Source organism: Pseudophryne corroboree, chromosome 4 (genome assembly GCF_028390025.1).
Source record: "Pseudophryne corroboree isolate aPseCor3 chromosome 4, aPseCor3.hap2, whole genome shotgun sequence".
Lineage (NCBI taxonomy): Eukaryota > Metazoa > Chordata > Amphibia > Anura > Myobatrachidae > Pseudophryne > Pseudophryne corroboree.
In genome coordinates, this window is record NC_086447.1 from 21,157,218 (window position 1) to 21,229,306 (window position 72,089).

At 43.4% G+C, this 72,089-nt stretch overlaps 1 protein-coding gene across 1 annotated transcript; it reads right to left on the minus strand.

Annotated features, from left to right (window-relative positions):
- Window positions 1-336: 336 nt before the first annotated feature.
- LOC134910758 (vomeronasal type-2 receptor 26-like) lies at window positions 337-33,284 on the minus strand. Its single transcript, XM_063919141.1, has 6 exons — window positions 32,685-33,284; window positions 29,747-29,926; window positions 24,696-25,031; window positions 24,507-24,587; window positions 24,154-24,277; window positions 337-1,238 (listed from the first exon to the last, which is right to left on the minus strand). The coding sequence occupies exons 1-6, from the start codon at window positions 33,282-33,284 to the stop codon at window positions 337-339; spliced, it is 2,223 nt and encodes a 740-aa protein (XP_063775211.1).
- Between the last annotated feature and the right edge of the window lie 38,805 nt (window positions 33,285-72,089).

A 72,089-nucleotide genomic window follows, 5' to 3' on the forward strand; every position in this document is an offset into this window, starting at 1 on the left:
AGAGTGTAATGATGGAGTGGGTACCTTTTTTATTGGTAAACAAGAAAACAATAGAAAATTATTTGCCACAACTGAAAATAGACATAACAGAGAGGAATGAGGATGAAGCTTCTGATAAAAAGAATTACAGCCAATATTACGAGAGCCAATTATCTGAAAACCCTACATGGTAATTACAGATCGGAACATTGGATAATGAATGCGCCACAACTCAGAGATGGAAAAATCATTATTTTTTTGGTTTGAGTTGCTTTGCAGTAAACCTTATACTAAGTCTGAGTTATATTCTTGTACATATAGTGCACAAAAAAAATATATTTCAATGCACTTGTTTTGTCAAATTCTTCTTGAGATTAAATTGGCCCTGATGTTTAAATCTGGTCTGATAAGAATAATATAACATTTAGGGATGAAGATACAGCCCAGGAGTCCAGCACTGGAAGCCAAAATGGCAAATACCTCAAAAGCCACCGTGTATTTCCCCTTGGCACTGAGGTAGGCTGGGATGAAGGCGACCCAGACACTGCAGAAGACTGCCATGCTGAATGTGATGTACTGAGCCTCATTGAATGTATCTGGCAGCTTCCTGGCTAAAGATGCCACAATAAAGCATAAGGCAGCCAAACCTCCCATGTAGCCAATCACAATGTAGAATGCAGCGACAGAACCTTCATTACACTGTAATATCATCTTCCCAACCTCTGCCTGGGTGTCATAATCTGGGAATGGTGGAGATAAGCATAGCCAGAGGGCACAGATCACAGCCTCCCCAAAGGAGTAGATGACAAGTAGCAGTCTCGATGAATGTCTGGTCAGCCACCTCATCAGCTTCTGGTCGGGTTTGGTGGCTCTGAAGGCAAGGACAACGGTGACAGTTTTGGCCAAAAGTGAGGAGAGAGCAAGAGTAAAAATGTTCCCAAAAGCCACTTGTCTGAGGAGACAGGACATCTCTGTGGGGCGTCCAATAAATATCAGAGGACACAGGAACGCTAAGATGAGTGAGAGGAGGAGGCTGAAGCTGAGGTTCTGGTTGTTGGCTCTCACCACAGCTGTATCTCTGTATTTGATAAAGATGCCTAAGATTACAGCAGTCAGGCAACAGAATAATAGAGCAATGGAAATAAGAGATGCTCCCAATATCTCTCCATGAGATAGGAACTCGACTGTTCTCTCTATACAGGCGTCTCTTCTGTCATTTGACCACTGATGCTCAGGACACTTCAAACATATTTCCATATCTGAAAAAGAGATATTATTTATATAAAACAACATGTTTCAGGTGTGATCTACCTATTTCACTTAGTATTATATATTACTGTAGGTGGCTCGCCTCCAGTCACTAGTGGTTTATCTGGTGTGTTACTGTATTTGTCTGTGAAATAATGGTCCTTCTGTATATAACAATGAACAACTGCAGCAGCAACAAATGATAAAATCAACAGACAATATTTAATATATGCCAATGTCCAGTCAGGTCACATGGTGTGTATACCAGGTATAATGTATATCCAGGGATCCTTATTAATGAGAATGGACCAAGCTGTTAAAAATTCTGCTCAGGTGTGGCCTGTATGGATGATGCAGATACAATGTCAGTGGTTAGCAGTTATTATGTAGCATCAAATATTTCCATTTGCCATTGAGTGCTACATATAACGCTACAGTCTATTATAATGTGTTCTAAGATGATTGTATAATGGACTTACCACGCATTGATGGATCTGACTGATATGATGTTTGATCTCTGTTAGATAATTACCACCAATGGGGTGCAGTAACTGCCGTGTGATTGTTACATTCTCTATGCTCCTTGCTTTGGTGCAGGTACAGTATGAGTGGCCAGCAGACGATCCACAGAGAGAGAAGGTCTATAGATTGGGTTCAGCACTACACTCACAGTCAGCATAGCTACAGACAACCGGATGTTCCCAGTGGCCTCAAGACTTGCCGGTGAAGGTGATCCCTGAAGTAGCCATCACCACATGATGAAACACATTGGAGGAAAACATCGATAAGCGACACATCTCCACATTGCTGATGCACATAGTCACCAGCAGGTCTCCCATACAGGACTGAGGGGAACATATGGTAACAGATGGGCTCATCATCAGACCCAATCCACAGCTCTGCGCTCTCCGTATGCCAGCAGGATAGTATTAGTCAATCATCCATAAGAAACACCTAGAACATTATCAGTAACAGCTGGCTCTCATCTTATTACTATGTTCTCCTGGATATACATTATATACACACCACTCAATCTGAATGACACATCATGGAATATACTGAATAAACTGTCTACTGGTATTATTATATTTAGTCTTTTGCGATAGTTCATAATTATTATGTGGCAGCATTGTTTTCCGGACACATACATTTATACACCGGATAAACACCTGGTGAGCGCTGTGATATCTGTAGTAAGTTGCAACTTATTAAGGTTAGACCGTCAGGACCAGATTATTGCTAGTGGAGGCCCCATTGCAATGATGGTATGGGTGACCCCAACAATAAAATTGGCTCTGCCCCCTTTCCCCTCTCCCTCCACTGTCACAACTATTCCTGTTAGGGGAACAGGAGAGAGAATGAGGGGAGTGAGAGTCGCAGAGGGTGTCGGAGAGAAAGAGAGAGGGGGGAGACAGGAAGAGAGAGATAAGGGAGAACAAGAGAGGAGCGAGATAGAGAAAGAGGGTGTCATAGAGAGTGAAAAGAGTTTCAGAGAGAGAGGAGCAAGAAAGGGAGGGAGAGAGAGAGTGTCAGAGAAAGAGAGAGAGAGAGAGAGAGAGAGAGAGGGGAGTGGGAAAGAGTGGGTGGCAGGAAGGGAGGGAGAAAGACAATGAAAGTAGGTAGTAAGAGATAGTGAAAGTATGTGTCAGGGAGAGAAAGAGGCGAGCAAGAGAGATAGAGGATGTCAGGGAGGTAAAGAAAGAAGGAAGGAAAGAAAGAAAGAAAGAAAGAAAGAAAGAAAGAAAGAGAGAGAGAGAGAGAGAGAGAGGGAGAGAGAGTATTAGGGAGAGAGATAGTAGAGAGGGTGGGATGTACTAATTGGAAAATACAGTAAAAACCTAATTTTTAGGGTATTACTGCATTTTCCATATGTACTAATGTGAAAAACCCACAATCCTATTACTGCAACACATCACGTTAGTTATCTGTTCTTTCTTTAGGTTCTCTTCTTGAGGCAGAGTGGGTGAAGACTCTTTTAGACAAGGATAATTATAGTTTTTCAGTTACAGTTTATTTTATTCAGTAAAGCAGTTAAATCAGCAAGAGAGTTTCACTGAGCTTTCAATACAGTAAATGTTTTTTTTCACAACACAGTCACTAGTTATAACAATCAGAAATAATTATATTCACATTAAAATGATATTCACTACCAAAATAGACAATTTTATTATACTGCAACTCTTCTCTTCTTGTGCTAAAAGTAGTGAATAGGATTAGCACAAGTCAACACATCAATGCACCCGTACAATATTATAACTAACAGGGGTTACTCAACTATAAAATTAAAATTCAAATTAAAGTTTGTGTGTACTGGCCAAACACTTTATATTGGTATACCATGAATAATGTACAAGTAATCCTCAGTCTAAGAACTAGTAAATGTTGTCCTCCTGGCTCTATAATAAAAGTTAATGGTTGTTAAGGTATCCTGGAAGATGTATACTTTGTCTATTTACTGGACTTTTGACTTGGATGATGCAAGCCCGGGCTCGTTTGTTTGCAGTTTTTCCTGTTGTCTGAGTAAAGACTACAGGATATGGTTGTTTTTAGGCTACATAGTCTGTGGCAGTGTTATGAGTTATTTTATCTATTACACAGCTGAGAGATAGTAGTTGCTATAATATGCAGTGACATTGAGGATTTCATACTTCTCTGTCATAAATTTCAATAAACAAAATACTGTGGCTAAAAAAACACTGGTCTGTCTGCACAACTTGGGAGTAGTATCTATAAGAACAGTGTTTCTGGTGCTGACAACTACACTGAAGCTTCTGAGCAGCTTAAGGAGAACTTGGGATAAAATACAGATTTCCTGACTAGAACTCAAGAGCTTCAGTGTATATTTACATATATTTCATCAGTCACTGGCAGATAAGGAGTTCTCATCTTTCACTTCACTGACCGGAGTCTGTCTTTTCTTCTCTAAATAAAAATGTACAATGGTGCAACCAGACTTGTTCCTCGTTGACAAGGTTAATGAATTTCAGCACCACTGCTGACAAGAGGGCACTCCATTCTTCTTCCTAAGGGGGTGATTCAGACCTGATCGATGATGTGCATTTTCGCACAGTGGGCGATCAGCGATAGACTTTGCATGCATATTCACCGCAACGCGCATGTGCGTTGGACAGCGAGAAGATGGTGCAAAAATTTCTATCGCACAGGCGTTCGCAAGGTGATTGACAGGAAGAGGGTATCTGACCGTTCACTGGGAGAGTCAGGGCAAACGCAGATGTTACCAAGTGTTTTCAGGGAGGGTGTGTGACGTTAGCTCCGGACCCGATCAGCCTGTTCTCATCGCACTGTAGGAGCAAATCCTGGGCTACGCACAGACTACACACACTGGAAAAATCATTTAATGGTGAGTGTGGCGCTAACGGATTTGCAGCTGTCCGCTGACTGAGGTGTTTATTTGCAACTCGGCGAACACATGTGATCGCACACTTGCATGGCGGATATACACTCCCCTTGGGCGGTGACTATCTGATCGCAGGACAACAAATTTAGCAGCCCAGTGATCAGGTCTGCATCACCTACTAAATCCGAGCCATCAAATACCTGGCAAGAACAGCCCTGGAGGTGCTCTTAAACAGCAAACTGGCCATAGCTCTCTTGAGGGGTGGATCAGAAAGTTCTGGCTGTTGGTTCCACCAGACCCCAACACTGGCACACCACCTTACCACTGTGTAACTGTCATAATTCCCACTTCAGGTCAGCCCTCAGTAATGCCGCTCACCTCTGTTGTCTTGTCTCAGGAGACCTTTCCACTGCACAGCGGCACAGTGTCCAGCATTTTGCCCTCTCCCGGCGGGCATGGGAGAGTACACTGCTGTGTGCCCGCAGCTCCTCCACAGCATCAGCATGGCAGCCCGCTACAGCTCCCCTCCATGAGAAAGTGTATACCAACCACAATACCCCTCTGTGAGGGACACGTCCAGTAGATACATACAATTATAAGCTTATTTATTTATTGTGTAACCCCAGGAACTCTAATATATATTTATATATGCATCACTCCAGCAAGGGGTAAATTTAGCTTACTGGGGTGTCACAATAAAGCCCCGACACCAGGTTTCTGATGTGGAGGGTAACGCCATAGCTGGCATTACCCTATAGAAGCCTATGGCCTACTTTCCGCATCATTCCTGTCAGAGGGATTTGATTGGATCCCTCCCAGCATGCCCCATGGCTGTCACACCACTGCGCATGTGCAGATGAACTCCCAGATCATAAGCCCAGAAATCCAGGGGCCGGCGCCCCTCTTATTGGGAGAGCTGTCCTTTGTGACACTAATTGCATATGCAATTAGTGTTGGCGCGATGTGTGGCGGGCTTTACCGCAAGAGGTTGATACATCCTGTTCAGAGAGAGTGAAGTAAGAGGGAGAGATAGTGACAGAGATAGAGGGAGAGGGAGCGAGCAGGAGAGAGAGAAAGGGTGTCTGGGGGAGAAAGAGAAAGGAGAGACAGAGGGTGTCACAGAGGGAGAGAGAGAGGGAGAGAGTGTCAGAGTGAGAGAGGGAGGGATGAAGGGGGAGTGAGTGGGAGAGACACTACCTGTTACAGGACAGCTGCAGCACAAGTCTCTGATGGGGGCGGGCACTTCACAGCATTAGGCCCCCCCTCTTCCCCATACAGCTTCAAATCATGTTACTGCATGACTGGACTGCTGCCGGGATCTGGCCAGGTAGGGGTAGAGTGAGCTGGGCTGGGGCAATGTTTGCAGCAATGTGGAGGCCCTGGGCAATTCCACTTCACCTATAATCTGGCCCTGCTGACCCCTTCCATCAGTGTCAGTGATGTCACTTCCCAAGAGTCCTGGCATAGCACACATCTGCAGTCAGTTTCTGAACGCTTCAGTTTTTTTCTCAGTCTGACTCACTCCATAGGAGAAAAAACACAAAGATTTCACAAAAAGTACACAAATAAAGATGAAAAAAAGCTATGCAAGGGATAATCTACATTATGTAATAAAATCAGGGGCTAATAAAAAAAAATAGGCAGGGGAGGGGGTGATAAAGATGAAGAAAGAGGAGGGGGAAGAGAAGAAGAAAAATATGGGAGACTGCTCAGAGAGAGCGGTGGAAATAGAAATACCGGAGGAAAGAGAGATGTAGAGAGGGACAGAGGGAGAGAAGGAGGTAAATATAAACTATTTATGTGGAAGTGGCGCTGATTTGTCTGTTGGGGGAACCTGCAACAGAAGGAATATCATTTACATTTGGCTCTATTGGAGAATTGTTTTGACCTATTTCCCCTAGCAGTTAGTTCACCTGACCACATATTTAAACTATGATTGGCAGAGAAATAATCGCCCACTGGTCATCCATCTATGAGCATTCTATAATCTGAAATCATAACACACCTTTGTTTGCTATACAATGAACACACAGAAGTACGATATGCTACACACTAGAGATGAGCAGAACACAAACTTCCCGAGATTAGTCACCAGAGAATGGAGATATGCTATACACTGGAAACCAGATAATGGAGATATGCTATACACTGGTCACCAGAGAATGGAGATATGCTATACACTGGTCACCAGAGAATGGAGATATACTATACACTGGTCACCAGAGAATGGATATATGATATACACTGGTCACCAGAGAATGGAGATATGCTATACACTGGTCACCAGAGAATGGAGATATACTATACACTGGTCACCAGAGAATGGATATATGATATACACTGGTCACCAGAGAATGGAGATTTACTATACAATGGTCACCAGAGAATGGATATATGCTATACACTGGTCACCAGAGAATGGAGATATGCTATACACTGGTCACCAGAGAATGGAGATTTACTGTACACTGATCACCAGAGAATGGAGATATAATATACACTGGTCACCAGAGAATGGAGATTTACTATACAATGGTCACCAGAGAATGGATATATGCTATACACTGGTCACCAGAGAATGGAGATATGCTATACACTGGTCACCAGAGAATGGAGATTTACTGTACACTGATCACCAGAGAATGGAGATATACTACACACCGGTCACAGAGAATGAAGATATACTATACACTGGTCACCAGAGAATGGAGATTTACTATACACTGATCACCAGAGAATGGAGATATACTACACACCGGTCACAGAGAATGAAGATATACTATACACTGGTCACCAGAGAATGGAGATATAATATGCACTGGTCAGCAGAGAATGGAGATATACTATACACTGATCACCAGAGAATGGAGATACACTATACACTGGTCACTAGAGAATGGAAATATAATATACACTGGTCACCAGAGAATGGAGATATAATATACACTGGTCAGCAGAGAATGGAGATATAATATACACTGGTCAGCAGAGAATGGAGATATACTATACACTGGTCACCAGAGAATGGAGATATACTATACACTGGTCAGCAGAGAATGGAGATATACTATACACTGATCACCAGAGAATGGAAATATGCTATACACTGGTCACCAGAGAATGGAGATATGCTATACACTGGTCACCAGAGAATGGAGATATGCTATACACTGGTCACCAGAGAATGGAGATATGCTATACACTGGTCACCAGAGAATGGAGATATGCTATACACTGGTCACCAGAGAATGGAAATACACTATACACTGGTCACCAGAGAATGGAGATATCCTATACACTGGTCACCAGAGAATGGAGATATGCTATACACTGGTCACCAGAGAATGGAGATACACTATACACTGGTCACCAGAGAATGGAGATACACTATACACTGGTCACCAGAGAATGGAGATATCCTATACACTGGTCACCAGAGAATGGAGATATCCTATACACTGGTCACCTGAGAATGGAGATATGCTATATACTGGTCACCAGAGAATGGAGATATGCTGTACACTGGTCACCAGAGAATGGACTTATAATATACACTGGTCACCAGAGAATGGAGATATAATATACACTGGTCGCCAGAGAATGGAGATATAATATACACTGGTCACCAGAGAATGGAGATTTACTATACAATGGTCACCAGAGAATGGAGATATGCTATACACTGGTCAGCAGAGAATGGAGATTTACTATACACTGATCACCTGAGAATGGAGATTTACTATACACTGGTCACCAGAGAATGGAGATATAATATACACTGGTCACCAGAGAATGGAGATATGCTATACACTGATCACCAGAGAATGGAGATATGCTATACACTGGTCACCAGAGAATGGATATAAAATATATACAATGGTCACCAGAGAATGGAGATATGCTATACACTGCTCACCAGAGAATGGAGATATGCTATACACTGGTCACCAGGGAATGGAGATATGCTATACACTGATCACCAGAGAATGGAAATATGCTATACACTGGTCACCAGAGAATGGTGATATAATATACACTGGTCACCAGAGAATGGAGATATGCTATACACTGCTCACCAGAGAATGGAGATATGCTATACACTGGTCACCAGAGAATGGAGATATGCTATACACTGGTCACCAGAGAATGGAGATATCCTATACACTGGTCACCTGAGAATGGAGATATGCTAATTACTGGTCACCAGAGAATGGAGATATGCTGTACACTGGTCACCAGAGAATGGACATATAATATACACTGGTCACCAGAGAATGGAGATATAATATACACTGGTCGCCAGAGAATGGAGATATAATATACACTGGTCACCAGAGAATGGAGATTTACTATACAATGGTCACCAGAGAATGGAGATATGCTATACACTGGTCAGCAGAGAATGGAGATTTACTATACACTGGTCACCAGAGAATGGAGATAAAATATATTCAATGGTCACCAGAGAATGGAGATATGCTATACACTGCTCACCAGAGAATGGAGATATGCTATACACTGGTCACCAGGGAATGGAGATATGCTATACACTGATCACCAGAGAATGGAAATATGCTATACACTGGTCACCAGATAATGGTGATATAATATACACTGGTCACCAGAGAATGGAGATATGCTATACACTGCTCACCAGAGAATGGTGATATGCTATACACTGGTCACCAGAGAATGGAGATATGCTATACACTGGTCACCAGAGAATGGAGATATGCTATACACTGGTCACCAGAGAATGGAGATATGCTATACACTGGTCACCAGAGAATGGAGATATGCTATACACTGGTCAACAGCGAATGGAGATTTGCTATACACTGGTCACCAGAGAATGGAGATATGCTATACACTGGTCACCAGAGAATGGAGATATAATATACAATGGTCACCAGAGAATGGAGATACACTATACACTGGTCACCAGAGAATGGAGATACACTATACACTGGTCACCAGAGAATGGAGATATAATATACACTGGTCACCAGAGAATGGAGATATACTATACACTGGTCTCCAGAGAATGGAGATTTACTATACAATGGTCAGCAGAGAATGGAGATTTACTATACACTGATCACCTGAGAATGGAGATTTACTATACACTGGTCACCAGAGAATGGAGATATAATATAAACTGGTCATCAGAGAATGGAGATTTACTATACACTGATCACCAGAGAATGGAGATATAATATACACTGGTCAGCAGAGAATGGAGATATGCTATACACTGGTCATCAGATCAAATTCCAGCAGGTCCCATGTTGTTTGTGCCGCACACTTGTGCCGCTTAGCTTAGTCATACAGCTACCTCATTGCACCTCTTTTACTTCTTTGCATGATGTGCTGTTTGGGGCCTAGATTTTTAAAGTGCCATCCTGTCTGACACAGCAGTGCCACTCCTAGATGGGCCAGATGTTTGTGCCGCACACTTGTGTCGCTTATCTTAGCCATACAGCTACCTCATTGCACCTCTTTTACTTCTGTGCATGATGTGCTGTTTGGGGCCTAGTTTTTTAAAGTACCATCCTGTCTGACACTGCAGTGCCACTCCTAGATGGGCCAGGTGTTTGTGCCGCACACTTGTGTCGCTTATCTTAGCCATCCAGCTACCTCATTGCACCTCTTTTACTTCTTTGCATGATGTGCTGTTTGGGGCCTAGTTTTTTAAGTTCCATCCTGTCTGCAAGTGCAGTGCCACTCCTAGATGGGCCAGGTGTTTGTGCCGCACACTTGTGTCGCTTAGCTTAGTCATCCAGCTACCTCATTGCACCTATTTTTCTTATTTGCATGATGTGCTGTTTGGGGCCTACTTTTTAAATCTGCCATCCTGTCTGCCTCTGCAGTGCCACTCCTAGATAGGCCAGGTGTTTGTGCCGCACACTTGTGTTGCTTAGCTTAGTCATACAGCGACCTCGGTGCAACTTTTATGCCTAAAAACAATATTGTGAGGTGTGAGGCGTTCAGAATAGACTGGAAATGAGTGGAAATGAATGTTATTGAGGTTAATAATAATACCGTAGGATCAAAATGACCCCCAAATTCTGTGATTTTAGCTGTGTTTATGTTTTTTTTCAAATATCATCCTGATCAAAAACCAAAACATGAAAGGGTAGTTTTGGCAAAACCAAGCCAAAACCAAAACATGAGCGGGGAATTAGAACCAAAACACAAAACACGAAAAGTTCCCGTCGCACATCTCTTAGATATACTATACACTGGTCACCAGAGAATGGGAATTTCTATACACTGATCACCAGAGAATGGAGGCATACTACACACTGGTCACCAGAGAATGGAGATTTACTAAAACACTGGTCACCAGAGAATGGAGATATCCTATACACTGGTCACAGAGAATGGAGATATAATATACACTGGTCACCAGAGAATGGAGATTTTCTATACACTGATCACCAGAGAATGGAGGTATACTACACACTGGTCACAGAGAATGAAGATATACTATACACTGGTCATCAGATATTGGAGATATGCTATACACTGGTCACCCGAGAATGGAGATAAGCTATACACTGGTGACCAGATAATGGAGATATGCTATACACTGGTCACCCGAGAATGAAGATATGCTATACATTGGTCACCAGAGAATGAAGATATGCTATACATTGGTCACCAGAAAATGGAGATATGCTATACACTTGTCACCAGAGAATGGAGATATGCTATACACTGGTCACCAGAGAATGGAGATATGCTATACACTGGTCACAGAAAATGAAGATAAGCTATACATTGGTCACCAGAGAATGGAGATATGCTATACACTGGTCACCAGAGAATGGAGATATGCTATACACTGGTCACAGAGAATGAAGATATGATATACACTGGTCACCAGAGAATGGAGATATGCTATACACTGGTCACCAGAGAATGGAGATATGCTATACACTGGTCACCAGAGAATGGAGATATCCTATACACTGGTCACCAGAGAATGGAGATATGCTATACACTGATCACCAGAGAATGGAGATTTTCTATACACTGATCACCAGAGAATGGAGATATCCTATACACTGGTCACCAGAGAATGGAGATATAATATACACTGGTCACCAGAGAATGGAGATATGATATATACTGGTCACCAGAGTATGAAGATATGCTATACACTGGTCAACAGAGAATGGATAAATACTATACACTGGTCTCTAGAGAATGGAGATATCCTATACATTGGTCTCCAAAGAATGGAGATATACTATACACTGGTCACCAGAGAATGAAGATATGATATATACTGGTTACCAGAGAATGGAGATATGCTATACACTGATCACCAGAGAATGTAGGTATGTTATACAGTACACTGCTCACCAGAGAATGGAGATATAATATACACTGACCAAAGATAATGTAGATATGCTATACATTGGTCTCAGAGAATGGATGTATGATATACACTGATCACCAGAGAATGGCGATTTACTGTACACTGGTCTCCAGAGAATGGAGATATGCTATACACTGGTTACCAGAAAATGGAGATATACTATACACTGGTCTTCAGAGATTGGAGATATGCTATACACTGGTCTCCAGAGAATGGAGATACACTATACACTGGTCACCAGAGAATGGAGATATGCTATACACTGGTCACCAGAGAATGGAGATATGCTATGCACTGGTCACCAAAGAATGGAGATATCCTATACACTGGTCATCAGAGAATGGAGATATGCTATACACTGGTAATCAGAGATTGGAGATATGCTATACACTGGTCAAAGAGAATGTAGATATGCTGTACACTGATCACCAGAGAATGGAGATATGCTATACACTGGTCAACAGAGATTGGAGATATGCTATACACTGTTCATCTGAGAATGGCGATATGCTATACAGTGGCCACCAGAGAATGGAGATATGCTATACACTGTTCATCAGAGAATGGAGATATGCTATACACTGGCCACCAGAGAATGGAGATATGTTATACACTGTTCATCAGAGAATGGAGATATGCTATACACTGGTCATCAGAGAATTGAAATATGCTATACACTGGTCACCAGAGAATGGATATATCCTATACACTGGTCACCTGAGAATGGAGATATGCTATACACTAGTCACCAGAGTTTGGAGATATGCTATACACTGGTCACTAGATAATGGAGATATGCTATACACTGTTCACCAGAGAATGGAGATATGCAATACACTAGAAACCAGATAATGGAGATATTCTATACACTGTTCATCAGAGAATGGAGATATACTATACACTGTTCATCAGAGAATGGAGATATGCTATATACTGGTGTAAAAGTCATATTGCTTTCTAACAAATATTTAAAATGCCAGCTCTATTATATACTGTGGACGCCTGCGCATCTTATTACCATGTGCTATGAATGTGCGCTATGCATCGCAAAACACTGCATCCCATAAGAGAAAACAATACACCCACACATTATTTGAGTTCCAAAGCTCATTGATGTATATATTTGTTATTAAAAGGATATGTATTCAATATATCACAATGTACAGTATATATATAGTTACATGGTTACAATTTATACAGTAAGCAGGAATCCATACAAACTATTTCATTACAGACACGGCCAGTAATACATCACCATATTTTGCTCAAATGCTCACTACGCTCCATATCACTCTCTCTCTCAGTAAAATCATGCAGCCACTGGACAGAGAGCCTCTCCATCATCATCTGGGACAAAACAGGAAACTCTTCTATATCGCATCAGCTATATCTCTGAGACCGTTGGGGGTATACAGATCTCGTGCTATTGGTCTAGGGGAGGGAACTTTCTAATTCATGATGAGTCATTGGTCAGTGTGAGGGCTTTAGTTCAAGGTTGCTAGTCACTGGTTTCCTGTCCATCACGTGCTCTTTTGAACATATCTATTGTTCTAGTAAAAGTGGCTTCATATTCCTACATTTAATCATATCTACTTGTTGCAATGAGCTACAACTTAATAACAGGCATCAAATTGATACACACATTAATCTGGTTACTTTGACACCAAGCACGACATGTCCATCTTGCTCCATTCCAATGATACACATACATGACATTACTCCATTATATAATTTAAAACTTTATGATGTCTGGTGCTTGATATGTTCAAATTGCTGTATGAAATATGTGTTGAATATATCTTTGTGGCATGTCTGTGTAACTGCATATGTTACGGTGCACGCTGGGCGTATTCGCAAGTATAGCGACTTATAATGTGTGGAGTCTCTATGTTCTCTCTATGTAATATTTTTGACTTCGACAGTCCACCCTTTGGCAGTAAACAATAACTGCCATAAATTATTAACATAAGAAAAAATATTTCAGACAACAATCGGTGACCTAGACACACGTATGTATTCATTTCGCAAATCAGACATCTGGCTATATTTGGGGAAGACAGGGAGGAGGACGAGACATCCTCTATATGCACGGGACCACTTGTTGGGTGTGGGACAACATTCAACCTATAGAGTACGCTGGGACAGTGCTTTGGCCTATAATGTCTGATTTGAACGAACAATTCACACATACATGTACCTACGTCTTTGTACACTGATGTTCAGATTCGATTGAGGTTCTGCTGGGTAGAGGGAGAAAACACAAACAAATCGTGAAAGAGACATATAAAATGTTCATGATTTACATATTCCTATCATTTTCTGAACATTGTTTCCATTTCTGGAACATATGCTAGGTCTGTTTCATCATTGAACAAGGGTTATAAGTAGTGTCCTTCCTAAATAACATAAACCTTCGGAGTTCGGGGAGAGCCACTCATAAACCTTTCTTCCACACATATTAATGAGCTCTTTATCTGCTATGTGTGAATTGCCATTGTCTGATTGCTCCTGATTACCTCCCAATTTCCTGAAATTGGTGAGATTTAAACATACCAAGGATTTATCTATGGTACTGGTGGATCTTAAGGCTAGGGGGTCTAGTAATATTATACTCTTTGTCCACCAGTCCCCTCCCCTTTCCGTGTAATTCAAGTACCTCAGCTAACTCTAAAAAAAAATATGGCACTAATACTGCATCTTTTCATCTTAGAGGTACCTGTGAGCACATCCAACATTCCGTTTGGTTTAAGACCTTACCCACTAGTGAGTGGTAATCACTCAAGGGATGTCTGTCAAATGCTGCCTTATTGCTAGACTGACATCTCTGGATGCACTCATCTTCAATTATTGGGTCACAATAACTACAAAATACAGTATTCCTCAGACAATAGCCTATCACGTTACCTCTGAACTCCATAACTACTAGACCTTTGATTTTTCTCTGGCTTTTAACAAACTGATCGACTAATCCTGGGATCCTATAAGGAAATCACTCCTTCCTCCAGAACCTGTTCCAGTCCCACACTCGACTCCTCATGAAAAACCTCGCAAAAATAAAATGTCCTGGAAAAAATTTTTGTCAGCGGGAAAAAGAGAAAGAAAAATAGAACAAAACAAATCTTGTCCATAGCAAATCAATTACAACGACTGGTCTTTCTGTAATCCTTTAGCACGCTCAGGTAATGTTCAACAGTGCCGCCTCTCAGTCTTCACGGAACAGACTCTCTGGTGATACTTTTGCGATCTCACTCCATTTACGAGTTCCTTCCGGACTACCGACTTTCCTGCAATGGGAATCGTGGACCCAAGTCTCTCTCTCGGCTACTTTCACTGGGATAGTGCTGTCAACAAAACTTGGTATGGTCCTTCCCACCTGTCTATTAGGCAACCTGAGCGTAAGAACAATCACACAGTCTCTTGGTTCACAATCAAGACAGTTAGTATTTGGCATACCAGCAATCTACAGTTTCAAGTTCTTTTGTCAAGTTCTCAAATGATGGCTCATCTCGATAAGGTACTGTACTGTCACCTCATTGGTGTATTTCTGATCATTGCGGATCAATCATGACATGAGGTTGTCTTAAAAAAATTTTTTTTCGAAGAGGGTGATTCGTTTAGTGAAGATCTAGGAGTGGTTCCGATGCTACATAATACTAGTGGCAGTGTCTTTGACCACAATAGTCCAATTTCAAGCTTTGCTTCTACTCCTAGGTGTACCATATCTACACATAAATTTCTGCACGATTTTCTTTGCGGTAAGCACAGCAGTACTTGTGGAGGCAGGAAATGCCTCTACCCAGTTTGAGAGAACATCAGTGCACACCAATACATAACAATAACTTCTAAAGGGTGTTAACTGTACGAAGTCGATTTGTATTACCTGAAAAGGTCCGTCTGCAGGAGGGATATGGGATGGCTCTGTTAGTACTACCTTACCAAATGTTCTTCCTCATGCAAGTAAGACAGGTCATTGCTTTCCTGCTTGCCTGAGAAGAGAACCCTGGTACACGCCAGTAAGCTCTTACCAATTTGCACATACCTTCCTTACCCTAGGTGAGTTAGACCATATGCCGCCTCAGCTAGGCTGGGGAGATACGTCCTGGGGTCCACTGGCTTACCTTGTCCATCTCTCCAGAGTCCTGGGGACTCCTAGCCATACCCCTTTGACTTCCAAACCTCCTTTTCCTGTAGGGAACACACATTTGTATCTTAATTTAACTGTTGTGTGTTTGCAATGTAGAGTACCATGAGCATAACTCAAAAAAAAGAAAAGAAAAAAAAAACATCTCTAGAGGAGAGAAAGAAGAAGAAAATATCAGGTCTGCGTTCACCAATGGGCATATCAGTGTCTATAAAAAAAAATTCCCTTCACCGGTATTCTCATCCTTCCTCCACCCTTTGTGCATGACAAGGCACACTGCAGTAATACTGGTGTTATCGTGCTGGTGAGATATACTGGGTTCGGGCAGAACTCTGAAGGACCAATTAGGCATGTAGTGTTTGAACTGTAATTGGGTCCATGTATTGCACCACCCTGTGTGAACGCCAAAGATGAAGAGGAAACTGTGGAGAAACAGAATAGAGGTTGGTGACAGATAAGTTTGTAGAGGTGGAGAGGATTTTATTAAAATGAAAACTGGATTGGGCACTACGGGGAATTGATTACCTACTTTGTCTACCCCCCTTTAAAGCTTGTGCATGCTGTGTCACTACTGGGACTACCTCAGCCATCAATCCAGTGTCCTGCTCATCCTAAGTTCCTAGGTAACCTGGTATCTGTGAGATAATTTCCTCTACCTGTGATGGACATGAATCTAGAACAGTGTAATGCAACATTAGTCTTTGAGGGTTGTCTAACATACCTTGTACTTCCTGAGCGGGAGTACAATATATGTATTTCACATTTAACAAAATCTCTGTCGATTAAGTTAGTCAGGGGCCAATGCTGTTATGAAAAAGAAGGAAAGGAAAGGGTTTAGCATCATAGGGGCCCAATCGTAACTTCAGCAGGTTTTTGTCAAAGGGTAATGTTGCACTTCTTTCATTCCTCCCATTTGCAGAATTAGTGTTTTCAAGTGATCTTATCCAGACGGAGAATTTTCTTTTACTGCAAAAGACAAATTTTTTTTTTTACAAGCTTCTAGGTCATGCAAAGTATTCATTCAATCAATCCTTCTCATCCCGTATTAAGGGTCTGTACATGGTCCAACAAACATTTCCGAGCTCATCTTTACTAGGGGCATTATTAGGAATGAATACTTCTTAGATGGTAACTAAAAGAAATACCCGGGGGTTATCCTATCTCTTTCCGCTTTCCTACTGGCAAATACTAATGTGCGGACAGGTTTTTCTCCATTTCTGACGTTACTTTCTTGATTTTTATTTTATATTTGGGTTTTACTATATATGTACACGAATGACACCATACTTACCAGTTCCACTGGTCTCAGCCACTTCCCCCGAAGGCTACTGCTCTTCTTTTACTGGTTGGATACTCCTCTGAGTGCATAAGAAATGGCTGAAACCAATCAGGTCGCTTTCTCCTCCTAGATAAAACTTCGACATTCATTAGTACATATATAGGTTACATTCATATTTTTCGTATTTTTATTATTTTCTATAGTTTGTATGCTGGCCGTAACTGCTTCCACATCTACATATAGCGGTGTACTTGCTTTCTCTTTTTTTTTTTCTACTTGTTTATTGTTGCTACTAGTTCAAATAGTTCTTATATTTCCGTTCTTGTCTTATATGACTTTGGTTAGACACACTACCTGCAATACCTTAAGACCAAACTCACCAACCCCAGGGAATGATGCCCTATCTTCAGCAGTCATACGCACCCATTCATTGCAATGAGCCTCCATGTGTGGACCATATTTCCCACACATAATAAACCTTGCTGACCCTCTCGGCCGCAATTCTCCAGCCTGAACCCTGCATAAAGAAACGTCTCTCACTTGAGCAACTGGCTCCCATATTTGTGGGCATTTTCCCACAAACACCAAAATACTCAATGCAAGCAGACGGTGAAAGTTCACTGAGCACTCTTCACCCGCTCTCGACCACGTTGGCAAGTACTACGATACCCTGTTGATAGTGGAAGGCAATGTACCCAACCTAGGGCCCTATCAGACCAGCAGCACCGTAATTTCTTTCGGTGGAGGTTCTGTTGGAATCTTTTCCTGAGAGAGGCAGCGAAAAAATTCCTTTTCGATATCTTTCCACTGGAATTTTTGTAGGGTGAAAAACAGAGAAATTAGATAACTGTTGTTCACCCATTCCAGTGGAATTCCACCAGGGAGATTTCCTGACGTTATCAAAGAAAAACCCCTTGTTTACACAATCACATCTGCGTATGCTTTTCCACAGTGCATATGACACAATAGTATCACGTTGTGCTGTGTAGAACACACGGACGTGCGGTTCAATCGCACAGCCTATAGATACTTGTTATCTATATGCCATACAATCGCGGGAGTCGAATTCACAAGCTGCGCTCCTCAGCCGGAGCGTGACACAAAACGTTTATCTGTTTGGGATTCACTTTTACTTCAATTTCACAATTCTTATTTTTCACAATTCACAATTCCCTATTACACTCCTCTGCAAATCTCCTCACGCTTTGCGTATTTCCACAATATGTTCACGTAAGGTGGCGGTCCTTACGCCACCGGGCCTCTACTAGCCCAGTTTTCCCATGGGACCCGAATTTCCGGGGCTCAGCTCCACTCAGTCTTACTTTCACTCACTTAGATACACCTTGTTTTTCTTTTCTGTACAGAAAATTTCACTCCCTTTGATTGATGGTTTTAACCCAGAGGCAGTACCGTCTAAACAAAGTCTTACACTAATCTGCTTTTGAAATCGGATAGTTATGTGCTATTGTATTAAATGTATACTATCCCGCCTTTAATTGTACAACTCTTGTGTGATTTATACCTTGCACCCGCAATACTGCGCAACCTTGCGTAACCACGCGACCGTGCTTGCCTTTACGTCACGTCTGCGACCCTGCGCCACATGCAAGCTCCTGTACTTTGTCCATACCATGTGTACAAACATGCATTCGCTACTCAATAAACCACACAATCTCTATAAATGTGAGCAATAAAACTACTATCGCTCACAAACATAACACACAGTTGTTTCCATATAAACCTAAGCAACTAGGCCAGAACTGCGTTTTGTGTTTTACGATTACACCCTTAATACACTATTTCAAATATATTCTATATAGCAAACAAATGTATCCGATTTCACACAGATCTATAATGACTGCAATAATCTATAATTTAAATGCTATGATTCAGATTGGATAACTATCTTGCAGAACATACACTGATATAAATATACACATAATTATAATATTATATACACTGCTCAAAAAATAAAGGGAACACTAAAATAACACATCCTAGATCTGAATGAATGAAATATTCTTATTAAATACTTTGGGGGTCATTCCGAGTTGTTCGCTTGGTAAAAATCTTCGCATCGCAGCGATTTTCCGCTTAATGCGCATGCGCAATGTCCGCACTGCGACTGCGCCAAGTAAATTTGCTATGCACTTAGGAATTTTACTCACGGCATTTTCATCGTTCTGGCGATCGTAATGTGATTGACAGGAAATGGGTGTTACTGGGCGGAAATAGGCCGTTTTATGGGCGTGTTGGAAAAATCGCTACCGTTTCTGGAAAAAACGCAGGAGTAGCCGGAGAAACGGGGGAGTGTCTGGGCGAACGCTGGGTGTGTTTGTGACGTCAAACCAGGAACGACAAGCACTGAACTGATCGCAGAAGCCGAGTAAGTCTGGAGCTACTCAGAAACTGCTACGAGGTGTGTAATCACAATATTGCGAATACATCGTTCGCAATTTTAAGATGCTAAGATTCACTCCCAGTAGGCGGCGGCTTAGCATGAGCAAATCTGCTAAAATCCGCTTGCGAGCGAACAACTCAGAATGACCCCCCTTGTTCTTTACATAGTTGAATGTGCTGACAACAAAATCACACAAAAATTATCAATGGAAATCAAATTTATTAACCCATGGAGGTCTGGATTTGGAGTCACACTCAAAATTAAAGTGGAAAAACACACTACAGGCTGATCCAACTTTGATGTAATGTCCTTAAAACAAGTCAAACTGAGGCTCAGTAGTGTGTGTGGCCTCCACGTGCCTGTATGACCTCCCTACAACCCACACAAGTGGCTCAGGTAGTGCAGCTCATCAAGGATGGCACATCAATGCGAGATGTGGTAAGAAGGTTTGCTGTGTCTGTCAGCGTAGTGTCCAGAGCATGGAGGCGCTACCAGGAGACAGGCCAGTACATCAGGAGACATGGAGGAGGCCGTAGGAGGGCAACAACCCAGCAGCAGGACCGCTACCTCCTCCTTTGTGCAAGGATGAACAGGAGGAGCACTGCCAGAGCCCTGCAAAATGACCTCCAGCAAGCCACAAATGTGCATGTGTCTACTCAAACGATCAGAAACACACTCCATAAGGGTGGTATGAGGGCCCAACGTCCACAGGTGGGGGTTGTGCTTACAGCCCAACACCGTGCAGGACGTTTGGCATATGCCAGAGAACACCAAGATTGGCAAATTCGCCACTGGCACCCTGTGCTCTTCACAGATGAAAGCAGGTTCTCACTGAGCATGTGACAAATGTGACAGAGTCTGGAGATGCCAAGGAGAACGTTCTGCTGCCTGCAACATCCTCCAGCATGACCGGTTTGGCAGTGGGTCAGTAATGGTGTGGGGTGGCCTTTCTTTGGGGAGCTGCACAGCCCTCCATGTGCTCGCCAGAGGTAGCCTGACTGCCATTAGGTACCGAGATGAGATCCTCAGACCCCTTGTGAGACCATATGCTGGTGCGGTTGGCCCTGGGTTCCTCCTAATGCAAGACACTGCTAGACCTCATGTGGCTGGAGTGTGTCAGCAGTTCCTGCAAGATGAAGGCATTGATGCTATGGACTGGCCCGCCCGTTCCCCAGACCTGAATCCAATTGAGCACATCTGGGACATCATGTCTTGCTCCATCCACCAACGCCACGTTGCACCACAGACTGTCCAGGAGTTGGCGGATGCTTTACTCCAGGTCTGGGAGGAGATCCCTCAGGAGACCATCCGCCACCTCATCAGGAGCATGCCCAGGCATTGTAGTGAGGTCATACAGGCACGTGGAGGCCACGCACACTACTGAACCTCATTTTGACTTGTTTTAAGGACATTACATCAAAGTTGGATCAGCCTGTAGTGTGTTTTTCCACTTTAATTTTGAGTGTGACTCCAAATCCAGACCTCCATGGGTTAATAAATTTGATTTCCATTGATAATTTTTGTGTGATTTTGTTGTCAGCACATTCAACTATGTAAAGAACAAAGTATTTAATAAGAATATTTAATTCATTCAGATCTAGGATGTGTTATTTTAGTGTTCCCTTTATTTTTTTTGAGCAGTGTATATACCATTTACTGCACTCCTATGAGACACCTCACCTCTTCACTGCCTCTAATTTGCATATCAAATATATTTGCCTTGCCTGTACTAAAAAAAAGTGGTTACCCAAGTTAATTTGCATTTCAATTGCCATCCTACCCTAGTAAACAGACTCCACAAATCTTGGAGGAAAAGAAAGGAAATAAAACCTCTCTTTCCTTTTTCCTATCTGTATGCAACCCCCTACTTGATGTAAGATAATTACACACAGACAAGAAAAAAAAAACATTCACTTATCTCACCATATACTCTCACTAGGCCCAATTGAAACTATTTGTAATTGACTATGGCATGGGTTAAATAAATTCATTGGTAACTTATAAATGGTGCTGGATTTGTAGATATATGGAAACTTTGTGACAAAAGGAAACTGATTGTTCTAACCAGAATGAAAGCCAGCTATTTAGAAAGTGACCTTCCTAAAATGGCCACTGCTCCTCCCCCTTCCACATCCATGAGGCTTACACAAGATGGTAGACAGGCCATGTGGCTAGGCCAAAATGGAGGACAGACCATGCGGCTCCCTTGTCACAAAGAAATCACACTCTATACAGGCACCAAAAGTTACTTTAGGCCTGAGTTTAAAAAGTATACATATTTTCTCAGCATGCTAACACAGCTATATTATGGCTATGCAGCAACTTTTAAATGTACTTTAAATCTACTTAACAGATAAACAATCCAATCTGAATCAAACACAATATGACTTATTTTAACTTTGTTTTGCAACAATAAAAATACGCTGTAGCATCTTAAATATTATGAGAAACACATTGTCCCTTGAATTTCATATCAGCGCCTTACTAATAACACAATAAAACACATGGATGTGATTCATCAGCATCACGATTCGTCCCCCATTAGCTGGTCGACCACAGCCGTGCTTGTAATGTACAGTGCATCATTAAGAACGTGATATCGCGGACGCAACCCTATCTGTAAAAGTAATTTTGCTTTCTAACAAATATTTAAAATGCAAGCTCTATTATATACTGTGGACGCCTGCGCATCTTATTACCATGTGCTATGAATGTGCGCTATGCATCGCAAAACACTGCATCCCATAAGAGAAAACAATACACCCACACATTATCTGAGTTCCAAAGCTCATTGATGTATATATTTGTTATTAAATGGATATGTATTCAATATATCACAATGTACAGTATATATATAGTTACATGGTTACAATTTATACAGTAAGCAGGAATCCATACAAACTTTTTCATTACAGACACGGCCAGTAATACATCACCATATTTTGCTCAAATGCTCACTACGTTCCATATCATTCTCTCTGTCTCTCAGTAAAATCATGCAGCCACTGGACAGACAGCATCTCCATCATCATCTGGGACAAAACAGGAAACTCTTCTATATCTCTTCAGCTATATCTCTGAGACTGTTGGGGTATACAGATTTCTTGCTATTGGTCTAGGGGAGGGAACTTTCTCATTCATGATGAGTCATTGGTCAGTGTGAGGGCTTTAGTTCAAGGTTGCTAGTCACTGGTTTCCTGTCCATCACATGCTCTTTTGAACATATATTTTGTTCTAGTAAAAGTGGCTTCATATTCCTACATTTAATCATATCTACTTGTTGCAATGAGCTACAACTTAATAACAGGCATCAAATTGATACACACATTAATCTGGTTACTTTGACACCAAGCACAACAAGTCCATCTTGCTCCGTTCCAATAATACACATACATGACGTTACTCCATTATATAATTTAAAACTTTATGATGTCTGGCACTTGATATGTTCAAATTATGTGCTGTATGAAATATGTGTTAAATATATCTTTGATGCATGTCTGTGTAAATGTGTATGTTACCATATATTGCGGTGCGCGCTGTGCGTATTCGCAAGTATAGCGACTCATAATGTGTGGAGTCTGTATGTTCTCTCTGTGTAATATTTTTGACTTCGACACTGGCCACCAGAGAATGAAGATATGCTATACACTGGTCACCAGAGAATGGAGGTATGCTATACACTGGCCATTAGATAATGTAGATATACTATACACTGTTCACCAGAGAATGGAGATATGCTATACACTGGCCACCAAAGAATGGAGATATACTATACACTGGCGACCAGAGAATGGACATATACTATACACTGGTCACCAGAGTTTGGAGATATGCTATACACTGGTCACTTGAGAATGGAGATATGCTATACACTGGCCACCAGAGAATGGAGATATGCTATACACTGGTCACCAGAGAATGGAGATATACTATACACTGGCCACCAGAGAATGGAGATATGCTATACACTGGTCACCAGAGATTGGAAATATGCTATACACTGGTCACCAGAGAATGGATATTTGCTATACACTGGTCGCCAGATAATGGAGATATACTATATATTGCCCACCAGAGAATCTAGGTATGCTATACTTATACTGACCACAGGAGGGAAAATGTAAAACATGATGATACTGCTTTCTAATAAACATAGTACCAATACTGAGCTGTTTTTCTTCACAAAATCTGGAATAAATTGGACATCTGGAGTGTATAGGAGTTTCTAGAGCTATTAGGTATACAGGAAATGTGCAAGACTGGGAAATACTTCCATTTGAATTTGTTCACAGGAGAGACATTGGTGTAATTATGGACTAAGGAAACCAAGATAGTATATAACCCAAAGGTTACTAACCAGTCGTGTTGGAGATCTCGCCCTCCGGACAACGGACACAGTAGTGGCAGCAAGATTGTCGAGGTCTGTCCTGACTTTTTTGATATCCAGGGAAGCAGCTCTCAGTGCACACAGAGCGGGGAGTCTGTGACAATAGAATTCAATATTATATATATATATATATATATATATACAGTACAGTGCAAAAGTTTTAGGCAGTGGTGGAAAAATGCTGCAGGGAGGTTGTTCCAAGCATCTTGGAGAACTTAACACAGACCTTCTGTGGATGTAGGCAAGCTCAAATCCTTCTGTCTCTTTATGAAATCCCAGACATACTCAATGATGTTAAGATCAGGGCTCTGTGGGGTCCATACCTCCACTTCCAGGACTCCTTTTTCTACTTTATGCTGTAGATAGTTCTTAATGACATTGGCTGTATGTTTGAGGTCATTATCCTATTGCAAAATAAATTTGGAGCTAATAAGACACCTCCCTGATGGTATTGCATGATGAATAAGTATCTAACTGTATTTTTCAGCATTGAGGACACCATTAATCCTGACCAAATCCATAACTTCATATGTTGAAATGCATCCCCAAACTTGCAAGAAACCTCCACCATGCTTTACTGTTGCCAGCAGACACTCATTATTGCACCTCTGTAAAGCCTTTTGGTGCACAAACTGCCTTCTGTTACAGTCATGTTTTTCTGCACCCGTTCCTATGTTTTCCTGCATTGTTGAGGTGCTTGGTCTTGATTCCACACTGAAGGTATATCTTTTGTCTGCAGTTCTTCCATGAAGAGCACTTCTGGCCAGACTTCCCTGAACAGTAGATGGGAGTACTTGGGTTCCACTTGTTTCTGCCAGTTCTGAGCTGATGGCACTGCTGGACTTCATCTGATTTCAAAGGAAAGTAAGCATGATGTGTCTTTCATCTGATGCACTAAGTTTCTTTGGCCAAACACTGGTCTACAGTCCTCAATGTTGCCCATTTCTTTGTGATTCGATGCTGAGAAATACAGGCAGGTACTTATCCATCATTCAATACCATCAGGGAGGCATCTGATTGACTGAAAGTGATGATATGGCCCACGCATGGCCCTGATCTCAACATCATTGATTCAATCTGGGATTACATAAAGAGACAGCAGGATTTGAGCAAGCCTACATCCACAGAATATCTGTGGAAGGTCAGCAGGATGTTTGGAACAACCTCCCGGTTGCGTTTCCTACAAAATCTGTGTGCAAGTGTACCTAGAAGAATTGATGATGTTTTGAAGGCAAAGGGTAGTCGCACCAAATATTGATGTGATTTAGATTTCTCCTCTGTTCATTCACTTTGTATTTTGTTAATTGATAAAAATAAACTATTTACACTTTTAATTTTGGATGCAATCTTATTTTGCAGCATTTTTTTCTACAACTGCCTAAAACTTTTGCACACTAATATATGTATGTGCATACATATATAACTTGTGTTTTTTTGGGGGGGAATATATGTGTGTGTGTATATATATATATATATATAAAACATGGTTCCATGTTCAATACTCTGATGACGCTGTAACTATGCTGGATTATTTACTGATTTGCAACTACCTTGAAAAAGGTCCCAGCAAGGGACCGAAACGTTGGTGAGCCCTTTCAATTCCTGTTTGTTATGGACATTTGAGGAACCATTATTATAATTTTTGAATAAAAAAATCTTTTTGGCATTTATTAAGCAAGACTGGAGAGTGCTATCTGTCTTCCACCCCGGTGGATGTACTCTGTATTATATATATATATATATATATAGCATGCAAGTAAACGGGCGGCACTCTCCAGACTTTCAAGTTTCAATAGCGTCCTTTAATCCTACGTTACGTTTCGGGCTCCCGCCCGTCGTCAGGGATTGTGTATGATTGTCCCTGACGATGGGCGGGAGCCCGAAACGTAACGTAAGATTAAAGGACGCTATTGAAACTTGAAAGTCTGGAGAGTGCCGCCCGTTTACTTGCATGCTATTAAAGGGTTTCTGGGCCGGGGAGGGCACCAGAGCAAGTACCTATGAGACCTTGGCAATACTGAGTGCCGGATCGAACCGAATATTTATATATATATATATATATATATATATATATAGACATAGTAATTTTGGACTTGAGGAGCCTGTGAAATACTGATCAAAAATTGTTTTTGTTTCCATAGTTCATTAACAGTCCCTAAAAGTATATGTGTCCCAAAAAATTATATTTATATACATGGGTTCATCCTGGTAAAGAGAATAAGGACAAAAAGCTGGTGTCTTTCCTTGAGCTCAGATAAGCTTTTATTGCACTGACCACTGACACATTTGTTCTTGAACGCTTAACTTTTTTTTGTGTATGTGTGTAATACATTTTTTAAAACCATATTGCACTATATATATTTTTTTCTTTTTCAACTGTATATTATCCATGGTAAAATGAAATCCTGAGAGGATGGTGTAAGCTGAGAACCAGTTCCCGGATGTATTATTTATACAAGCGCTTTTAGCCCAAATGGTGTACCCTGGGATTAATTTGGGTATGTGTGGAAGAATACATTTTATATGTCACCTTGTAAAAATCACATTTAATGCACCAGGAGGCGCCTTTTGGCCACTTTTTACTACAGGAATCTTGCTTATGGAGACACCAGATTTGGCGTTGAGCAGCCACTGGACAATCCAGGGAGTGCATATACAGAGAAAATTCAGAATGCCAGCAAGGGAAGGGTGTTCTGAGAGCAACAAGCCTCTTGCGGGCTCAGTGGTGACCGCATGTTCTATTTCCACTCTATGGGCTCAGTGGACACCAACGAGTAGGAATAGTCCCTGCTAGTCGGGATTCTCAGGGGGCGGGATGTAGGGGGAGGTGCTGTTTCCACCGGTCACATAAATACATCCCATATACACATAGTCATTTTGGGCTTGAGGAGCCTGCACACGTCACACACAGAGTGTCAAGCATCTGGTTATTCCTTTATTGCTCCTCTCCCTGACGTCACATTGACATTGTACATTCCTCAATTTCTTTCTAGGTGACTAAACTATACAATATTGAAAACACCATCCAAATCCATCCCGTAGTTTGTGCATGATGCCAGAATGAACAGACAGACCAACAAAAATTCAGAATTTTTTTTTTGGGTCTCCATAGTTCATACACAGTCCCATGAGGACATTTCTCGAAAAATAAACATCTATCTCCAGACACCACCATCACACCTTTATTATAGTATAGATAAACTTCTACTGCAATTCTAGATGAGACCTCAGGTGCAAGAGTCAAAAGGCTTACGATCATTAGGTCAACAAGACTTAGGTCAACAAGACTTAGGTAGACCACTATTGGGCGACATGCATTAGGTTGACATGGTCACTAGGTCGACATGGTCATCAGGTTGACATGTACTAGATCGACATGGAAAAAGGTTGACATGAATTTTTCACATTGTTTTTAATTTTTTCAACTTTTTCATACTTTACGATCCACGTGAACTACGATTGGGAATGGTAACCGAGCGAAGCGAGCCATACGAGGGGACACAGTGCACTAATTGGGGTTCCCCGTCACTTTACGAAGAAAACGACAACAAAAAAAATTAAAAAACTATTGTCGACCTTTTTGACTCATGTCGAGCTAGTGACCATGTTGACCTAATGCCTGTTGACCAATAGTGGTTGACCTAATGACTATCGACCTAAGTCTGTCGACCTAATAACCCATACCCGAGTCAAAACATAGTAACTTCAAGTTATTGCACAGATGCCCTGCCGATCTTCATTTCTTTTTCATTACTGTTCTTGGAAAATATATATTCCCAACGGTCAACTGGAAAATAAATATTCCCAAAGGTCAACTGGAAAATACATATTCCCAAAGGTCAACTGGAAAATTCATATTCCCAAAGGCCAACTGACTCAACTGAGAAGCAATTGTAGTGATACAACCGCATTTCAGGGTCAAGTAAAAAATATGCTGGAAAGTTTTATAACTAGAAGTTCTCCAACTGAGCTCTTAGGGGCAGAAATGACAAAGGAGTAACAATACGTATAGCACTAATAGTAATAAAATAAGTCAACCTTGATAGAAATGATAACACAGACAATTATACTGTAGGGTATCCGGATGATAGATAGACAGTGTCTAGATAGACAGTCAATAGATAGACACCATGGGGGAAATGTAATAGGGTGTGAGAATCAGAAAGTGAGAGATTTTGGTAAAATTCTCCTGTTTTTTTAAAGTGGCAATTATTTACATGGTAAAACCAGGTTGATTTTGCCATGTAAATTGCCAGATCGTTACCCTGATACTCAACTTTCAAAAAAGTAGGTGAAAATGTTCATTTTCACCTAGTGCTGTAGAGATTGATGAATAATGACTAGACCCCCAAGTATTTCCCTAGACCAGTGATTTTCAACCTTTTTCCACTCGCGGCACACCTACAAGACTTTAAAATTGCCAAGGCACACCATCAGTGCCCCACGGGATAAAAACCGCATATACACACATTGGCCCCCATGGCAATTAAACAAAAACACAGGCCCCACAGAAGTGCAAACACATTGGCCCCCACAGTACTAAAACTAATTTATAATAATGCCACACACTGTCCCCCAGAGTAATTCAACCACACACTGCCTCCCCAACTAATTTCACCTGCAACTTAACCTGGCCACTATTTACTCCTTATTTATAACTGTATAATGCAGAAGGAGTCATCAGGACCACGTCTAAAATTCCCCACCAGCAGTACAAAATTGCCACTTCGTATATGCACAGCTCCATATTGCATAAACATTGTCCCCACAGTAATGTCACATTGCCCCCCAAATAGAAATTCCACTCACTGCCCCCCCCCCAGTAATTCCACACACTGCCCCCCAATAGTAATTCCATACAATATCTGCCCCCACCCCACAGTAATTCCACACATACATAATGGAAAAAAATATATATAAATAACCTGATCTGGCAGAAGTGAGGAGCATTGAGTGGATGGACCAGGCAGTGGCAGCGACAGCACGGCGCAGCAGCAGCACGGAGCAGCAGTGGGTGGGCCGTGCGTGACCTATGTCTCGCCATAGGTCATGGGTGGGTAGCGGAAGTGCACAGCACTGCCGAACCGGCTACTGATTGCAGCGGCAGCTGTGCTGGCATCTCTGGCGGGCGGCAGCAGGTCTCTCTCTGGCGGGCGGCAGCAGGTCTCTCTGGCGGGCGGAAGCAGGTCTCTCTGGCGGGTGGAAGCAGGTCTCTCTGGCGGGCGGAAGCAGGTCTCTCTCTGGCGGGCGGAAGCAGGTCTCTCTCTGGCGGCGGCGCAGGTCTCTCTCTGGCGGGCGGCAGCGGAATCTCTGGCGGAGGGCAGCGGCATCTCTGGCAGACGGCGGCACACCTGGCAACCGCTCGCGGCACACTAGTGTGCCGCGGCACAGCGGTTGAAAAACACTGCCCTAGACTCTGCAGTAACTTTCTTGGAATAAGAGGAGTATTCTGGAGCTGGCGTCACATCACTGAATTCACTATTAATCTTTGCATTAAATAGAAAGTTGACTCTAATGGTACCTGAAGAAATTTTGGAGGCCACTGAATGGCACTCCTGTTTACTTGAAGTTGATAATCCTGTCCATCGCCATAAATATGTCTGACATGCTTCTTTTGTAAACTTTTGTCAGGCAGAAAGATGACATTTAATAAATCAAACTTGGCTGGAATGTCTCCATTATCAAAGCGTATCTCCTCTCCTCCCGGTGTAGTAAACCGTATATTCTTCAGGTATCTGTTAATCTGGAAATCAGTGTTAGAGAACTGTCAGTGACTATATCCACATAATGGGCTTGATATAGAGGTGGGTACAGACGCGGCTGTGTCTATTGGGGGTCGCACGCTTGTGACTTTGTGTAAGTGCTGCTACAAACCATTTTTCCTTGTGCACAAGTGTGCATCTGTACCTACAAGGGAAGACATGGCCAATCGGAGCAGCTGTACATGATGTCATACTATTGGTATTATACTATTGGTTCAACTAGATGGCACCAATGACAGATTCAGTTTTCCTTTCTTAGTATGGCCACCTATGTCAGGAACTGTGTGACCCGACTTGTTGGGAAAACAATATTTTGCACCTGCTATATGGAGATGTAAGTGACATGTATCCAGTTCCAAGATATTCCAATCTCCATCTGCTGTCTGTCCCTCTGTCAGCACGCACTTGAGCCTGCGTGACATGTGTCTGACACAGAGTTAATCATAAAACAACCACCTGGTCTGTCTACAGAAATGATTACACTTCAAGTATCTCTGACACTCACTTATAGTTTCCCAATTATTGCCACCACAGAAAGTGTTTCAGGAGCAATACTCCATCTTAGAGTTTCCCTACATAATTACAATTAAACTCCAGATATCACTCCCCAGGTAATAAACTGTAGTTTAAATATGCCAGCTCCACATGCAAGATGGATCCAATAAGAATCACAGAGGCCAAACTTATTAAATTAACTTCAGTATGAAAAAGATACAATGGATATACAAAAAAACAAAAAACAATTAATAAGAATTACATTCAAAAATAGTTTTAGGCAAGTCATTTTTTTATAAACAAAGAAAAAAATAAAAGTCTCATTAACAGTACATGAATGTGACTCAATATCAAATTGTATCCCAAGAACTGTACAAAGTTCTGTATATGGTAAATGATATTTATCCCTACCTGTGTGTCCTTGGCTTCCTGTGTCAATACAAATTAGCCAAGATTCTGTTTGTCAACATCTTTCTTTTGCATGATGACATTCCCCATGCCAACTTCATGTTGATGAAAAGTGTATACAAGTAATATATAAAACTACATAATTTTACCACTATCTATCTATCTATAATTTGCAATCCTAATGGGCTATATATAAATCTGATATCCTCCCCCTCACCTGGAATTTTCACAGAAAAATAACTAACCCTGTAGTTGGACATTACTCCTAAAGGGTATATTGAAGGTCACCATGCTGGTAATTAAAATAAATACACTTAATAAATATAAACGGTTACATGTTGCGTAATATGGCAAGTAAGTATAACTCAACATGCACCATCAAATCTGTGTGTATATATATATATATATATATATATATATGAGATGTGAAATGCTAGGATTATATAGCTTCTGAATAGCAGTGGAGAAATGCATCCATATGTGGCTGGATTAATCAATATTGTGAGAATATCCATTAATAGGTGATTGAGTATATGTAGAAAAAAAATTCTCTTCAGCTTACATTTTTGTCTACAGATACTCAATCACCTATTAATTGATATTCTCACAATATTGATATATGGATGCATTTCTCCACTGCTATTCAGATGCTATATAATCCAAGCATTTTAGATCTCATATGGGTATATATCCAAATTAGATGTGGCATGTTGAATTACACCAACCTATGGTCATATCACACAGTAATGCTGCTCTCTAGAACATGAAATTGCCATTAATACACTCATTGTCAGACTGGGGCATGTAGGGCCCACAGGGGCAATGCAGTGGTAGGGGCCCATGTTTAGGGGTGTGACCAGTCCGCAGAGGGGTGTGGCCTGCCACCTCAGTGGTTTGAGTAACCATTTATATAACTGACAATATATAAAGCAGCAGCACCTGTCAATTAAGTACAATGGGGCAGATGTATTAAACCTGGAAAAAGCATAAAGAAGTGATAAAACGGTGATAAGTGCAAGGTGATAATGCACTGGCCAATCAGCTCATAACTGTCAATTTACATATTGGAGCTGATTGGCTGGTGGGTTATCACCTTCCACTTATCATTGCTTTATCACTTCTCCAGGCTTAATATATCTGCCCCAGTATGTACAATGCAAACAGATGGCGCTGCTGTTTAGGCAGGTACAGTATATACAGTAGTTGCCAATTGAAAGCAGCAGGGTTTATATATAGCCAACATTCATTTATGGCATGACTGCTGCTTTTTTATTAAGATGTCAATGCAGAGCAGATGTCTCTGAAACCCACAGTGACCCTGCTCACTGACAATGACTGATTGCATATTGTCACTGAGGAGCTTCTGGGGTTCTTTAGCACACTGGACATCAGGAGATACCCCCAAAGGAGAGGATGTAAGTTTATTCTTCTCTGGACAGGTGACATTCATGTGCCCCACAGAGGAAGATGGTCACAGGGGAAGGGAGAGGGAGACAGGGAGAAGCAGAAGGAGAGGCTGACAGGGAGAGGATGTTGTTGAGAGGAAGAGGGTCACAGGGAGATAAAGAGGGTGGCAGGCAAAGGGTCACAGGGAGAGGCAGAGGGTGACAGGCGAGGATGGTGGGGAGAGGAAAAGGGTGATGGGTAGAGGCAGAGGGTGACTGGGAGAGGTTGACAGGGAGAGGATGAGGATAAAGGGGAGAGTATGAGGGTACAGGCAGAAGGCGATGGGGAAAAGTTGATGGGGAAAAGAGTGTCATGGATAGAGGAAGAGGGTGGCAGGGAGAGGAAAGTGAATATTATACATGAGACATCTTTTCATTTTGTCTGCTGTACCTGCCATGCCACCCGTTTCTCCACACCCTGTCCACTCCCGTGGGAATACATTGCTTGCAGTGCATGAGCCAGAGAGTAAACCGCAGAGTAAAAACTGAAGGTGTACCGGAAATTGTCCACGTCATACAGAGAGGGACTGACAGCTCGCAGACTATATGTCTCGTTACATGGAGGTGCTTGGAATTCTTTGACATTTTCAAGCATATTAGGTAAACAACCAAAGTTGTCCTTCCAAAAATAATGTAAAATGTTGTTTTTTGGGTAACTCTCGGGGCTCACACTGAGCAAAAAATCCTTCAGACCAGGAATCTCCCCTTTGTGAAAATGGATCAAAAGTGACCCATTAAGAGCAAACGTGGTCCTAACCTTATGAAATTGAAAAGTTCCAAATAATATAAATACTTTCCTTAGGTTTGGAAAATCTTCTAGAAAAGAGAGCAAATTATAATTCTCTGAGCTAGAACAAAGTATTACTACATTGGAGGATGAATGAGAAATTATATTAAAAGTTTCTAAATTGCTTATTGGATAATTCTCAATAATAATGATTGAATACTCAATGCAGATTCTGTTCTGAGACATCACACGTTGCAGTTCCATGCTGGTTCGCTGACTGTTCTCATCATCTGAAGAGACAATCCCCACCTAGGTCCAGCCAAATTCCTGAAATAAGAGGACAACTGCCAAAAATTGAGCAGTCTCAACAGGGACCGTGCGGTAAAAGTAGGGAAACAGGAACTTATTGTTAAACACAGGATCCATCGCTCCATAGCTGATCTGCAATATAAAATAAAACATCCATGTGTTACTAATGGATCTGATTAAACTTCTAAAGGAAGAGAGCTAAGAAAATATATGAGAAATATTTTTTGAAAATATTTATGGCATTATTGTGCATGTTAGTAAAATATTGGAATCTAATATGCAAACTGTATTAGATTTATACTATACCAATTGGAATAACTTATTAAAAACGTCTTAGGACTTGGATGTCAAACATCATCATGTAGACAATCGGCACTTATGCAATATCAGATTTAGTTTAAAGTGATTTCAGTCTGGTTTCTGACAGCACTAAATCCGGAAACTGGCTCCATGACTTGTGTTCCACTATGAAATGCAAGCAGCACTTTAAACTAAACTATAAATGCATTTCAAGTTGGAATATGGAAGTAATAAGTACCACCCACCACAGTCTAGATAAAGAAAGATTTCAGGGTGATTTTGGTTAAAAAAAGTATTATTCTGCCAGATGGTGTTATTTTACCTGTAACCCATCAAAAGATTATTATAGCTGGGTGCAAACAGTGTTCCCATAGCCGTTCCTTGAGTTTATAAAAAGAAATGCTCTTTGATCTCAAAATAAACATGGTAAAATATAAAAGTTACAGTATGCTATCTAAAATGAAACCAACATGTACTATCACAAGTTGTATTTCATTTTTAAGGAAAAATGTAGTGGCTGTAAGACCAAGCATGACCTCATGCAAACTCATCTGTCCATTTAAACGTATGTACATATCTTTCTCCCTCACATCATCATGCAGTCTAAGAACAGAATGCAACCAATTTTTATGTAAGAAAATCAGTTGTTACATCATGATTTGCTTGTGACTGTAAATACCTGGGTTTGGAATTTTGCTTATTTATGCATAGTCAATGATAGCATGCTGGCCTGGTGTTTGCATACTTTTATACAGTGTCACTTTCACCTACAACCAACTAAACTTTTGCCTCACTGGTAGCCTTTATTAATTTGCCAAGTATTCCTTTAGATGTAATTTAGGGTCAGCTGTGCTGATCAATTTGCCTTTACATACAGTATGTAAATTGTTTACAGTACTTATTGTTTGTAAATGAACAGTTGAACAACACCAGTAAGAAAAGTATTTGAATGTTTACATTTAAATATTGCAACTTTTTGACACTCCAAGCCTAAAGAACTGCACTTTTATCTCAAACGAACCATGGAGGTCATTCATACTGATTGCTGCTGTGTGTTTTTGCACAGCGGGCGAACAGGTCATAACAGCATATGCGTATGCACTGTATTGCGCACACGCATCGGACAACAACAACTGGGATCGCCGGTCGGTAACAGGATGGTGTGAAAAATCCGTTCGCACGGGCGTTCGCAAGGTGATTGACACAAGGAAGCCATTTGTGGGTGGTAACTGACCGCTTTCTGGGAGTGTTCGGGAAAATGCAGGCATGCCCAAGCGTTTTCAGAGAGGGTGTCTGACATCAGCTCCGGCCCCGATCAGCCTGATTCTATTGCTCTGGAATGGTAAGTCCTTTACTGCACAGAGACTGCACACACAGAGTTTTAGCAGTTCGGCATACAGAGTTTTAGCAGTTCGGCATACACATAGCATCATACATCTCCTCACTCATCTCAAAATATCTCCCTACCAGACCTCTCCGCTCTGCACAAGATCTGCGTCTCTCATCCACATGTATTACCTGTTCCCACTCAAAATTACAGGACTTTACCCGGGCTTCACCCACTCTGTGGAATGCACTCCCACGCACAATAAGACTCTCCTCTAGTCTCCAAACCTTTAAACGTTCTCTGAAAACTCATCTCTTCAGACAAGCCTACCAAATTTTAGACCCACACACATAACCTTCACAGCTTCCCTATCAAGTTACATCCCCTCTGTACAGTCCACATAAACTCACATTTTGTCTTCCAACATTGCTGGGTGATCATATCATATACAACCCATTAAGAACCTAGCAACCTGGGGAACCATTATGTGACAGGTTGCATCTATCCTTGTGTATCAATGCCTATTTCCCTATAGATTGTAAGCTTGCGAGCAGGGCCTTCCTACCTCTGTCTGTCTGTCTTTGCCCAGTTTTGTTCTATAATTGTTGTTCTAATTGTAAAGCGCAATGGAATATGCTGCGCTATATAAGAAACTGCTAATAAATAAATAAATAAATAAATAATAAACTTGCATGGTAAAAATATGGTGACTACAGTATATGAACGCAGGACAGCAAAAATTGCAGCCCAGCAATCAGATCTGAATGACCGCCTATATACCACAAATTCTTTTTTATTCAATGTACTTCATAGTTTTTTTTCTCTAAAACAATAACATCCTTCATTCCCCCTGTTACTCACCCCTCTGTACACATTGCAGCCTTAATTATTCACTCCCCTCTTATTAACACTCATGAGATTTTTACTTATCTCTCTACTTTGACAATAACATCCACAACCAGTCACCATAAAAACATTCACAAACCTCCAACAGTATTTATCTCTCTCTCCTGCTTCTTTTAGCTGGTGACATTTCACCAAATCAAGGACCCAGTCACTTGCCCCACTCACACCCACCTGTTTCACAGCAATATAAAAATCCAGCCAACCTCATAAACATCACATGTCTCCCTGCACCCTCCAAATCACTAAAATGTGGCTTATGGAATGCACGCTCCATTTGTAACAAATTAACGTCCATACAGGACCTCTTTATATCTAACAACTTCAATCTGCTTGCTATAACATGTCACAACTGAGGGTTTTGGCTGACAGGAGAAAGCCTCAGTTGTAGGGGCTGAGAGGAACTTAAACCGGGGAGGTTTAATCAGACCCCTGGACATGTAAGTGTTAAAAGGAAACCCGAAGGTGTGACCATGACAACCAGGTAAAAGTCAAAATAAAAGTTTATTAACAGGCTCCGTGTAAACAAACAGCATTCAAGGTAAATAATGGCAATGATAAATAATATGATTCCTGGAGCACTCTGACCATGAAATGGTTACACAGGACACTGGTAGGTAAGAACAGCTGTTACAGTCCTTAGATGGAATAACCTTACCAGGCCTGGCTGTAGTAGTGAAGATATCCAAGGAACATGCCAGTAGATGGAACAGATGAAGTTGGTAACTTGAATCAGCTGTTGTAATTGCTGGATGGAACCAGCCAGGTGGTAAGACACGGAGTGGATGCGGAATGGAATCAGCCAGATGGTAAAGTCACTGAATGAATGCTGGGTGGAACCAGCTAGGTGATGAAACACGGAGTGAATATAGTAAGATGCTAGGGAACGTGGAAACAGAGGAATTGAAGGATGATTACCGGTGGTAGTGGATACTGCTGGAAGCAGATGAAATAGCTGGAAACTGGATCAGCCACGGAGGACTGCAGAGTCAGGCTGCACCGCAGGATGGTTGGCAGGTGCGGGTCTCTTTGGTGGATGCTGAAGACAGGAGCTGGAACCTGGAAACACAACCACAGGAGAGACTGGAACAAGGTATGACAAACAAAGCACTGACCATTTCCTGGCCCAGGCACAGGATACTTATACCTGCAGCAATGCAGGTATTGGCTGGGCAATTATGCAGATTTACAGGCAGTGGATTGGAGGAACTGAAGCATGTGATTAGATCCAACATGGCTGCGCCCATGTTAGAACTTGGAGGGAAAACTGGCTTGGGAAACCATGTGGAAACATAACTATAATGGCGGCGCCGGCCACAGAGGACAGGAGACGCCAGACTGACAAATGTATGCTGAGACTCGTGGATGACAACGAAGGCCGCGGCAGGCATGGAACACCACACTGACAACCTGCACCTATAACACAGGAGCGGCGGCGGAGGCCGCGGAGAACGGGAGACGCCATGCAGGATTCAAACATGGCACCGCTGTGACAGCATCTCAGCGTGACAGGAGGAACGTGCAGTATGTGGACACAGATGAGATCCGGCCTTGGAACGCTGAGCGAGCCTCAGGAGACATCTGAAAGGCAGGTAATGGCGTCCAGATACCCGGATCGTGACAGCACCCCCCCTTTAGGAATGGCCCCAGGACGCTTCTTAGGCTTTAGAGGAAACTTCGAGTGGAAATTCCGGACAAAGGCAGGAGCATGGACATCAGACGCATTGGTCCAAGAGCGTTCTTCAGGACCATAGCCCTTCCAGTCAATAAGATACTGCAACTGACCGTAACGGAAACGTGAGTCCAGAATCATGGCCACCTCATACTCGATTCCCCGTTGAGTCTGAACTTTAGGAGTTGGAGGAAGTGCAGAATGAAACCGATTCCGGATCAGCGGTTTCAACAGGGAAACATGGAATGTCCTGGGAATTTTCAAGAAGGGAGGTAACTGGAGTCTGTAAGCAACAGGATTGATGACTTGTTCAATTTTAAAAGGACCGATGTAACGAGGAGCAAATTTTATGCTGGGAACTCTCAACCTCAAATTCTTCATGGACAACCATACTCGATCACCCACCTTGAGAGCAGGAACCGCTCTACGCTTCCTATCGGCAAACTTCTTGTACCTAAATGAGGCTTTAAGCAGGGCTGCGCGGACATTCTTCCAGTTGTTTGAAAACTGACGCAAGGTGACATCCACTGCTGGAACAGAAGCGGTTGGAATTCTGGAACCTTAGGGTGAAATCCATAGTTGATGAAGAATGGTGTTGAGGAGGATGAGGAATGGTATTGATTGTTGTGGCTAAACTCGGCCCAAGGAAGGAGTTGAACCCAGTCATCTTGGGAGGAAGACACATAAATGCGGAGGAAGGCCTCCAAGTCCTGATTCACCCTCTCGGTTTGACCATTGGTCTGAGGATGGTAAGCTGTAGAAAACTTTAACTTGACTTGGAGGGCTTGACACAAACTTCGCCAAAATTTGGCTACAAATTGTACTCCACGATCGGAGATGATCTCTTCAGGAAGACCGTGAAGTCGGAAGATCTCTTGGATAAACACTTGGGCCAACTTGGAAGCTGACGGGAGACCGGTGAGGGGTATGAAATGTGCCATCTTGGGGAACCGGTCAACTACCCCCCAGATGGTATTAAACTTATTGCATATAGGCAGATCTGTAACAAAGTCCATCGACAAATGGGTCCACGGTCGACTGGGAACAGATAATGGAACCAGTTGCCCGCAGGAGACTGGCGGGGAACTTTGTGTTGGGCACACTTTGGGCAAGATGCAATAAACTCCTTGAAGTCCTTCTTCAGAGTAGGCCACCAGTAGGACCTAGAGATAAACTCGAGGGTTTACTGAATGCCTGTATGTCCGGCAAAACGGGAAGCATGGGCCCAATGCATGAGCTTCTTACTTAACACCGGCTTCACAAAACTTTTCCCTGGTGGGGGCGTAGAGTCAATCCCTACCGGGGAGAATGCCAACGGATTAATAATAGGATGCTTGTCTGAAGACTCTGACTCGTTTTCTTGCTCCCAAGAGCGGGAAAGGGCATCGGCCTTGCGATTCTGAGAGCCCGGACAGAACTGGAGTTTAAAGTCGAACCTGGAAAAGAAAAGTGCCCATCTGGCCTGACGGGGGTTAAGACATTTTGCGCCTTTCAGGTATAAAAGATTCTTGTGGTCGGTAAGTATCATGATTGAATGAGAAGCTCCCTCCAACAGATATCTCCACTCCTCAAGAGCGAGCTTGATGGCTAGCAACTCCTGGTCGCCAATGGCATAGTTGCGCTCAGCTGGGGAGAACTTCCAGGAGAAGAAACTGCAGGGATGTAGATGGCCATCTTTAGCCCTCTGGGATAACACCGCTCCTACTCCAACGGAGGAGGCATCCACCTCTAAGATGAAAGGAGAGTCGGTGTCGGGCTGTTTCAGAACTGTTGCAGAGATGAAACGTTGTTTTAGAAGATGAAAAGCTTGCGTAGCTTCTTCAGACCACTTGGACGGGTTAGCACCCTTCTTGGTTAATGCAGTGATAGGCGCCACAATGGTGGAAAAGTCTCGTATGAACTTTCTGTAATAATTGGCGAACCCTAAGAACCTCTGGACCCCTTTGAGGGTTAAGGGTATCGGCCAATTCTGGATTGCTTGTAGTTTCTCAGGATCCATCTCTAGTTCGGAACCGGACACAATGTAACCTAGGAACGGAATGGATTTAACTTCAAAGACACATTTCTCCAATTTGCAATAGAGATGATTGACACGGAGACGGGACAGAACCTCCTTTACCCAGAAATGATGTTCCTCAAGATTATTGGCAAAGATGAGGATATCATCTAGATAAACCACGACATGGCGGTATAAAATGTCCCTGGAGATCTCATTCACGAAATGTTGGAAGACAGCTGCAGCGATGCTCAATCCGAAGGGCATGACGAGGTACTCATAATGTCCATCACGGGTGTTAAAAGCGGTCTTCCACTCGTCTCCCTCACGGATCCGGATGAGATTATAGGCACCCATCAAATCCAACTTTGAAAAGATGGTTGCTCCGCTGACTCTATCGAAGAGCTCTGTAATCAAAGGTAAAGGATACCGGTTCTTGACGGTAATGTCGTTCAGAACTCTGTAATCGATGCACGGTCGCAGACCACCGTCCTTCTTCTTAACGAAGAAGAAGCCTGCGCCAGCTGGAGAAAAAGAAGGTCGGATAAAACCTTTCGCCAGGTTCTCTTTGGTGTACTCCTCCATGGAGTGCGTCTCAGGCAAAGACAACGGGTAAGTTCGGCCTCGAGGTGGAACCTTCCCTGGAATGAGATCAATTGGGCAGTCCCATTCTCTATGAGGAGGAAGGATATCAGCAGAAGCCTTACTGAACACGTCCGTGTAGTCTTGATATGGAGGAGGTGGAACATCAGACGACCTGGGGAAAGAAGAACAAACAGGAAGCACTTTGGACAAACAAGTCTTTGCACAGGAGGGACCCCATGCTAGTATTTGCGTAGTCGTCCAGTCAATCGACGGATTGTGGAGACGGAGCCATGGAAGGCCCAAAACCACTGGATGTGTGGCTCTTGGAATCACTAGGAAGGAAATAAATTCTGCATGAAGAACTCCCACTCTCAGACGAACTAGTAGAGTCCTTAGAGAAATAACTGCGTCAAAAATCTTGCTGCCATCTACTGCAGTTAAGGAGATGGACGAAGGAAGTCTCTCGGTGGGTAGGGACCACCGTTTAACATAAGCTTCGGTTATGAAATTCCCAGCTGCTCCGGAATCAAGGAGGGCAATGACGTTCCTGTAACGTTGAGCAATTTGGAGCGAGACTGGGAGATTACAATCATGAGGAGATGGAGAGGAGATCATTACTCCTAGCCGGCCCTCTCCTTGGCGAGCTAGGATTTGGAGTTTCCCGGACGTTTGGGACAGGCATTGATAATGTGAGACGGAGCTGCACAATAGAGACAGAGAGACTCAGAGAGACGTCTTCGGCGCTCAGCGGGAGATAGACGGGAACGGACAATTTGCATGGGCTCATCCTTGGATGGAGACGGTTGACGAAGAGGAGGAGCAGAAGATTTTGGAGCAGACGATCTTCCTCGCTCGGTTGCTCTCTCTCTGAAACGTAGATCAACCTTCGTGCAAAGAGAAATTAGCTCATCCAACTTAGAGAATACAAAAAAACTATAACCAGGCGCTAATGTATCATTACCATATTTAGATGATAGTATTACTGGTAAAAAATCTTTGCTTTAAAAACGATGTTTCATTCTGCGTACAAACCAGCTGCAGGAGAAAGCTTGACTTGGGGTAAGTCAAGTCAAAAAGAACCGGCACTACACCGGTAACACTAGAACAACAAACGAATCCCCTCCTGCGCTATAAATGTTATGATATGGCTCAGAGTTCAATGAAAAACAAATATATAACTTATTATATTATATATATTTTTATTTTATTTGATAGTATTTCATATAAATATATGAATAAAATACACTTCAGACCGGTCAAATATGAAAAAACATTAATAAATCTCTTGCCTAACTATAGGAGGTGGATCTTAGATAAACTTCTGTGCACAGAAAAAATGTAAAAATATGTAAAATTAATAAAAAATCAGTCCATATGAAAAAGGTTACCAGCTGGATTCACACCCATGAAATAGGTAGCATAATTCATGTGTTGTATTGTAATGGATATCCTCAATACGTTACCACTTTGCAAAGAAGACAATGTTGTGCAATAGAACTGCTCCCCGCAGGAGCCTTATATGCGGCTTGCACCAGTGGTTGTCACACGGGAAAGTTCAAATGACATGTGAGACGGACTCGGGCTGCGGGAACGGCGCTTCACTAGCGCCTGCTGTGCTGATATTCCACCCGACTTCCAGGCTCTATGAGTCCACGTCTCCGAGTGCCGTATGCAGACACCTCAGTCACGGTTGTGATGTCCCGTTCTCCGTTGCTTCCACAGAAAATGCTGCTGAATGAAGATCTATTATAAGGGTGTAATATAGCTGGTATATGGGTCCAAAAAGATCTGCTTCTGACGCGTTTCGCTCCTCTTATGGGGGCTTCCTCATGGAATCCACCTCCTATAGTTAGGCAAGAGATTTATTAATGTTTTTTCATATTTGACCGGTCTGAAGTGTATTTTATTCATATATTTATATGAAATACTATCAAATAAAATAAAAATATATATAATATAATAAGTTATATATTTGTTTTTCATTGAACTCTGAGCCATATCATAACATTTATAGCGCAGGAGGGGATTCGTTTGTCATCCAACTTAGAGGGCAAGTCTCTGGTAGCTAACTCATCCTTGATGCGTTCTGATAAGCCATGCCAGAATGCAGCATACAGGGCCTCGTCGTTCCATGCCAGTTCGGATGCCAGGATTTTGAACTGTATGAGATACTGTCCCACAGTACGTGTTCCCTGGCGTAAACGGAGAATCTCGGATGAAGCAGAGGTTACCCGGCCTGGCTCGTCGAAGATGCGCCTGAATGTTGCCACAAAGTCCGTATAGGAGGACAGCAGGGGATCAGACTTCTCCCATAAAGGTGATGCCCTGTCAAGGGCTGAGCCGCTGAGAAGGGAAATGATATAGGCAATTTTAGTACGGTCGCTGGGGAAATTGCCAGGCTGAAGCTCAAAGTGGATTTCGCATTGGTTAAGAAATCCCCTGCAGAACCTTGGAGATCCGTCAAACTTTGCTGGCGTTGGGAGATGAAGACGTGGAATGGAAATGGGTAAGGTGGGTGGGGTTACAGCTGGTGTCACTGTAGTGGACGCACCAGACGCGCCAGGTCCACGGAGGGTCGTTTGAATCCCATCCAGCCGCGTAGAGAGATCCTGGAGACAGCGGATGATGTGGCTTTGTGCAGCCTCCTGATGTTCGAGTTTGGCTGCCAGTTCTTGCATCGGCCTAGCCGCTTGATCCTGGTCTCCGGCTGGATTCATATGGTCAGTGCTTACTGTCACAACTGAGGGTTTTGGCTGACAGGAGAAAGCCTCAGTTGTAGGGGCTGAGAGGAACTTAAACCGGGGAGGTTTAATCAGACCCCTGGACATGTAAGTGTTAAAAGGAAACCCGAAGGTGTGACCATGACACAAAGGTAAAAGTCAAAATAAAAGTTTATTAACAGGCTCCGTGTAAACAAACAGCATTCAAGGTAAATAATGGCAATGATAAATAATATGATTCCTGGAGCACTCTGACCATGAAATGGTTACACAGGACACTGGTAGGTAAGAACAGCTGTTACAGTCCTTAGATGGAATAACCTTACCAGGCCTGGCTGTAGTAGTGAAGATATCCAAGGAACATGCCAGTAGATGGAACAGATGAAGTTGGTAACTTGAATCAGCTGTTGTAATTGCTGGATGGAACCAGCCAGGTGGTAAGACACGGAGTGGATGCGGAATGGAATCAGCCAGATGATAAAGTCACTGAATGAATGCTGGGTGGAACCAGCTAGGTGATGAAACACGGAGTGAATATAGTAAGATGCTAGGGAACGTGGAAACAGAGGAATTGAAGGATGATAACCGGTGGTAGTGGATACTGCTGGAAGCAGATGAAATAGCTGGAAGCTGGAAACTGGATCAGCCACGGAGGACTGCAGAGTCAGGCTGCACCGCAGGATGGTAGGCAGGTGCGGGTCTCTTTGGTGGATGCTGGAGACAGGAGCTGGAACCTGGAAACACAACCACAGGAGAGAGACTGGAACAAGGTATGACAAACAAAGCACTGACCATTTCCTGGCCCAGGCACAGGATACTTATACCTGCAGCAATGCAGGTATTGGCTGGGCAATTATGCAGATTTCCAGGCAGTGGATTGGAGGAACTGAAGCATGTGATTAGATCCAACATGGCTGCGCCCATGTTAGAACTTGGAGGGAAAACTGCCTTGGGAAACCATGTGGAAACATAACATAACGGCCACAGAGGACAGGAGACACCAGACTGACAAATGTATGCTGAGACTCGTGGATGACAACGGAGGCCGCGGCAGGCATGGAACACCACACTGACAACCTGCACCTATAACACAGGAGCGGCGGCGGAGGCTGCGGAGAACGGGAGACGCCATGCAGGATTCAAACATGGCGCCGCTGTAACAGCATCTCAGCGTGACAGGAGGAACGTGCAGTATGTGGTCACAGATGAGATCCGGCCTTGGAACGCTGAGCGAGCCTCAGGAGACATCTGAAAGGCAGGTAATGGCGTCCAGATACCCGGATCATGACATAACAGACACATGGCTCACACAATCAGACATGGCCTCCCCTGCAGCACTGTCACATGGTGATCTCCAATTTGCACACACCTCCAGGCCTGGTAACTGTAAAGGAGGTGGGGTTGGATTATTACTTTCCCAATCTTTCACATACATAGTTCTACCACAGGTTCCATCACTCACATTCACATCATTTAAAGTACATTCTTAAATGACACACTCCTTTCTCTCTACATGTTGCAGCTATCGCCCACCTAGGCAACCCAAACAATTTCTGGAAGAATTTTCTGCCTGGGTCCCTCACTTCCTATTCTCTGAAATCTCCACCATCATCATGGCTTATTTCAATATTGCTATTGATAGTCCAAAAACTGCTGCGCATGCCTCCAAACTCCTCTCTCTAAACTCCTCTCTCAGCCTCTCCCAATAGACTGACTCCTCTACTCATCAGGAGGGCCACTGCCTTGATCTAATATGCACCAGACTATGCTCATTTTATGAATCCACTAACACCCCTTTCCCTCTCTCAACCACAACCTTATCACCTGCATGCTCTCCACCATTACTTCAAACTCAGAGTCATTGAAGTCCTCTAATCCTCCTCAAACCCACAGAAATATTAACAGAATTAATTTTCAAGAACTGTCCACCTCTCTGCAACAACTGCTCTCACCTATTTCTGTATTTACTTCTCCTGAGACTACTGTATCACAACTGAACCAGACTCTAGAAATAGCCCTTGGCCAAGTGGGTCTGGCTACCCATTACACTCCACGTAGGTCTAGATGTCAACCATGGCACTCTAAATTAACAAGACACTTACAAAAACTCTCACGGAAAGTTGAATGTCAGTGGCATAAATCTTGTATTCCAAGCTACTTTCTCACAAATAAGACCATGTACCACTCTTATCGTAATGCCCTGGACTCTGCCAAACAAACATACTTCCAAACTCTCATCTCTGCTCAAGCTTCTAACCCCAAATGACTTTTCATTACATTTAAATCACTTCTGAACCCTCCTTCACCCAACCCACCAGCCACTATCAAGACGAAAGATCTTGCATCCTACTTCAAGGAACAGATTGATAAGATCCGAGATGAAATGGTATGCTCTTCCTCAGCCTGTGACCTGCTCAATTCTCTACCTGAACCTTCTGGCACTCTCTCTTCATTTGATCCCACAAATGAAGAAAGATGAAGTTTCAACACTCTTCTCATCCTGCTACTCTACTACCTCGCCTCTTGAGCCTATACCCTCACACGTAAGTAAATCTCTGTCTCCCATGCTTATCCCAAACTTAACTAACATCTGTAATCTCTCTCTCTACTGGTATCTGTCCTTCACTGTTCAAGCATACACTGTATACTCCTATTCAGAAAAAACTAAATTCTGACCCTAACTCTCTCTCTCAAACTACCATCCCATCTCTCAGCTCCCAGGCCTCTCCAAGCTACTTGAGAAACTTGCCTACACTCGCCTCACACACTTTATTAGTTCACACAATTTATTTGACCCACTTCAGTCAGGCTTTCATTGTCAACACTCCACAGAGACAGCACTGACAAAAGTAGTGAATGATCTAGTCACTGCAAAAGTCCAAAGGCCATAACTCACTACTTATTCTTCTAGATCTCTCTGCTGCTTTTGACCATTCTCTTCTCATACAAACCCTACAATCCCTAAGTCTTCAAGACACAGCCCTCTCTGGGTTCTAATCCTACCTATCTAAATGCTCTTTCAGTGTTCACTTCCCTGAATCTACCTCCTCTTTGCTACGATTTTCAGTAGGAGTACAATAAGGCTTGGTCTTAGGTCCTCTGCTTTTCTCAATCTATACCTCATCTCTTGGTAAACTAATCATATCTTTTGTATTTCAGTATCATCTGTACGCAGATGATACTCAAATCTATCTCTCCTCCCTAGATTTGTCACCATCTGTATTGGTCCGTGTCACTGAATGCCTTTCTGCTGTTTCATCTCGGATGTCATCCCGCCACCTCAAACTTAATATTTCCAAAACAACGTTAATTATATTTCCACCGGCCAGTAGTAGTTACCAACCTGATATCGCTATCACTGTTGAGAAATCAACAATCAATCCTACCCCACAAGCTCGTTGGCTAGGTATCATATTTGACTCAGAACTGTCCTTTGCTCCCCACATTCAATCTGTCTCAAAATCATGTTACATGCATCTAAAAAACATATCCAAAATACGACCATACCTTACACAAGACACTGCAAAAAACTCTAATCCACGCTCTCATTATCTCCTGCATTGATTATTGCAATAGTCTTCTTACTGGTCTTACCAAAAAGAGACTCTCACCACTGCAATCCATTCTGAATGCAGCTGCGAGGCTAATCTTCCTTGCTAGATGTTCATTGGCTGCAGATCCGCTCTGTCAGTCCCTCCATTGGTTACCTGTATTCTACCTTATTCAAAATAAAATACTTTTACTCATGCACAAGGATATTAACCAAACTACACAAATGTACATCTCTTCACTTATCTCAAAATGTCTCTCAACCCGACCTCTCCACAAGATCTACATCTCTCATCCACACTCATTACTTGCTCCCATCCACAATTGCAGGACTTTCTTCAGGTTGCACCAACTCTGTGGAATGCCCTACCATGCACAATAAGACTCTCCCCTAGTCTCCAAACCTTCAAGCATTCCCTGAAAACTCACCTCTTCAGTCAGTTTATGAAATTCCACAACGGCTCACTCAATCTTCATATGTTTTCGTTTCCGATTATGGGTCTAATGCAGACCTGATCACTGCGGTGCGTTTTCGCACACCAGCCGATGAGGTCTGAACTGAGCATGCACTGGCGCTGCAGTGCTCCGGCGCATGCCAGACAGCCGACGGCCGTCTCAGCCCTGTGATCGCCTCTGCCTGATTGATAGCACCTATCCTTGTGTATCAATGCCTATTTCTCTACAGAGTGTAAGCTTGCGAGCAGGGCCTTCCTACCTCTATGTTTGTTATTACCCAGTTTTGTTTTATCATTGTGTCCAAATGTAAAGCGCAACGGAAATTGCTGCGCTATATAAGAAACTGTTAATAAATAATAAATAAATAATATTGCTTTTTGCACATTTACATTTAGGATGTGAGAAAATTGGTACCAGAGCAAACAATATAGGCAAGGTATCCTGTGGTGGGTAATGTTAAAAAATTTAGATTCCACTTTATTAAAAATCCCACAATCTAAAAAGAGGCGACATTGAAAGGTGTTTGTAGGGTCCATTGATAGAGGCTTGTACCTTATACTTTGTCATTGAATACTCTCTCTACTTCCTTATAATAATTATCTTTATTGAGAATGAATGCCCCCACCCCATCTCCCTTGTCTAGTGGTCTGATGATAATTTCTGGATTTTTACTTGTTTTTTCAATCTCTCTCTTTTTGACTTGATGAAATTCTTGTTGTTAATGTGGCATTTTATGTTAACCAAACTTTTGGAGATTTAAATGTTTCAGCACAGTTTTCAGTGGTGTATGTGAGGTTACAAGTAGATCTCTCAATAAGTGATTGGGATACGTCCATGGGAAAAGCTGAGATATATGATCAATTGTAATGCTGTTGACGATTTTCGCTGTAAACTTGTTTTACATGTATTGCTCTCCTTCGAACAAATGTACTTGATGTGTGTAATGTGATGTAATGCTTTAATAAGATGCTTAAAAAGAGTAGATCTCTTTTTTATTTCACTGTGGGAGTATTTATCACATTTGTTTTTGGTTTGAATTTTTTGTTTTAAATAATATCTTTTGAGAGTTGTATTTCTGATGTATTTGTTCATTTCTATATAGGTTCTGAAAAGGTCCAAATTCTATGTTGGGGCAGAGGAGAGTCCATTTGTTGAATATTGATTGATGAGTCTCATCTACTTTCAAAATACTGAAATTACAAATTTCAGCTTTTTTGGTGACTTTTCTAATTTTGATTTACAGTTTTCTTTGGCGGGTTGTTTCCTGTTTCTCCCTTTAGTTCCTCTTTTTCTACTAGGTCTTTTTGATCAAAGGGTGATGCCACATCTATGCTCTTCTAAAGGGGTGAAAACCTTTCTCTCTGGACAAAGTCTCTCCCAAAAGTACTCATATGTTAATGGTATGGGATTTTTAAATCTGGATTGGTGTCCATGATTACTGTATGATTCTGGTCTTGTATTTGGGTTATATCTAAGGCAATCATTATAGTTACACTTCCATATCGTCCATATCTTCGGTGAGAGCGAGTGTGATGTTTGTATATTTTGGCATGAAATTGATTAATGTTCCAACAGGTCAGAACCTTCCTTGATGGGATGGATTACAATAAGGGCATATGGGGTATTGGCTGTGTCTCCAGTTATGTGGTGATAGATATTGTATCTGTTGTTGATTTCTTTAGTGGTTCAAAAAATGATGATTGATTTTGGGTTTCTGTTTATAGTAGTCTTAATGAGTATCACTTCTACTGAAACAATCTACATTCAGCATGTGTTTGTTCATCCCCCATAGCATGTCCCTGCTCACCCCCGTACTGTGTATGAATCAGACTTAATATTAGTAATATATGAGATTGTGTTCTGTGATCTGTTACACTGTATGTGGGGTATTCCTGTTAGCATTACAGCTTCCTGATGTTTATTTAGGGCACAGGGATAATATTTATAGTCTAGATCGGGGAAATCACACATCAATAATAAGATTATCAGGTCAGGCAGACCAGACTATTGTCTAACAGTGAGCTATGCCAGACAGCCAGGAGCTGGACTCAGCTGGGTGTTACCTGAGAGATGACACTTGCGGCAGGTATTGGGGTCTAAATATTGCAAAGACCCCACCAATATGAACCTTTTGTAACTCCCCTAGGAAGGTCATCCCCATGGGGGTATTAAGTGGGTGATAATAGGCAGGCTATTGTGAGGGCTAATGAGATAAGTCCCTGACCCCTAGGCTAAGAGATGATACTCTGCAGGGATTTGTTGTGGGGACGGTCATGTGGAATTGTATTACTTAGTGTGCTGAGCTGTTTCACAGCCATACTGTTTAATAAACCAACATTGGTTTTCACCTATTGCCATGTACGAGTGATCTGGAACTCTATATCCTCTAAAGGCTACTAACCAGGGGGCCTAAAAAATGTTTACAAAAATATTCTTTCCTAGAGAAGGAACCATGAACCCCAGAAAGAAATGTATAAGATTTGTCCATTGCGTTAAGCAATCTCCAGGTTTCCTGATAGTTGAAGGGCCATTGTAAAAACTTGAATATGGCCCCACAAAGATGAAAGTGGTCTATGGTCACAGGAGAATTGTCAAGGAGGGTATATGGTACTGTATTAAAATCAGCCCAAATATTAAAGGAAAATTAGAATTTGGAGCAAAGTACTAAATTGTGTGTTATCACTGTATCTGCATTAGGTGCATAAATGTTGACAAGAGTGTAATTAATGCCAGGAATGTTCAAGTCAAAAATTATATATCTTACTCCTGGGTCATGAGGGCTACGGCTATTGCTTGTCCATTGCTGAATATCTCCACGGATCATTCCAAACCAATACCAACGCTTTAACACGCTTTCCCCTGCTGCCTTATTACTGGACACCTCATTCCAAGCGATCACTGCTGTGCTTGAGAAGCCCCGTCTGCAGATCCACCACGGTGAACTTGAGGCTCCTCCTCCTGATACAACCAAGCAAGGGTATTCATCAGCTGCTTGAAGTTCACTCTGCAATACCGCTACTGACGGGAATCAGCGGTTAACAACAACTACGGGTGAGAACAGTTAATTTCCAAACAGGGGTGAGCATCAAATTTAAATTCTATACCTGAACCAATTTCTAATCCTGCTTCAAGGTCCGGGACTGTTATATACTGCATACAAGCTTTGTCTACTTTGGATGACACCAGCATAATGCCACTTTAACAATGGACTGCAATATTGCTTATACAATAAGCTATTTTAGCTGAATTCACATACACAATATTATTGCTACAATACATTGTATTGTATATGTATCATATTTGCAACTGATCATTTATCTGCGTTTTTATTGCTTTTTTGTATCATAAAATTTTTATATATGATACCAGCACTCCTTAAATTGTTTTTCTAAAAATATAACTATTTCCAACATCGCCATGTCCGAGTGATCTGGAACTCTGTATCCTCTAAAGGCTACTAACCAGGGGGCCTAAAAAATGTTTACAAAAATATTCTTTCCTAGAGAAGGAACCATGAACCCCAGAAAGAAATGTATAAGATTTGTCCATTGGGTTAAACAATCTCCAGGGGTCCTGATAGTTGAAGGGCCATTGTAAAAGCTTGGATATTGCCCCACAAAGATGAAAGTGGTCTATGGGTCAGAGAAGATTTGTCAAGGAGGGGATATGGTACTGTGTTAAAATCAGCCCAAATATTAATGGAAAATTAGAATTTGGAGCAAAGTACTAAATTGTGTGTTATCACTGTATCTGCATTAGGTGCATAAATGTTGACAAGAGTGTAATTAATGCCAGGAATGTTCAAGTCAAAAATTATATATCTTACTCCTGGGTCATGAGGGCTACGGCTATTGCTTGTCCATTGCTGGATATCTCCACGGATCATTCCAAACCAATACCAACGCTTTAACACGCTTTCCCCTGCTGCCTTATTACTGGACACCTCATTCCAAGCGATCACTGCTGTGCTTGAGAAGCCCCGTCTGCAGATCCACCACGGTGAACTTGAGGCTCCTCCTCCTGATACAACCAAGCAAGGGTATTCATCAGCTGCTTGAAGTTCACTCTGCAATACCGCTACTGACGGGAATCAGCGGTTAACAACAACTACGGGTGAGAACAGTTAATTTCCAAACAGGGGTGAGCATCAAATTTAAATTCTATACCTGAACCAATTTCTAATCCTGCTTCAAGGTCCGGGACTGTTATATACTGCATACAAGCTTTGTCTACTTTGGATGACACCAGCATAATGCCACTTTAACAATGGACTGCAATATTGCTTATACAATAAGCTATTTTAGCTGAATTCACATACACAATATTATTGCTACAATACATTGTATTGTATATGTATCATATTTGCAACTGATCATTTATCTGCGTTTTTATTGCTTTTTTGTATTATTAAATTTTTATATATGATACCAGCACTCCTTAAATTGTTTTTCTAAAAATACAACTATTTCCAACATCGCCATGTCCGAGTGATCTGGAACTCTGTATCCTCTAAAGGCTACTAACCAGGGGGCCTAAAAAATGTTTACAAAAATATTCTTTCCTAGAGAAGGAACCATGAACCCCAGAAAGAAATGTATAAGATTTGTCCATTGGGTTAAACAATCTCCAGGGGTCCTGATAGTTGAAGGGCCATTGTAAAAGCTTGGATATTGCCCCACAAAGATGAAAGTGGTCTATGGGTCAGAGAAGATTTGTCAAGGAGGGGATATGGTACTGTGTTAAAATCAGCCCAAATATTAATGGAAAATTAGAATTTGGAGCAAAGTACTAAATTGTGTGTTATCACTGTATCTGCATTAGGTGCATAAATGTTGACAAGAGTGTAATTAATGCCAGGAATGTTCAAGTCAAAAATTATATATCTTACTCCTGGGTCAATGATGTGGTTTAGAATAGTGAAAGGGAGATTTCTACAGAATATAATAGCAGTGCCTCTGGATTTGGTCCTACCACATGCAGCAAAACACTGTCCAAACCATGGAGTCCAGAGGGAAGAGGTCTCTCCTGATCTCTAGTGGGTTTCCTGCACAAAGGTCACAACAGGATGCAATTTTTGGAAATGCATCACTATTCTGTTTCACAAGAGAAGATTATTAGCACTGCTCATAATCCAAGATCCCTAAATCCCAATTTCTCCTTCATCCACTAGGGGCCACTGGAGCGTAGTTACAATGGGAATAGTAGGCAGTAATTGGGAGCTGGCACTTTAAAAAACTCTAACCCTGTGGCTAGCTCCTCCCCTACTATCTCCCCTCCAAGCCAGTCTTAGTTTAGTGCCCAAGGGAGCTGGTTCACTTGGGTTTAGCTGAATAATTTTTTCTTTTTTCTTTATTATTTTATTTTTTCTTTCACAAACGCACAGACTGGCAGCTCTGCCACTGCCAGTCTGCACCGCGGGAGCTGCCGGCGGGGTCCCATCGCAGCTGCGTGCGGCTCGGGATGGGCCCCGGCTGAGGGAGACACTGAGCTCTCCTGAGCTGGCGGACACCGCTGCGTGCGGCGCGTGTCGGGGCCACTCCATCAGCAGAAGATTCCGGCAGCACGGCAGCGGTGAGTATCTGCGGCCGGACACCGCTGCGTGCGGCGTGTGTCGGGGCCACCTTCCACCACTGAAAGGTGAGTGTGTATTTCCCCCTCTTCCCCCCAGAGTGTTGGGATGAAGGGGTGACGGGGGTTTTGAAGAGAATTAATTTTATTAATGGTGACTGACTGATAGGGGGACAGTGTCAGAACACCCCTCCAGCAACCAATCCCCCCCCCCCCTTCGGATTATTATTTATTATTTATTTAACAAAAAAAAAAGAAAGAAACAGCAGCGCAGTGCCACGCTCCCGACCGCCCGCCCGCCCTCCTCCCTGCTCGGATCCCCGCCAGCGCGGCTCACAGAGCCGCTACGGGGATCTGGCATAAGGAGACACAGCAGCTTTGAATTTGGCGCCGTCGAGGAGGGGGGCGGGGCTTAGTCCCGCTCTGCGCGCCCGGAAGTAGCGCGCGCTGGGGACCCGTCCTTTTCCCTTCAGCAGCAGCGTGGGACGGAGGCCACGCGACCACAGTGAGCGGTTACAGTGGGGAAGGGGGACACTCTGGGGCACTGCAAGGCACATATATATATATTTAGCTTGCTTCAGCCTGTCACTGCACACAGTATCGTGCAGGACAGATCGGGCTGCTGTGGCTGCATTCTTTTCCCTGCTTCCCTCCCCTCTCTCCCATTCTGCCTATAGCTGTTTTCCTGTGGGGGAAGGGTATCAAGTTTAGGTGCTGCCATGGCCAGCAAAGGCTCCAAGGCAACACAAAAGCAGGGTCAGGTTTCAGGTGAGGAGTCACAGCCATCGGCTCAGCCCTCCTCAGAACCCCAGAGCGCCCCGACATGGACGACACAACTCACAGAGGTGATGTCCTTGCTGACTGGGGAACTTAAAGCCTCTCGGGAAGATAGGGAGGCGGCCCGGTTCCGACAGCTTGTCCCGGTACCGGCGCCAGAACCTGCATGGGCAGTCTCATTGGCAAAGTCAGTGGAAGGGATTTCCAGGGCTGTAATCCCTTCCCAAGCCCCGTCCTTTAGCCCCCCTCAACAGGCAGCAAAAAAGAGATTGCTAGCCTCTGTGTTACAGGACTTTGACGATGATATGCCTCAATAAGATGAGGCGGGGTTAGATGTACAGGATATACAGGATGTGGATATCCAGGATACTGAGGACGATCAGGTATATGGGGACTCTGAACCAGTAGCTCAGGGTATAGAGGCTCTTATTACTGCTATTCGCTCAGTATTACAGGTGGAGGAGACGGAAGACACCTTACGCCCTTCAAGGTTTGGCACCGACCAATACCTGCCGGTGACCTTTACAGTTTCGGAGGAGCTGGATGCGCTCATAACGGCAGCCTGGAAGCATCCAGACGCGAAATTTCAGGTATCAAGAAAACTATTGTCTTCCTATCCTTTTCCCGCAGATAGCAGAACGCGCTATGAGACCTCTCCGATTGTGGATCCTTCGGTGTCTCATCTGTCCAAAAAGACGGTCCTGCCTGTTCCGGGGGCAACTTCACTTAAGGAGGCGTCAGATAGGAAGTTGGAATCTACCTTAAAGAATATTTACTCTGCGGCAGGGGTTTTACATCGCCCGGCGCAGGTAGGTTGTTGGGCCAACAAGGCGATCGAAGCTTGGGCAGAACAATTGTCCTCTGGAATTCGTGACGAATTACCGGCGGATCAATTGATAGAGTTGGCAGAACACATCCGTGAATCAGCCCTTTATCTTTGCGAAGCGTCCAAGGACATAGGTGTTCTCGGAGCTAGAATTTCCGCTTTAGCAATTGCGGCCCGCAGAGCTCTATGGCTCCGGCATTGGCATGCGGATACGGAATCCAAAAGGGCGGCAGAGGCGTTGCCCTTTACGGGTGAGTTTCTGTTTGGTAAGGATCTGGATGCCCGGATCTCTACGGCCACCGGGGGTAGGTCGGCTTATCTTCCTTCTGCTGCTCCAGCCGCTCGCAGACCATATTGGGGTCCCTCTTTTCGATCCTTTCGTGCCCCTTCCAGGTTTCGAGGACAGGCCAGGGGTGGAGCTTCTACCTTCCGTGGCCATAGAGGTAGAGGCGGCGGCAGGGGCAGAGGTTCCGCAGCCTCAGCCCAGTCAGACGTTAAGTCTTCTACCACTGCCACCGCATGACGGGCCTCCCTCCCACCTGGGAGATCACAGGGTGGGAGCTCGTTTGTGGGATTTCAAGGAGGTCTGGATACAGTCCTGCCCAGATGCTTGGGTCCGGGATCTCATCACTTGCGGTTACAAGCTCGTTTTTCAGGAACAACCGCCCCAGCGGTTCTTTACCACGGGTTTGCCAGTTTCCGACAACCGGGGAGTTGCCTTACAAGCCGCGGTCCAGAAGCTTCTATCTGCAAGGGTTGTGATCCCTGTTCCCTCGCATCATCGGAAACAGGGCTATTACTCAAGCCTGTTTCTAGTACCGAAGCCGGACGGCTCAGTCAGACCAATCCTGAACTTGAAAGATCTCAATCCGTATTTGAAGGTATTCAAGTTCAAGATGGAGTCCCTCCAGTCTGTTATTGCGGGGTTGGAAAAAGACGAGTTTCTGGCATCCTTAGATATCAAGGACGCATACTTACATGTTCCCATTTGGCCTCCTCATCAGGCTTTTCTCCGGTTCGCAATACAGGACGCTCATTTACAGTACCAGGCCCTTCCTTTCGGTCTCTCTTCTGCTCCCAGAGTGTTCACAAAGGTCATGGCGGTCATGATGGCCCTACTTCGGAAGCAGGGTGTGACAATTGTTCCCTATCTGGACGATCTGCTAATAAAAGCAAGCTCAGCAGAACGGTTACTTCAGAATATCCGGATGACACAGGACCTTCTGATTCGACACGGGTGGATCCTGAATTTCCCGAAGTCTCACTTATGCCCCTCACAACGGCTGTTGTTTCTGGGAATGATTCTCGACACAGTCCATCAGAGGGTTTTCCTTCCGCAGGACAAGATACTGTCTCTGCAGACACTGGTAAGATTGGTCCTTCAACACCGTCGGGTGTCAGTGTATCTGTGCATTCGCCTGCTGGGAAAGATGGTAGCAGCGTTCGAAGCTCTTCCGTACGGTCGCTTCCACTCTCGACCGTTTCAGCTGTGTCTTCTAAATCAGTGGTCAGGATCTCATCTGTTCCTTCATCAGCGGGTGACACTATCTCCAAAGGCACGGTCGTCGCTGCTCTGGTGGCTCCAGTCGACCCATCTGTTGGAAGGAAGACGGTTCGGCATATGGGATTGGACTCTCCTCACCACGGACGCCAGTCTGCGAGGCTGGGGGGCAGTGACCCTCGGACATCAGTTTCAGGGGCGCTGGTCAATCCACGAATCCGCTCTCCCCATAAACATTCTCGAACTAAGGGCGGTGTACAACGCCCTGCTTCAGGCACATCACCTCCTGCGCGGTCGAGCGGTCAGAGTTCAGTCCGACAACGCCACGACGGTAGCGTACATCAACCGTCAGGGCGGCACTCGCAGCCGCACGGCGATGAGGGAGGTCACCAACATCCTTCTCTGGGCGGAGAAGTATGCTCTGTCCTTCTCGGCAATATTCATTCCGGGAGTGGACAATTGGGAAGCCGACTATCTAAGCCGACAGGACATGCACCCGGGAGAGTGGTCGCTACATCCCCAGGTGTTTTGGCAACTGGTACGTCGGTGGGGAAAACCACAGATCGACCTCATGGCATCCCGCCTGAACCATCAGTTGCCTCTTTATTACTCTCGGACAAGGGACCCGGCGGCGGCGGCCGTGGATGCCCTCACGGCTCCTTGGAATTTCCGGTTCGTTTACCTCTTTCCTCCTTTCCCGCTGTTGCTGAAGGTTCTGCAACGCATCAAGAGGGAAGACGCTCTGGTTCTCCTAGTGGCTCCGGATTGGCCATGCAGGGTTTGGTACTCCACTCTACATCTGTTGTCGGTGGCCGAGCCTTGGACCCTGCCACTACGAGACGACCTTCTACAACAGGGTCCTTTTCTTTATCCAGACTTACGCAGGCTACGTTTGACGGCGTGGCTGTTGAGAAAGCCATCTTGACAAGGAAGGGGATTCCTCGTACAGTTATACCTACTATGCTTCGAGCTAGAAAGTCAGTTACATCTTCTCACTACTACCGCATTTGGAAGGCTTATGTAGCATGGTGTGAACGTCGAGAATTTTCTCCTTCCGTGTATAGCTTAGCCCGTCTTCTCCGTTTTTTGCAGGCGGGTTTTTCAGCAGGCCTAAGACTGGGCTCGCTAAAAGTGCAGGTCTCTGCTCTTTCGGTTTTCTTCCAGAAAAGGTTAGCCTTGCTGCCTGAGGTTCAGACCTTCTTTCAAGGGGTTCTTCGAATACAGCCTCCCTTCCGTCCTCCGACAGCGCCATGGGACCTCAGTCTGGTCCTGTCTTTTCTGCAGTCTACGTTGTTTGAGCCCCTGGAATCAGTAGAGATAAAATATCTCACCTGGAAGGTGGTTCTTCTCCTGACGCTGGCTTCAGCTAGACGGGTGTCGGAACTGGGGGCTCTCTCTTGCAGGTCTCCTTACCTGGTGTTTCATGCGGATAGGGCCGAGCTTCGTACTCGTATGTCCTTTCTACCTAAGGTGGTGTCGGATTTTCACATCAATCAGCCGCTTGTCGTCCCGGCCCTCTCGGGGGACTCTCCGGATACGAGATCATTGGACGTTGTAAGAGCGCTCAAGATCTATGTGGATAGGACTTCAGCTATTCGGAAGTCAGATTCCTTATTTGTTCTGTACGACGCTGCCTGCCGTGGTTGGCCGGCCTCTAAGCAAACCTTGTCTCGATGGATTCGACTGACCATCAGACAAGCTTATTTGGCAGCTTCTCGGGAACCTCCATCTTCCATTTCAGCACACTCCACACGCTCTGTGGGACCTTCGTGGGCGGCTGCCCGGGGGGTCTCTATGACTACTTTATGTCGGGCGGCTACTTGGTCCAGCCGTCATACGTTTGTCAAATTCTACAAGTTTGACACTTTTGCGGCCTCTGCATCTCAGTTTGGCCGAGCGGTTTTACAGGACTCTCAGCGCTCTCCCACCCGTTCTGGGAGCTCTGGGACGTCCCCATTGTAACTACGCTCCAGTGGCCCCTAGTGAATGAAGGAGAAATCAGGATTTTGGTACTTACCGATAAATCCCTTTCTCCGATTCCACAGGGGCCACTGGACGCCCGCCCAGCGCTGTTCCTCCTTGTTTTTTGCTTAACGGTTTGCGGTTCAATAAATGACCGCTTGTTGAGTTCAGGTTAGCCTGTTTGTTGTTAGGTTCTATTCCAGGTTTAGTTTGGGTTATCCTGGTTGACTGGACGTCATTAACCTCCTCTACCTTAAGGTTTTCAATATTACAGCTCTCCTTGGGCACAGTTTTACGTAGACTGGCTTGGAGGGGAGATAGTAGGGGAGGAGCTAGCCACAGGGTTAGAGTTTTTTAAAGTGCCAGCTCCCAATTACTGCCTACTATTCCCATTGTAACTACGCTCCAGTGGCCCCTGTGGAATCGGAGAAAGGGATTTATCGGTAAGTACCAAAATCCTGATTGTAGTGGATTAAACAAAAAGCGTGGCTCGCCAAAAAGTCTCATTGGCATAGCTATTAGAGAAACAAAAAATATAAATAGGTATACTGTTTTAAATAAAATAAAGATAAATGTGATTAGTCTTTAAAAGAAGAGTTTATCCATTTTATTATAAAGTTTAGCAGACATGAGAGATACTGTATATTAAAGACATTCTTAATAAGGGGTGGTCTTCAGTATGCCGAATGTCAGGATCCCGGTGCACAGTATACCGGCGCCGGGATCCCGACACCCGGCATACCGACAGCTATTCTCCCTCATGGGGGTCCACGACCCCCCTGGAGGGAGAATAAATAGCGTGGCGCGCGTAGCGCGCCACCGTGCCCGCAGCGTGGCGAGCGCATCGAGCCTGCAAGGGGCTCCTTTGCGCTTGCCACACTGTCGGTATGCAAGCGGTCGGGCTCCCGGCGCCGGTATGCTGGTCGCCGGGAGCCCGGACGCCGGCATACCATACTACACCCCTTAATAAGCATTGGAGCACTTGTTATTAAATATTCTTAGGAACATTCTTCCAATAAATACTTATATTGTGTTCCAAAGCGCAATCAATTTAAAAACACACAAAAGTCACATAAAATGAATAATATAAAATACCTATAAATGTGGTAAATGCGGTGTGCAGTCACATAGCTAGATGTAATAATTCATTTTGCAATGAGAAAATTCCCATACAACGTGTTTGTATTGCAATGCTTCATCAGTCAACTATAAGTTGAAATGTCCATGCAATATTATATACATTGGGAAGACTTGAAGGTCTTTTAAATTGAGTGTTCAGGAACGCCTAAGATCTATTTAAAATAAAATCAGAAATCATTCAGTTCCAAAACACTTTTCAGAAGCAAACGATCCTAATCCCTCCCATCTCACTCACCAAGTGCTGAACACATCAGTTTAGATGATAGAGGAGGTCGTTTGGACAATCTCCTCTCAAAAAGACAAATGCTTTGGACTTTTTGATTAAATAGTATCATGAGATTATGAGATTGCCCGTTTTTAGCATTTTTTTGCCTTTTATATTTATGTGGTTTTTAATAGCATAATATCTCCTATATATTCGCCCAGATCTGTGACTCTGTGGCTCATTTCCTAATGCTAGGCGTGGCTAGGAGTTCTCATTGGGTTAGCGCCAGGTCTATCACACCCAGCCCACAGCTGATTGGCCGAGAAACACCCTTCCACGCAGGTTACATCCAATGGGAGGCTCTGCCCTTTGCCTGCTGTGTTTTCCCTGGACTCCACTCGGCTGCAGAGGGACTCGCCGTGGGGGGGAAGCTGCGGTGCCTGTCCCGGGCACAGGAGCCTTTACCGCCTGCTGCAGGGAGCACCAACAAAGGTAAGCAGCTTAGCTGCTTCCAGGAGGAGAAGCAGGAGAAGCATTACTGGCACCTCCCCGACTCCAAGCATCTCTGGACCCCTCCCCAATTTGGAGCACCACCACAGCTGCCCCTCCTCCAACCGCAGTGGCTCCGGACCCCCACCCGTGGCACCCCAACACCCACCCCTCCCCAACCCACGGTGGCTCTGGACCCCCTCCCCCACCCGCTGCAATCCTGTAACTGCCCCTCCCCCACCTGTGGCACCCCCGCACCCGTCCCTCTTCCGTCTGCAGCGCCCCTGCAACCGCCATTCCCCCACCTGTGGCACCCCTGCACCCGCCCCTCCCCACCCACGGTGGCGCTGGACTCCCTCCCCAACCCGCAGCACCCCCGCACTCATGGCACCACCGCACCTGCCCCTCTCCCACCCACGGCACCCCCGCAACCAACCCAAACCCACCCGCGGCAACCACAGACCCCCTCCCCCATCCACGTATCCCCCACACCCGCCACTCCCCCAACCACAGCACCTACTAGGTGATTCATCGTGCCCTATTTAACCACTCACAAAATTAAGATTGCAGGTAATACTCCATATAATAAAAATATTGCATGCCCCAAGGGCGTGCAAGGGTTATGGGGGCGTAGTCCCTTGCGACGGTGTGAAGAGCGCCCGTAGGGCATGATGAGTCACCTAGTTACATAATGTTTGGGCAGTATGGATAGTGTAATGGTTAGCATTACTGCTTCATAGCACTGAAGCAATTCCTACTAATCACTAACCATGTGGAGCTTGAATATTCTCCTCATCACCATGTGGGCCCGGCCTCCCCCCCACAATCCAAACATACACCGATAGGTTAATTGACTCTTGACATAAAAATAACTCTAACGTGCAGGTAATATAGATGGGCCAAGTGCTATGAATTTATGTTTTAAGGTTGTTTAATTATACCTTTGCTGGGGGTAGCTTGCATGGAATTTAATAAGTGTGGAATTATGAAGTGTGTTATCCGAACAGTTAAAAAAACAGTTATTCTTCTTGGGACTGGACTAATCATCTTTTTGTTTCTCATCCATACCTCCCAACATGACCCTCTCCAGGAGGGACACAATGCTCTGCTTCTGGACTTTCCTCTTAATGTATGATTGCTGGCACCTGTGTGGAACAGGTTACTGGATAGAAAGGTGTTTCACCACAGGTGATCGCAAGCATAAATTAAGAGGGAAGTCCAGGAGCAGAGCATTCTGTCCCTCCTGGAAAGGGTCATGTTGGGAGGTATGCTCATCTCTCAGGTATGTGAAATCATTGCTATTACGCTACCAGGCTCAGATTAACGCACATGCTGCTTGCAATCTACATCATCTGTTTGAATGTATATGAAATCTTTGCTATTGCACTAGAAGGCTCAGATTAACGCACATGCTGCTTGCAATCTACATCATCTGTTTGAATGTATGTGATATAATGTGTTTCTTGTCATTTCCTATGTATATGATGGATTTTATTGTGGATAGTTTAGAGTAGTTTATGTCTGTTTACCAACCCTGTGCAATTTGTTCTTTGATCAATTAGCATTTCAATCAGGTGACCAAATGTTCAGAGGCAGGCCTGTTTCTTAACCAGAGAAAGTATTTCTTTAGATTCAGTCAAGGGGTCAGCTTGGTGGGGGTTAGCTTGCATGGAATTTAATAAGTGTGGAATTAAGAAGTGTGTTATCCGAACAGTTAATAAAAACAGTTGAACAAAAATTGAACAACATCAAGGAAAGGTAACTTACTTTAACAACTTATTCCTACTCCACTTAACCCAAAAAATCTCAAACTACCTCAGCATGTTCATCAAACAACTCTTTCTTAATTCAATTCATGGAATTCTCACCAAATTTAACACATTCTACACTCACCCTAAAACTCACCCCTCTGTGCACATTACAGCCACATTGACAACCACAATTGGCCACCATAATAAACACTCGCAAACACACACCAATATTTATCTCACTCTTCTGCTTTTATTAGCTGGTGACATATCACCAAATCCAGGCCCCAATCACCTGTACCTCTCACAGCTATCTCAAAACAAAATAGAAATCCATCTAACCTCATAAATATCACTTGTCTCCCATCACCCTCCAAGTCACTAAAATGTGCCTTATTGAATGCACGCTCTGTAACAAATTAACATCCATCCATGACCTCTTCATATCTCACAACTTTAATCTGCTGGCTATAACAGAAACATGGCTCACACAATAAGACATGGCCTCCTCTGCAGCAGTGTCACACGGTGGTCTCCACTTTACACACACACATCTACTGGCATCTTTCCCTCTCTGTTTAAACATGCAGTGATTACTCCCATTCTGAAAAAACACAACTCTGACCCAAACACACTCTCTAACTACCGTCCCATTTCTCAGCTACCCAGTCCCTCCAAGCTACTTGAGAGACTTGCCTACACTCGCCTTACACACTTTCTTAACTCCCACAACTTACTGGACCCACTTCAGTCAGGCTTTCGTGCCCTACACTCCACGGAGACGGCACTGACCAAAGTAGTGAATGATCTGGTCACTGCTAGATCAAAAGGCCATTACACACTACTTATTCTTCTAGATCTCTCTGCTGCTTTTGACACTGTGACCAGACCACTCTCTTCTCATACAAACACTAGAGTCCCTAGGTCTTCAGGACACAGCCCTTTCTTGGTTCTCATCCTACCTATCTAATCGATCTTTCAGTGTTCACGTCTCTGATTCTACCTCCTCTTCTCTACCTCTATCAGTTGGAGTACCGCAAGGCTCAGTCTTAGGTCCTCTGCTTTTCTCAATCTATACCTCCTCTCTTGGTAAACTAATCAGCTCCTTCGGATTTCAGTATCATTTGTACGCTGACGATACTCAAATCTACCTATCCTCCCCAGATTTATCACCATCTGTATTGGCTCGTGTCACTGGATGCCTGTCTGCCATTTCATCTTGGATGTCATCTCGCCACCTCAAACTCAACATTTCCAAAACAGAATTAATTATTTTCCCACCAGCTAAGGGTAGTTACCAACCTGATATTGCCATAACTGTTGACAATGCAACTATCCACCCTACCCCACAAGCTCGCTGCCTAAGTGTCATCCTTGACTCTGAACTGTCGTTTGTTCCACACATTCAATCTATCTCTAAATCATGTTACATGCACCTTAAAAACATATCCAAAATACGCCCTTATCTTACACAAGACACTGCAAAAACTCTGATCCATGCACTCATCATCTCCCGCATTGATTATTGTAATAGTCTCCTTACTGGTCTTCACAAACATAGGCTATCACCACTTCAATCCATTTTAAATGCAGCTGCGAGGCTAATCTTCCTCGCCAGACGTTCTTCGTCTGCTGATCCGCTCTGTCAGTCCCTCCATTGGTTACCGGTATTCTACTGTGTCAAATATAAAATACTTTTACTTACATACAAGGCTATTAACCAAACTGCACCATCATGCATCTCCTCACTCATCTCAAAATATCTCCCTACCCGACCTGTCCTCTCTGCACAAGATCTGCGTCTCTCATCCACATGTATTACCTGTTCCCACTCAAAATGACAGGGCTTTACCTGGGCTTCACCCACTCTGTGGAATGTCCTCCCACACCCAATAAGACTCTCCTCTAGTCTCCAAACCTTTAAACGTTCCCTGAAAACTAATCTCTTCAGACAAGCCTACCAAATTCCTGACCCACCCACATAACCATCAATGCTTCCTTATCTAATTACATCCTCTCTGTACAGTCCACATAACCTCACATTTTGTCTTCCAACATTGCTGGGTGATCATATCATACAACCCATTAAGAACCTAGCAATCTGGGGGACCATTATGTAACAGGTAACATCTATCCTTGTGTATCAATGCCTATTTCCCTATAGATTGTAAGCTTGCGAGCAGGGCCTTCCTACCTCTGCCTGTCTGTCTTTGCCCAGTTTTGTTCTATAACTGTTGTTCTAATTGTAAAGCGTAACGGAATATGCTGCGCTATATAAGAAACTGCTAATAATAAATAGTAAAGAAAATAAATGCTCTTTTTAGGCTCATTATTGTTATTTCCAGTTTATTAGTGCATTATTCATAAGTATATCGAGCATCCACTACTTTTTATTTGTATTTATTTGCATTTATATATAATTTACATTGATTTATTAATTTCAGATTATTATTATTATTATTATTATTATGATGGTGGTGTATTGAATGATATGATTATGATAGGGTAATAGAATGAGCAATCACTTTCAGGTCAGGTGCCATATAAGCCATTAGGGGGCCATACAGGTTCACCTGGATGTTCCCCATGATGTCCTTGCCTGCTCATGCAAATCATGCATATTTTTACATTCTACACTGAGCACCAGCTGAGGCAGCCATGTTGGGCGTACTACTATCAGTTACAATGTGCAAATAAGCAATACATGGGAATGAGACATGCCAGGATAGAATGAATAGTGACCAACAGGATATCCACTGCATATACAATTCAATGAGCTGCTCATCCTGCCCTTAAAAGAACCAGACGAGTCAACCATCTATATGCAATACATTGGCTACTTTAGGTTTGATGAGCAACTCATAGACGTGAAACATATGGTGGGAAGTAAGAGACAAGAAAGGCATAGGTGACGTGGAGATCATGAAGTGACAGTAGGGAGAGACAGCAGGAGGCAGCATCAGCATAGGGGACATAGAGATACATCAAAATCAAACAGAAATGATAGTTACAGATCAATATGTTGCTAATAGCAAATTTGAACAATGCAGAACGCTAAATCATGTACTAGGCTAAATTGGCATCATAAACGTGAGTCCAGTAATAATCAACTGTCTGCATCTACCAAAGGCTAGATGAGAAGGATCCAGGAGCAGATTGTTGCACAGTCCTACAGCCTGGGTGAAGGTGGGCTCAGCCAGGGAGGGGGACCAGCGCAGGATCCAGAGGTCAGGGACATCAATTCATAGCAGCAGGAAATCAGAGGGTAGATCAGCACCATCAGAGTCCTGAGGCAGTGGCTGTGGCACATAGAGGCAGTGACAACCCGGTACAGCTAGGATCTGCAGGTGTAAGTAGGAAGCATATAGAGCCATTCCCCATGTAGGTTCAAACACAGGCAGAATATAGTGTGCAGGCAGCAAGATGGCGGCCACAACAAGATGGCACCCACAGCCTTCGTTTCCAGAACTTTGGCATCATCCTCTGGCAGCATCTGAGACATTCTGTGTTCAGGGGCCTCTGCGGGTAACATAGCTGGGGGGGTGTCTATTTGGGGTTGTCACTTGATGGGACAGCATCATGGCCGCAGCACTGGGCAGAGCTAGGCCACATGTGGGATCCCATACTGCTGCCGCAGATGGAAAGGCTGCAGCTCCAGAGCTTCAAAGTGGTGGCATTGACAGTGTGATAATGCAAGAGTGGTTATTAAAGTTTTATCATGGTATGTGAGTACTTTTTTCATATTTATTTTACAGAAGGTACCAGTGGGCATTTAATGCCCCACCTGCTGGTACTTTTGCTACTCCAAGTACCAGCATGCAAGGAGTCTTCATGGGACTTGTAGTTCCTTCTGTAAAAGACAACCAAAACTAATGGACTATCACTCCAAACCCACTGCCCAAGAGTGCCAGAAATAGCCCAATGCTTCACCCTGGCTTGGGTGCCTGGAGGGGGGGGGGGCCCTCTTATTGGGGGTCCCCACTACCCCTGAAAACCCTGCCAAGGGCAAACTAGTTATTGAGGTTAATGTTATGCCTAGGGGACCAATATAAGCATGTCCCCTGGCTGTGGTATTACCTCCCTGGCTAGTTGAGCCCAGTGCTGGTTTCAAAAATATGGGGGACCCTTATGTATTTTTAGAAAAAGGACCAGTCCAAGAGCCCGGTGTTGGTTTTTAAAATACAGGCGGACCTCACACATTTTTCCTGTATTTTTTGAACCAGGACCATCTCAAAGAACCCCGGGCTGGTTATGCTTGTGAGGAAAGGGGACACCATGCAGTCTGCGTAGGTTTCTTAGAACATGATGCTGGGGGATAACGACATCTATTTGAAATGTGCATTTTTATCTAAATTTGCTTAATTCAAGGATGTGTTTGCAAAAATGATTCTAGATAAATTCCCATGCAAATTACATCTCTGTATTCGACCAATTTTATCAGTTCTTTATCGTATATCCATGAGTGGAACGAAGCCCCTTGTGGGTTAGCTGAGCACGTCACAGGTTCTATTCCCACTCTATGGGTGTCATGGACATCCACAACTGGGAATAGACCCTATAGGTTGGCATACCGACTGGCGGGCTGTTCATTGTTCAGGATCCCGGCATTGGTATAGTGACCGGCAGTCTTCCGACCATGGGGGTCATTCCGAGTTGTTCGCTCGTTATTTTTTTCTTGCATCGGAGCGATTAGTCGCTAATGCACATGTGCAATGTCCGCAGTGCGACTGCGCCAAGTAAATTTGCTGAGCAGTTAGGTATTTTACTCACGGCATTACAAGGTTTTTTCTTCGTTCTGGTGATCGTAATGTGATTGACAGGAAGTGGGTGTTTCTGGGCGGAAACTGGCCGTTTTATGGGTGTGTGCGAAAAAACGCTACAGTTTCTGGGAAAAACGTGGGAGTGGCTGGAGAAACGGGGGAGTGTCTGGGCAAACGCTGGGTGTGTTTGTGACGTCAAACCAGGAACGACAAGCACTGAACTGATCGCAGATGCCGAGTAAGTGTGGAGCTACTCAGAAACTGCTAAGAAGTGTCTATTCGCAATTTAGCTAATCTTTCGTTCGCAATTTTGATAAGCTAAAATTCACTCCCAGTAGGCGGCGGCTTAGCGTGTGCAAAGCTGCTAAAAGCAGCTTGCGAGCGAACAACTCGGAATGACCCCCAATGGTCACATAACCGCATTCCTGCACAATACAGACACAAGTTCTCTCAACAGCACCTCTAGCGTTCCATGGTTAATCTGCATAATTTCTTCCTCCAATGGGGGCTGTGGTAGAGGACGAGGCATTGGACACAGTTTTGAATTTGTCACTTCTGACTTTTGGCGAGGATTTTTTTTTTATATGTACAGTAGATCTACTGTACCCTTGTGTAGAGGAAGATTATGTTTTAGAATCTTTATTTAAATCAGGTAGACCTTTAAAAAAAGGCTGCCACTAGAGTCTCATCATTCCAACCTAACTCAAATTTTGGAACTGTATAATGTATTGACCAACTGTGTGTGGACCATGTCGAAGTTGTACGATGTTTGCTGAAGTTGAAATGGCCCTTCTGGGTTCAGAAAGCAGTGATGAAATCTGGGTACAAAGACAGCAATGGATCAGATCTCTCCAAAAAAATGCAAAACCCAGTCTAATGTGGATCTAGATAACAGAGAGATGATATAGTCTACTATTGTTCTGGATGTTCAAAAAATACCAGTCAGCAGCTCAAAGTGGATCTCGCAGTGGTTTTGGAATCCATGACAGAGCTTACGGTTCCCATAAAACTTGCTGGGAGTAGGGAGTTGAAGATGAGAGGATGATCCAGGCACTGGAAGAGAAACTGGCACAGATGGAACTGGTATTGTACTGGTGGGATAGAGTTGATATCCCAGTGTTCAGTATTCTGGCGGTCAGAATGATGGCACAAGAATCCTGACAGCTGTCAGAATGCTGATGCCGGAATCCAGACAGCTGAATCCCAAACATACAGATGCCAGGAGGGTTAGGGTTAGGCTGCGGGGAGGGAGGGTTAGGGTTACTGTGCTCCAGCGCCCCTGTTAGGATTTTAGGCTGCCTGGATGCTGGTGTCGGTATTCTTACCACTGGCATCCTGTCTTGCTGGTATTCCATACCCAACCCATACTGGACTGATGTTGTTGAGGCGAGTTGACACCTTTTGTTGGAACTGCATGACCTGCTATTGCGCAGCTTCTTGACTTTCTAGCCAATTCACTCAGGATTGTATAAAGCCTGCTCCAAAAGCCTAACCATCCGGGTCAATGATGGCCAGTGCAAACTGTCAAATCTGCCAAAGTTTTTGTTCTCAGACTGGGTATTGAGGTTGGAGTGGAGGGTGAATGCAAGAAGCTGGAAGGCCTTATGAAATTCAAGCACATGAGCAGGTTGTGTGAGGCAGAGGAAGGGGTTATTTAGGTTCGATACTGGCCTGGTACTGGTCATGCAGAATATTGGGGGGCTAGAACTGGTTATGCTGGGTGCCAGTCTGGGACTGGCTAAACTGAGTACTGGATTGGGTCCAGCTAAGCTAGAACTGGTTATGTTGGGTGCAGGGCTGGGAACTGCAATGCTGAAGAATAAACCAGGTTGGTACTGGAAACAAATATATGTATCTCTGTCCAAAATCAATTAACCAGACTGGAACTGGTAAATTATTCACTTGCTGGGACCAATAGTACTACTATGAAACAGTTATCAGACTGGAGGAAGATCAACTGGGCTGAAACTGGTAGCACTGTTTGTTAGCTGGGCCCAGGAGTGCTGTGACAGGAGAGTTACTATAATTAAGGCTGATCCTGGGATCTAGAGCCTGGAGATGTAGCTGAGAAGCAACATTGCTCTGGCAATCTGCCAGCACTACAGGAAGCCCTCTTATAGGGCTTGCAGGGCTCTGATTGGTAATTGCAGTCATGGGGCCCAGGGATGACATGCCATTTGTCAACAGGTGGTCAGTTGCTTGATAGCAATATGGCTACACCCAGGAGACAGAGCTAGTGGGTGCTGAGTGGTGGAAGATGCCAAGGCCAATAGAAGCATAGTGACAGCAGGAGTTGCGCTGATCTTCTAGAGAGCTGTGGAGATTCCGGATCCCCTGCAGGAAGCACGCAGAGTCAGCAGAGAGGTAAGTACCATGGAGTGGGCAGCCAGGACCTGACAATTGTGTACTTATATCAGGAGTTATAATTCTTAGTATACTGTAGGTCTCTTTGGAACCTTACAAATGTCTGAAAGACAGGTGCGCATTGGAGGGAGTGAGTTGGGTAACAGCAACAAGCACAGTATAGTAAAAGTTTTTGAGTAGAACTGCAGAAGGTAGAATGACAGGAATATGTCATAAATAATACTGGAAATACAGTAATATAGAAGATAAACAAAAGTATCATCATGCCCATTACCTGGGGATAGTGGTAGACTCCGGTCATTGTAGCTAATGAGATGGAAGGAGCAGTAAGCCTGTGACCTATAAACCCGACCACTTTACTCTTCTCATAGCAATCATAGTTTGGCACGCCATTCTCCAGCCCCGATAGTATATTCATCGCACTCTGCACAGCTTTATATTCTCTATGGCAGGTGTCATAAATCTGGAATCCCAGTGTGACATTTGGTAACAAGTCCCTGCTGTGATTTATTTCCTCTATGGCAAACATGAACACCAGCAGATGTCTCAGGTAAGAAATGGCGGTACTGCAAAAAGACAACAGATACACAATTAGTCATACAGAAATAGTTAGTGAATGCTGTAAATATCCCAGTGATTAGTAATAAATCCCATAAAGCATCATGAGAGTGTCCTAAAAATACCATCTGGGTTCAAGCTTTTAGCCATGCGGCTCCGACTCTATGGAATTCACTTCCCCGCACAGTGTGAGAGGACCCCACTCTAGAATCCTTCAAAAGCAGACTCAAGACTTTCCTTTTTAGCTCTAAATTTCCTTTAGTATGTTCATGCTCTCTGTATTTTATGAAAAGCTTTTCTGTACTGCATTATTTCTGTACTGTATTTTCATTCTATCTGTTAATAGAAGTATATGCATGAGTATAAAATCCAAACCGATGTGAAGGTTAAGGAAGAAATAGATAAAAATAGGTGCGCTTTCAAAGTGTTTAAATCTGACGGGAAGGCAAAGTCATTCCAGTACTACAAGGAATGTAACAGGAAATGCAAAAAAGAAATCAGAGCAGCTAAGATTGAAAATGAAAAGCAAATCACTAAGGAAAGTAAAACTAACCCCAAAGAGTTTTTTTAAGTATATAAATGGTAAAAGGTTAAAAAACAACAATACAGGAGCACTTAAAGGCAAGTTGGGAGACTTGTTTAATGATGACAAAGGTAAAGCTGAAATACTGAACACATTTTTTTCATCAGGGTTTACTAGAGAGAACCAGATGGTGAGAGTAGTGCACAACAAAAGCAATGATAACGTCCCATTGCTGAGTACTTGTGGAAGTAGTCTGGGAGAGACTAAGCAAAATTAAGATAAATAAATCTCCTGGTCCGGATGGTCTTCACCCAAGTGTTCTTATAGCGCTAACTCAGAACTAGCAAGTCCTTTTATATTTGATTTTCTGTGCTTCAATTACATCAGGCATGGTATCAAGAGACTGGTGTATAGCAGAGGTAGTGCCAGTATTTAAAAAATAAATTAGAACTCATCCTGGTAACTGTAGACCAGTAAGCCTGACATCCATAGTGGGGAAAATATTGGAAGGTATAATAAGGGATAGCATACTGGAGTACTTGGAAACCACCAAGGTTATTAATAGGAACCAGCATGGTTTTGTGAGGAATAGGTCATGTCAAACTAACTTAATCAGCTTCTACGAAAAAGTGAGAGATAATCTTGACCAGGGAAATGCAGTGGATGTGGTATATTTAGATTTTGATAAAGCATTCGACACAGTGCCACACATGAGACTGATTTTCAAATTAAGAGCGCTTGGTTTAGGAACCACTATTTGTACTTGGGTAAGTAATTGACTGGTTAACAGTGAACAGCGAGTGGTGGTTAATGGGATGTTTTCCAACTGGGCCTCAGTATACAGCAGAATACCACAAGGGTCCGTACTCGGGCCACTACTGCTAAACATATTTATTAATGACCTAGGAGTAGGTCTGGAAAGCACAGTGTCAATTTTTGCAGATGATACTACACTGTGTCGGGTAATTAATTCAGACATGGATGTTGAGTCTCTACAGAACGACTTATTTATACTGGAAATTTGGGCAGATAAATGGAGAATGAGGTTCAACATAAAGTGTTAATTTTGTGTCAATAAAATGTCAAAGTGCAGCAGCAAAGGCAAATAAGGTGTTAGCATGCATAAAATGGTGTATTGAGACAAGGGATGAGAGTGTAATCCTGCCACTGTATAAATCATTGGCACGGCCACACCTGGAATATTGTGTACAGTTCTGGGCACCGCACTATAAAAAAGATATCTTGGAACTTGAAAGGGTTCAGAGGCGAGCCACACAATTGATTAAGGGGTTAGACACTGGATTAGGAGGAAAGGTTTACTAGGTTAGATATGTTCACACTTGAAAAGAGGCATCTAAGAAGAGATATGATTAACATTTACAAATATATAAAGGGACAATAATATCAGGTGACTTGTTTACTGAAAAATCTCTACACAGGACACGCGGACACCCTCTGAGGTTAGAGGAGAGAACATGTCGTACCCAACGAAGGAAAGGATTCTTCACAGTAAGGGCAGTAAGGATTTGTAATTCTCTGCCAGAGAAGGTAGTAATGGTGGTCTCAGTCAATAACTTTAAAAATGAGTTAGATACATTTCTAAATGAAAAAGATATCCAAGGATATAGCATTTAAAATGAGTGTTTTTAGAAACAGCACAAATTATAGTTGTTAGACTTTAAAAAATAACTGCATCTGGGTCATTATAATTAACTATACTTACATACAGAATAGTGTAAGAATTATAATACAGGTTGAACTCGATGGACAATTTGTCTTTTTTCAATCTCATTAACTATGTTACCATGTTATTATGTTACTATGTTAAGTGCCTTGAGTCCTATTGGAGAAAGAGCGCTATATAAATACAATTATTATTATTTAGTTACCTTGTAAATGACACCAATATTTATAGAAATGTACTAACCACAAAATTATTACACAATAGAAAAAGTCATATTAAAAAAGAAGGGCGCCGTCTGCTGCTATTTCTTCTTCTAAAGATGTCTGTCAGAACTCTGGAGTACATTTAGAAACACCTAGGGCTGGACTAAGCAGGACATGACATCCACAAGATACTCTACATACTGTAGGGACTCATGTAGACTTGGATATATGCCACATTTGTGTGTGTAATATCCATCCAAAATGTGTATACGTACTGTATGTCTGCTTCTAGATTCTTGTATATTAATGACCAGCACCTCGGTAAGTCTGGAGTGGAAAAGGAATAGGAGAGCAGAGTGCAGTATGGGTGTGCTCACTATGAGTGTGCTGTAATTAGATGTGGATACACACCCAGACGGAGCTGGATTAGGGATTTGTGGGGTTTGGAGCATTTAAGTCGGGGGGGGGGGGGGGCGAGCGAGCTGACTTTGGGATGCAGGGATTGGGTTCTTGTGCATAAGAACTGAAGATGTGTCCCTGTACAGCTTTGCTGTGCATAGCGACATTCTACGGTATAGTGGTGCTCCTGCTGCTGGCCCCATAGAAAAATATGCATAGCGGATGCGTGCCTACGCAGGTGACCCACTATACCATGATTCATCCGCTGCATTATATATGCATATGGATTATAGTGGGCGATCATGGGAGGAAACAGGTGGGTGGCTAGGTAGAAGTTGGCGTGTTGCTGACAGAACCGCTCACACAGGACGCCATGTTCATATGGAGATACAGCGCCTGCCCCAGGGCTAATGGTGTGACTGATGAGCCACCGGGACGGATTTGCACCGCTGCAGGTGGGCGTCTCACTATGATCAGAATCTGTGGTCTGCATCTGACTCATAATCCGGCTCCAGATACACTGTCAGCGTAATGGTGCTGGGAGC

What these genes read in the sequence shown, in the direction of transcription:
- LOC134910758 (XM_063919141.1), bottom strand. Translation starts at nt 33,284, where the DNA reads ATGGAACTGCAACGTGTGATGTCTCAGAACAGAATCTGCATTGAGTAT. An exon ending in CATATGAAGTTATGGATTTG is followed by an intron (nt 24,588 to 24,695) that starts GTCAGGATTAAT and finishes ATTTTGCAATAG; the next exon opens with GATAATGACCTCAAACATAC. An exon ending in CGAGATCTCCAACACGACTG is followed by an intron (nt 1,239 to 24,153) that starts GTTAGTAACCTT and finishes TCTCTTTTTCAG; the next exon opens with ATATGGAAATATGTTTGAAG.